At 39.6% G+C, this 61,937-nt stretch overlaps 2 protein-coding genes and 2 long non-coding RNA genes across 7 annotated transcripts; 2 read left to right on the plus strand and 2 right to left on the minus strand.

The window, feature by feature from the left end:
- Window positions 1-1,605: 1,605 nt before the first annotated feature.
- Window positions 1,606-5,507, plus strand: LOC131256083 (aspartyl protease family protein At5g10770-like). Its single transcript, XM_058257136.1, has 2 exons — window positions 1,606-1,794; window positions 4,205-5,507. Exons 1-2 carry the CDS (start codon window positions 1,638-1,640, stop codon window positions 5,446-5,448), a joined length of 1,401 nt encoding a protein of 466 aa, XP_058113119.1. The 5' UTR covers window positions 1,606-1,637; the 3' UTR covers window positions 5,449-5,507.
- An 18,825-nt stretch (window positions 5,508-24,332) lies between these two features.
- Window positions 24,333-26,950, minus strand: LOC131256544 (uncharacterized). Of its 2 annotated transcripts, XR_009176876.1 has the most exons (4): window positions 26,243-26,950; window positions 26,065-26,160; window positions 25,833-25,982; window positions 24,333-24,803 (listed from the first exon to the last, which is right to left on the minus strand). XR_009176876.1 is itself a non-coding variant. In XM_058257396.1 (2 exons), the coding sequence occupies exon 1, from the start codon at window positions 26,876-26,878 to the stop codon at window positions 26,285-26,287; it is 594 nt and encodes a 197-aa protein (XP_058113379.1). In that variant the 5' UTR covers window positions 26,879-26,950; the 3' UTR covers window positions 24,333-24,803; window positions 25,833-26,284. The 2 variants fall into 2 exon arrangements, 1 of the variants encoding a protein (XP_058113379.1); XM_058257396.1 differs by having other exon boundaries at window positions 25,833-26,950.
- Window positions 26,951-27,116: 166 nt separating this feature from the next.
- On the minus strand, window positions 27,117-28,247 carry LOC131256545 (uncharacterized). Its single transcript, XR_009176877.1, has 3 exons — window positions 27,468-28,247; window positions 27,289-27,369; window positions 27,117-27,196 (listed from the first exon to the last, which is right to left on the minus strand). It is a non-coding gene; the product is annotated as an uncharacterized LOC131256545 (long non-coding RNA).
- Window positions 28,248-39,091: 10,844 nt separating this feature from the next.
- On the plus strand, window positions 39,092-44,217 carry LOC131256546 (uncharacterized). 3 transcript variants are annotated; one of them, XR_009176880.1, is made up of 4 exons: window positions 39,092-39,224; window positions 39,901-39,990; window positions 43,170-43,231; window positions 44,137-44,217. It is a non-coding gene; the product is annotated as an uncharacterized LOC131256546 (long non-coding RNA). The 3 variants fall into 3 exon arrangements; XR_009176879.1 differs by having other exon boundaries at window positions 44,142-44,217; XR_009176878.1 differs by lacking the exon at window positions 44,137-44,217 and having other exon boundaries at window positions 43,170-43,478.
- Window positions 44,218-61,937: the final 17,720 nt, after the last annotated feature.

The following is a 61,937-nucleotide window of genomic DNA, read 5'->3' on the forward strand; positions in this document are numbered from 1 at the left end:
ATTTTTTCGTTCTTCTTCATCATTCACATCTATGTGTTTGTGAGCTAATAAAGAGATTAGATGAAAATAAACATTAGATTGGGCGTAGGAAGTTTTAAATGGTAGGCGTTCAACCACCACCGCTTCTTGAAACTTAGATATGGATGTGACTCATTTTTGGGCTCAAGCTTTAAAATGAGCTGTCGGAATGGATGGATGGCATGGATAAAACACATGCATCATTATGGACCCACTACCGAATCCGAGCTGGCAAATGGTTGATCACGGAAATTTTCAATCCGAGCACAGGAGAGGGAGACGTGTCCGTATCGGAGCCCACAGAGCACCGACCACCAGCCACGGGGCTGGTTGCAGTGGGAGTAGCCAATCCGTTCCCGTCCCTATCGGAGGTCTTGGTCACTTTTCTTGTCGCGTACTGGGGTCACGGGCTAAGTCTACGCGTGTGGGTCCCACCCCACTAACAAAGAAAAAGGGAAATGAATGTGTTCCATCTGTCAAACACGAGTCACCTCCATCCCAGCGTAATCACCGCGTTGATTCTTCTTCCCGTACGTTGACGGCTGCGACGACCGGAGGTATTAGGTACGGTGCCGGCCTTACCCTAGACTGTGTAGCTTTTATTGTGTGGCCCACCTTAACGTATATATTCAAAATCTACGTCGTCCACACATTTTTTTCATATCATTTTAGTTCATGGCCCTAAAAATAAAGCAGATTCAATTCTCAAGTCCACCATACTAAAGGAAACACTGTTGATTGAACACCCCACCATTAAAAAATTCTTAAGGCTATCATAATGTTTCGGTTGTTTTCTTTCCATCCAACCTGTTGATAAGTTAAAAAAAAAATCTGTATGAACGACAAAAATAAATTTTATATTATCCAAAACTCTTCTAGAAAGGAAGAAGGTTTTAATGATCAATCACTACTTCTTCCTATGTTATGGTCTTCTTGACATTTGGACCTAGTTCATTTTTTATCTTATTCCTTAAAAATGACTTTTCAAAATGGATGGACGGCGTGGATTTATAATATATATTTACGTTCATGTGAGCCCTACGGTAAGGGCCGTATCGTGTTTGGTATAACCGGGGACGCACCTAATCCGCTTCAAGTGGTCGCACCCGCGAATGTTCCCAATATATCTCAGGAACTCGTTCCGTACACGTTAGCCCTCAGTTTCGTCCTAGATGTTTTGCCCCATGTGGCCCAAAGGAAAAGGCAATCAGACGACTGTAGCCGTCCATCTCATGGGAACTACTATTGATGTACGGTTAACCAAGGATCAAGGCGAACAAATAATTATGACTGCTGATATACATCATTTAGTGTAGATAGTTAAGAGTAAAATTGTCAGAGGTCCATTTTTACGTCCAGAAATTAAAGCTCCGGATCATATTTTTATTGTGATCATTGTAATATGACCCTTTCAAGTAGGATCTGAAAAATGAGCGGATCCGATCAGTGAAACATCCAAGTATGTTGGGCCCATGTGTGGAACAAATGCCTCATGTGGCCTAGTCGCGACGGAGGGAAAAAATAAGCACGATTCTACGTTAATATAAATATAGTCTGATATCTGTTATAAGAATCACTGCCTACACACAAAAAGAAGTAGAGAGAGAGAGAGAGAGAGAATGGCAACTATATTTCAATCACACCTCTTCTTCACCATTCTTCTCCTCTTGGCTTCCCTTCTCGATTATTCAAAGGTTTACGGGGTGGAAAGTGAGAGCTACCATGTCATTCAAGTCACTTCTCTATTGCCCAAAAGAAGCTGCTCTACACCCTCAGGTGCTTGTTTTCATGGTTTTTCACCAGTCTTCTAATATTCCACTTCTCTTTTATACAATTCATATTTATTTTTATTTTTATTTTTGCTATTTCATCTCTAAGCCCGTCATAATTCATTGCGTACTCATCTACACCATCTTAGTCTTGTCCTAGATACTTGGGATTGGCATTAGGAATCCTATTTCACCAATTAATCACTTTTAAATTAAAATTACTAGGCTGTAATTCTTCTTCTCATCCCTTCTATACGCCTCAATCCAAGTCTTTGTAGGTCTTCTTCAATTAGCTGAGCAAACATCAACTTTCGTCTGCACATGCATGTGGTTATGTATGCACTTTCATTTCAGGCAGTTTCTTACACATTCCTACCACATTTTAAATAATTGGATGATCAAAAAGTTATATTTTTACACAAATGATTTGAATAAATTTTATATATATATATATATATATATATATATATATATATATATATATATATATATATTGATCATGTAATCTTTCTATACAATACTTAATATAAGGAGTGACCGAACATGTGAAAAACTTAAAATGGTTGGTGACATATACAACATTATGACCCATGCACATATGCTAATTGATATATGTGACAAATGTAAAGTACTTAAAAATTGATGGTGACACATGTAGTTGCTTAGGTTATTAAACAAAAATGATTGCTCATGTGCAACATTTATCTAGCAAATGTACATTTGAGGAATCATTATATTTTTGAATGTATTGAATATGGCTTTTAATAGGGATGGTCTATCTTTTTTTTTTTTTTAGCAAAGATGAATCATCGTGGCCTATTTTAAATACATGTATTACTCATTTTTCTCTTTCATGTGAAAAGGGAGTAGATGTTGTTTCACGGGTATAACTCGTGAGTACATGACTTTGTAAGCATCCAAACAACCGCATTGTTATCAATTCTCATTCAATGTAATGCCCTCCAGTACACGATGTAAACGACACTTTTTGAGTCATGTCCTACTGTCTTTCTTGCTAATAATGGCATCCAAGAAGATGGTAGGCCTCACCAATAAAATTGACAGTAATAAAAATCAGGCTGACCGAGTCATTGCACTAAATCTGTGATTGGATGAACCTGCTTTTGGAAAAATGTGATTTTGGTGAGGCCCCACCATTTTCACAGTAGTACTGTGGCTTGTTAATGGTAATGATGGTATGACCAACAAGTTAGCTGTAAGGCCGTTGTAGGTAGGTGATCAGTTATCCATTCTCATATCTTGAACCATGCATGATATCTGTTTAAGAAATAAAAATGAACCAGGATTCATCTCCTTTAATCAGCACATATATGTATAATTTACCTGGAAATGACATTATAAAATAAAAATAAAAGAATAAAATATTATGGCTGTAGATGGTCTGGGCCTAGCCCCAACAAAATCAAATTTTGAATATGCCTGTAAAAACAGTTCAAAAATAATCTGGGCCAAAGCCAAATTCAGCCCAGCACGTTGACAGCTTTAAGAAGTGCCTATCATTGATCGAGGACTCGCCACGTTGGATGCGACTTGTCCAAGTGGACCCAATCGAGTCAGATTGAGTTAAGCACCATGAGTCAGTATGGAGAACAGTGGGGTGATGAGTCCCAACTCAGCTCACCATTTTTATTTTTATTTTTATTTTTCATTTTTTACTAATTTCTAAGAAAAATTATTTATTTAAACACTAATTCGGTGCATAATTTTGTAATGGAAAATTTTCATCCAAACATGCACACCAAACCAATGTTGATTAGACATTTCAATAAATTGAAATGTAGAAGTATCAACGTTACAATTTTACCTGGCTTATTCATTCATGGGGTGTGGGTTCGGTGGATTCCATATAGTGAGGACCATCTTGATGCAGGCCCCATATATCCATGCTGTTCATTTATAAAACTCATTTTAGAGCATGATCTAAAAAATGAAGCAGATCTAAATCCCCAGCAGACCATGATACAAGAAACAGTGGTAATCGACTATTAAAAACTTATATCATGGGTCACACAAGTTTTGGATAAAAAGTTTATATTTTTGTGGTCTCTTCATCCTGATCTTTGTGACCTTATCAACAAGTTAGATGGAAAATAAACATTTTAGTGGACCCCACAAAGTTTTTAATGGTGGGGATTAAATCACTATTGTTTCATGTGGTATGGTCCACTTAAAGATTTGACTCTACTTCATTTTTGGAATCTTGTCCTAAAACTAGCTATCAAAATGGATAGACAGTGTATATGTAAGGAAAATACATGAAATTGAGCCCCACAGTTAGGGATACAACCAAACAGTGTATATAATTCGCAGTCCAAACAGTCTCTAATCTAAAAAATAAAGGTAGGCCCCACCATCATCATCATTTATTAAGACCGAGGGTGTTTTGGTGATTTCAGGTTTTAATCAGACGGGACTGAAAATAGTCCATCGGCGCGGACCATGCTCACCTTTTGGGCAGGAGAAAGCGAGCACGCGCGAAATACTTATGCAGGACCAGTCTCGAGTCGACTCGCTCATGTCTCGAATATCAAGTGGTTCCCAAAGAGTAAAAACTCAGGACACGGAAGTCCCCGCTCAACTCGGCAGCTCACTAGGCACTCAGAACTACATCGTGACCGTCGGATTCGGCACACCAGAAAAGAAACTTTCCATTGCGTTCGACACTGGCAGCGATTTCACTTGGATTCAATGCAGCCCCTGTCCTCCAATCAAATGCTACTCCCAGCAAGAACCCCTCTTCGATCCATCCGAGTCAACTTCCTACCGCAACGTCTCATGCGACTCGCCTCAGTGCGCTCAACTCGATTCTGCAACTGGGAACCCGCATAGCTGCTCCTCGACCTGCCAGTACACGGTCGAGTACGGTGATAGTTCGAGCTCCTCCGGTTCTTTTGCATCAGAGACTCTGACCCTTACACCCTCCGACGTAATCCTCAATTTCCCATTTGGGTGTGGCCATGAAAACCAAGGACTCTTCGGCAGAACCGCTGGATTGCTCGGACTCGGTCGTGATCCGTTGTCTTTGGTATCCCAAACGGCTCTAAAATACAATCGAGTTTTCTCTTACTGTCTCCCATCCCCGTCGAGTTCGGATGGCTATCTCAAGTTCGGGTCTGACGCCATCACCTCCTCCAACCTCAAATTCACGCAGATGGGAACAAACCCAAAAGCACCCTCCTTCTATTTCCTCACCATGATCGGAATACGCGTTGCAGGAGAAGATTTGCCGATCCAGGCATCAACGTTCGCATCTCCCGGCACTATTATCGATTCCGGAACCGTCATCACCCGGCTGCAACCAGCGGCCTACATGGAACTCAGGTCGACTTTCCGGAAGTCGATGTCGAATTACACGATGACTTCAGAATACGAGATATTCGACACATGCTACGATTTCAGTGGGCTTGAAACCGTGAATGTGCCGAAGATAGTGTTGCGTTTCCAAGGGGATGTTGAGGTGGAGGTGGACGTGTTGGGTATCTTTTACCCGGTGAACAATTCCCAGATTTGCCTGGCGTTTGTTGGAAATAGGTATACAGATAGTTTGGGGATAATCGGAAACAGGCAGCAGCGGAAAATCAATGTGGTCTACGACGTGGGTGGTGAGAGGGTTGGGTTTGGCGCTGGAGGTTGCAGCTGATTAGGAAATAAGGAAAAAAGGCTTGCGATTCTCATATATTGGTGTAATTTAGGAAAGTACAGAGCTTTCTAATTCGTTCTGGGGTTTCAATGGCATAGCTGACTCGAAGCTTGTTCGGCTCAGGTAATATGTTTTCATGGTGCATTATTGTGTCTTTGTATCGTAAGAGATTTTCCTTGCTTAATTTGATTTGTTTGAATTTAAACTTGTTTGTGGGATTAGATTACTTTGCGTGATTCCATTCTATATGCTTCCATGGTTCCCCAACACTTTAAACTTAAGCTCGACTATGAGAACTTTTGGTTGGTGTTCATCCTAGCTGCATTTCAGCATTTGGCTGCTTGTTTCTACCGGCAGTCTGGATGTTGTTGGGCGAGAAGCTGCAGCGCATGCTTCATTTGCTTCAATTCCAATGCAACATCAGCAGCGGTTTTGTTTGACATGCAAAAGCTGTTTCCCAATATCACTTTTATATATATATATATATATATATATATATATATATATATGAATGATTGGCGAGACTCTGTTTTTTTTTATTATTATTTTATTTTAAATTAAATGGATGTATAGACCTTTTTCCAATCAATAAAATTAAGGTTGCCTCCTTTCGTCAAAAGAAAAAGATTGGCAGTGTACACGAGATTTTTAATTAAAATTTTCAAATTAACCCAAGTTTACCGTCTACACCTAATTAATGGCTGATTCCGGATGCATTACAAAGCTTTATAGCTTAAGAGCTTATCCTTCAATGTGATGTGTACCCCATGCAAGAAAGATGAGTCACCACCATTTTCGAAAAGGTTGTTAACTATCAGCGTTCCTTACTACCCTGTAATTATTTGATATACCATGCATGTACAACAATCCGTCCATATAAAGGCTTCTATAGGGCCGCTATGATGTATCTGTTTATCCACGCTATCCATTTATTTTATTATATTATTTTAAGGTATGAGCACAAAAATGAGTCAAATCTAATACTTAAGTGAACTACATGAGAGATTACTTTGCATTTAACGAAACTTTTGCGTTTAATGTTTTAATTAAACATTTATTGCAACCCAAACTCACTATTTGGTATGTCCATGAGAGCGTTGGATCTACCTTATTTTTTGACTCATACTTTAAGATGATCTGAAAAATTAGATGGGCAACGTGGATAAACAAATACAACCCCAATGGCATCGGTGGGCACCTCCCTCTTAATCACTCCCTACGGTGTTGCCTGTCCAAGTCATGGATTCCCCCCTTTTCAGCCATTCCCCCACATCCATAAGGTCTGCATCAGATGATAGGAACATCAAAAGATCAGGCCATTCTAAAATGTGGAATAGGGCTTTTCAACTTAGGTGACCCACCTTGGTCATGGATTAGCTTGATTTGGGCTAATGGCCAAGTTTGGTAGGACATGCACAACGATTGGTGGTATTCTGGTTTTAGCTCTGTTCTCTCTGTTGTGCTGGTGTGGTGGCTCATCTCTCCCTAAAAATGAACTCCATTACAAATTTATTTACTTTTATCTTCCCTTTTTTACACACCAATATCCTGATACCGTAGTGGGATTTCACCACATATGGGTACTCAACCCTTGAACTAGTGTCGAAACTCTTGTGAGTTTACCACCGGGGCAAGAGTAAGAACTCTATTACATATGGCTGGAAGAGTCTGCGGTGCAATGGCTAAAATGGGGGAGCGGATTATGTGTGGCCCCAGCCTCACCCAAGACGGTGTAGCCCTAACAGTGGAGCCCACCTTCTTGTATTTAATCCATATCCACTGTCCATCCATTTTGCTAGATCATTTCAGGGCATCAGCACAAAAATGAAGATCCAAATCTCAAGTGCACCGTATTATAGGAAACAGTGGTGATTGAATGCTCCACCGTTAAAAACTTCCTAAGGCCCACCCTAATATTTTGGTAATGTTTATTTTCCACCTAACCTATTAATAAGGTCACAAAAATCTAGACGAAGGACAAACAACAAAAATCATATTGATCTAAAATTACTTTTGTGGGCCGTAAGAAGTTTTTAATGGTCAAATCACCAGTTGTTTCACATAGTCCGCCTGAGATTTGGATTTGCTTGATATTTTTTAGCTCATTTCCTATAATAATCTGGAAAAATACTAATGGACTGTGGGTATAGAATACATAAATCAATGTGGGCCCCATGGAAGGGCTGCACTTTCTTGGGTGAGCCCAGGCCCACCTAATCCACTCCCACTCTTTCCATGGTGTCAAGATTGCCGCTGCTCTTAGGGCGTGTTTGGTAAGTGGGATTAGAAGGGATTAGGTGGGATGGGATTCATCTGGTCCTGTGCCAATTCCACTCCATGTTAGGGAAGAATGGAAAAGCTTGGAATTAGATTAGATGGCATTGGGTTGGTTCCATGCCAATTTCACTCAATGTTAGCAAGTTGTGTAGGTCCCACCATGATGTGTGGGCTATATCCACACCATCCACCTATTTTTTGAGATTATTTTAGATCATGAGCAAAAAAATCGGGTAAATCTAAAGCTCAAGTGTACCCCACCAAAGAAAGCAACGGGGATTGAATGCTTACCGTTGAAAACTTCTTTGGGGCCACATAAGTTTTGGATCTACCTCATTTTTAGGCCAATGCCATAAAGTGAGGTTACAAAACAAATGAACGGTTTAGATATAATACGTGTGTTATTCGCAGTAATGTCAAATGATGGTGGGTATGTCCATTCAATGTACCACTGTGTTACCAACAAAGCATGGCATTAATCTTATCCCATGGCAACAGGGGATAATCCCTGCCATGGGTAATAATTATGTTTTATAAATCCCATCCCACCGCCCAAACACGCCCTTAAACTCTGCCTGCTAATCACAGAAGGGAATCGCAGATCATAATTCAACGGATGAAAGTAGATAAGCCCATAGAACTTGTGGACGTGATCAGAGAAACCTTAGGGTCAGTTTGGGCGGTGGGATTAGAAAGGATTAGGTGGGATGGGATTCATCTGGTCCTGTGCCAATCACTCCCTGTTTGGGAAGAATGGAAAAGCTTGGAATTAGATTAAATGGAATTGCATTGGTCCCGTGCCCTCAATGTTTGGGAAGTTGTGTACGTCCCAACATGATGTGTGGGCTATATTCACACTGTCTACCCATTTATTGAGATTATTTTAGAGCATGGGCCAAAAAATTAGGTAAATCTAAAGCTCAAGTGGACCCCACCATAGAAAGCAACAGGGATTGAATACTCACTATTGAAAACTTCTTTGGGGCAACATAAGTTTTGGATCTACCTCACTTTTAGGCCCATGTTATAAAATGAGGTTACAAAACAAATGAACGGCTTAGATATAACACGTGTGTTATTCTCAGTAATTTCAAATGATGGTGGGTATATCCATTCAATGTACCACCGTATTATGAGAAATTTCCTACTGTACGACCCATACATGGCCCACCGACCTTTTGAAGCCCACTGCTTTTTAAGCTTCCAAAAATAAGTCCCTACTGTACGGACACTTCTGCACATGATGAAAATGTCCTTATTCTAAAAATATGACTGCATGTACTCCCTTACACTTAAATATACGTCCGTACTCCCCCTGCCATCCCTAATCCTTATTTTCACCCATTTTCTTCGTGAAATCCCCATAGAATCTCCGTGGAATCCCCATCCGACCATCACCTTATATCTTCTATCATCCATTACTCAAGGTGAATGTTTTTTTTTTTTTTTCTGAGAGGACATGATGCATTGATAAATTTAAGATCTTGAATACTTGTCTCCAAAGAACGTGTTTCACGTCAACGTATTCTTATTATTCTTCTCGAATAGGATTTTACTGATACGGCGGCAGCACGAGGTAAGGACATTTAAATTCTTAACAAATTATCTAGAACTTTGTAGTCAATTTCACGTGTCAATTTCATGCATTGCTAAGTAAATTTCACGTGTCAATTTCATGCATTGTTAAGAAAATTCACAGTCAATTTGATGAATTTTCGAGGTCAATTTCACTTAGGGCATGTTTGATTTTCTCGAGTAAATGTAAATGCAGTGGAAATGGGCAATAATTATTTCCCTGGGTAATTACCTTCGAGGAGACTGCCAAATGTAAGTGGGGCCCACCATGATGTGGGTGGATTATCCACACTGTCCATCCATCATGACAACTCAATTTAGGGCACGAGGCAAAAAATGAGGCAAATTGAAAGTTCAAGTAGACCACACCACAGTAAAAATGTAATCAAATACTTACCGTTAAAAACTTCTTAGAGCCACTGTTTACTTTGGTGTGGGCCACTAGAATGTTGGATTTTTCTCATTATTCAGCTCATGCCTCAAAATGTTATGGTAAAACGGATAGACGATGCGGATATGTCATATACATGACGGTGTGGCCTACAAATTTATGCCAATCATTTTGGACCCGTTTTTCAAAGCAGGAATACGCTGCTATTTTCAAACAGGTGAAATTGTAATAATTGGCTATTTACAGGTATTTACATTCTCTTTGGAAAATCAAACAAGCCCTTAGTTTTCAGTGAATTTACTGAATTGATCGATCAACTTCATGCACTACTTGGTCAAGTTCATGCATTTTATCTTTTTATTGTAGTGCATTTTTGTAATACGACCGTCAAATTTGTAGTGCCTTTTTTGTAATACGACTGTGAAAGTTATATATTGAATACATTTGTTGCTTTCTTTGAAATTGAGAATTTCATACTAATACGATTCAAATTTCACGGTCAATAAGACATTCATTTCACGGTCAATTTTATGCACTTCATGGTCAATTCGCTTCACTTCACGATCAATTCCATGCATTTCACGGTTAATTCCATGCGAGTCCCCTTCACTTTACGGTCAATTCCATGCATTTCACGCTCGATTCCCCTCACGGTCATTTCTATTCATTTCACGGTTAATTCCACCGATTCCCCTTCACTTCACGGTCAATTCAATGCATTTAACGGTCAATTCCATGCATTTCACGGTTAATTCCCTTCACTTCACGGTCAATTACATGCATTTCACGCTCAATTCCCTTCACTTCACGGTCAATTCAATGCATTTCATGGTCAATTCCCTTCACTTCACGGTCAATTGAATGCATTTCACAGTCAATTCCCTTCATTTCACGGTCAATACAATGCATTTCACGGTCAATTCCATGGATTCCCCTTCACTTCACGGTCAATTCCATGCATTTCACGGTCAATTCCCTTCACTTCATGGTCAATTCCATGCATTTCACGGTCAATTCCCTTCACTTCACTTAGAAAATTTGACCGATAAGTCGGTCATATTCGAGCTAGTACAACGCTGTATTTTCTACTACTTGGTCAAATCCACCTTATACATGTGAAAACTAAACGAGTTATATTATTGTGTTTATTTTCAGAAATATCTTCGATAATGATCATATGCTCATATGGTGAGGAGTTAGTACGCGAAAACAATCGATACATGTACAAGGATAAATACTCGAAAACTACTGTTGTGGGCGTTGACACTACATATGATGAGCTTCTATAAAAAATGTATAAGATTGCGAAGTGTAAACCTGAGGATTATGATATTAGGTTGAAAGCATTATTTCCTTGCATAAATGAATCAGTCCCTCTGATTGTAATTGAAGACGATGAAGATGTGAGAATGTTGTTGGCAGCACAGTTAAAGCATTCGGATCAGTACATCCCTTTATTCATCGAGACAATGGAGCGTGTTAATGAGGCAATACCCAAAGACCCAGTGGCTTTCAGCGGTTTCGAACATGACGCCCCAGCAATAGGAAGTTTGGGTGAGGAAGATATCTTAAAAGTTGAAGTAAAGGCATCACCTTCATATATTCCTCTAAGCAACACCCTAGTACTCGAGCTAGCTCAGACATCAAACTTCATTACAAGTCAAGTAAGGGCGTCGGTTAACATGAATCTCATAAGTGAATATACGACATCGCCTTCATTTACAAGAGTAGATTTGGCATCAACATCCAGCGCCATCAACGTAAGTGGAAGCGACATTCCATTGTCCGAGCAGGCTCGAACATCTTACTTCACCACCGGCCTTCCCATTGTGCCTTTCGAGGATGCTGGTTTCACTAATGCAGACCTGTCATTGTATTCGCATCCACTTGATGACGTGATTGATATAGCCGTTGGCCAAACGTTTAAGGACAAGAGCCGGTGTAAGTACGTGTTGAGCCAATTTGCAATTCGCAACAACTTTCAATACAAGGTCCTGTATTCCACATCCAACAAAATTCACCATGGTGTGTATGGAAGATAAGTGTGATTGGAGGGTACACGCATCTAGGGTGAATGATGCGGGGATTTTCAAGATAAAGACTTACACGTCCACACATACATGTGGAATGTCATACATGAATAGTGATCATCGGCAAGCAAGCAGTAAGCTAGCCAGTGAACTGGCTGTCAATCGCATTGAGCAACAGCTGGGATTAAGGCCGAAGGACATTATATTGGCAATGCAAGAAAAGTATAATATTCTTATTAGCTATAAGAAGGCATGACGCGCAAAAGAAATTGCAATCAATCACGTAATGGGGTCTTATGAAGACTCTTACAAAGTACTCCCGATGTACTTGTATGAGTTGAGGATGGCAAACCAGGGGACACTAACCGCCCTGCTTGTGGATCAACAAACTGGGAGGTTCAAGAGATGTTTTGTTTCGCTCGGACAGTGTGTTAAAAGTTTTCGAACATGTCTGCGAAGGATCTTGGCCGTTGATGGGACGCATCTAAAAGGTAAGTATAAGGGTGTTCTGTTCATCGCTACGACTGCAATCATATCTTTCCAGTTGCTTTTGATATCGGAAAATCAGAGAACAGCAGCAATTGGAACTGGTTTCTTACCTACCTCAGTCATTCGTTAGGCGATCTACCTGGTCTTGTGATCATATCAGACCAGCATAAAGGTCTAATAAAAGAAATTCCCCAGATCTTCCAAGCAGCAATCCATGGCTACTGCGCCTACCATATATACCGAAACTTGGTGGACACGTTCAAAGACAAGTCGTTAGAAATATACTACTGGCAAGCTGTAAAGACTTGTAGGAGGGCTGAGTTCGAAAAGTTAATGCATGATATCGAACTTGTCAATCCCCCGGTACATGCATGGTTGAGGGAAATAGGGTATGAAAAGTGGGCATCATCGCACTTCCCAGGAAAAAGATTCAATTTAGTCACTACAAACATAACTGAGTGTGTTAATGCTCTATTCAAAGAAGCGCGAGAATATCCCGTGACTATGCTGATAGAGACGATCAGATTGAAAATTCAAGAGATGTTCTATAAGCGAAGAGAATCAGCATCATCATTCGTTAGACCGTTGACACCGTGGGCCGAGAAACAATTAAAGGATCTCATACCGAAGGCACGAGATGTTCATTGCCATGCAATTTCTCGGGATGAATACTAAATTATGGGAGAGTACAAAGATACAGTCAAGCTTAATGAGCTTTCATGTACATGCCGCGAGTTTGAAGCACTGGGATTGCCTTGTTTTCATGTTCTTTCAGTATGTATAAACTACAACCTTCTTCATTATTCATACTGCTCCCCGTTGTATACGGCAAGGAATTACCAGATCACGTATGAAGATTCCGTGTACCCAGTACGAGACAAGAGCCAATGGGAAATTTCATTAGCATTCAAGAAATTATGTGCGAGTATGAAGCCACCGCTACAGAGGAGGGCAAGTGGAAGACCGAAGAAGGCACGGATCCTTTCCCGTGGAGAGGAGCGAACAACTAAAAAATGTGGACGATGCAAAAAAAATAGGCCATAATCATCGCAGTTGCAAATTTCCAATACATCCGGAATAATGTAATTTTTTGTGCATTTTTTGTAATACGACTGTGAATATTATACTTTTGTTGTAATACAACTGTAAATGTTATACTTTTTTTAAAAACGACTGTGATGAATGTTATACATTTTTTGGTATATGACTGTGAATGTAATACATATGATATGACTGTGAACAAATCAAATGCAGCAAAATCAAACTAATATGGTGCCCGTGTGACCAATTCAAGATGCAAATTTTATATAGTGGCAAAATCAAGCATTTTCATTTTAAACACACTTTGAATGACTTGGTCTTTGGTCCCATACAGGTACAAATGATATTTTGATGTGAACAGCATGATAAGCATAAACCGAGTGGATCTGAAAGCATAAACTGAATCGCTGCCCAATCACGGTCATTTCCATGCATTTCACGGTCATTCCCGGTGATTCTGTGTTCATTCACGGTCATTTCCATGCATTTCATGGTCATTCCAAACGATTCTGTGTTGATTCACGGTCATTTCCACCCATTTCATGGTCAATTCCCTTCACTTCACAGTCATTCCCGCGCATTTCACGATCAATTCACTTCACTTCACGGTCATTTCCATGCATTTCCATAACTTGCTAGATTTACTCTTGCATCAAGGTTACAGGCCTATTTTTGAAGGCAAGTTTCGAGCTAATGAGGGTGATGTATGGTTTTTCTACTCTCAAATTGTTAATGCAAGACTCAACCCACTCGGTTTGATGTCACCCTCCAACAAGACAACTCTGTCATCTTCATTCACTGCTTCCTTTCCCAACTCGACCAAATTGATATCAGAATGCCTTCCAGTAAAGAAGCAACCAGTCCGATCATAGAACAACATAAAAAAGAAACAGATATGTATAGGTGGATGCCAATTACTGAGCACAGAAAAGAAAGAAATAAGAAGAAACCAAATTCATAGAAAGAACAAGATAAAACACATTATTCATAGCATGAACCATTCACACGTTCATTCCCAGCGATTCCGTGTTGATTCACAGTCAATTTAATGCATTTCATGGTCAATTCGTTTCACTTCACCGTCAATTCAATGCACTTCCCTTACAATTCAATGCATTTCACGGTCATTTCCATGCATTTCACGTTCATTCCAAACGATTCCGTGTTGATTCATGGTCAATTCAATGCATTTAACGGTCAATTCCCTTCACTTCACGGTCAATTCCATGCACTTCCCTTGCAATTCAATGCATTTCACGGTCATTTCCATGCATTTCACGTTCATTCCAAGCGATTCTGTGTTGATTCACGGTCAATTCAATGCATTTCATGGTCAATTCCCTTCACTTCATGGTCAATTCCATGCACTTCCCTTGCAATTCAATGCATTTCACGTCATTTCCATGCAGTTCACGTTCATTCCAAACGATTCCATGTTGATTCACGGTCAATTTAATGCATTTCACGGTCAATTCCATTCACCTCACGGTCAATTCCATGCACTTCCCTTGCGATTCAATGCATTTCACGGTCATTTCCATGCATTTCATGTTCATTCCCGGTGATTCCGTGTTGATTCATAGTCAATTTAATGCATTTCATGGTCATTTCCATGCATTTCACGTTCATTCCCGGCGATTCCGTGTTGATTCATGGTCAATTCAATGCATTTCACGGTTAATTGCCTTCACTTCACGGTCAATTCAATGCATTTCACGGTCAATTCCCTTCACTTTACATTCAATTCAATGCACTTCCCTTGCAATTCAATGCATTTCACGGTCATTTCCATGCATTTCACGTTCATTCCCGGCGATTCCGTGTTGATTCACGGTCAATTCAATGCATTTCACAGTCAATTCCCTTCACTTCACAGTCAATTCCATGCACTTCCCTTGCAATTCAATGCATTTAACGGTCATTTCCATGCATTTCACGTTCATTCCAAACAATTCCGTGTTGATTCACGGTCAATTCAATGCATTTCACGGTCAATTCCCTTCACCTCACGGTCAATTCCATGCACTTCCCTTGCGATTCAATGCATTTCACGGTCATTTCCATGCATTTCACGTTCATTCCCGGTGATTCCGTGTTGATTCACAGTCAATTTAATGCATTTCACGGTCAATTCGCTTCACTTCACAGTCAATTCAATGCACTTCCCTTGCAATTCAATGCATTTCACGGTTATTTGCATGCATTTCACGTTCATTCCCGGCGATTCTGTGTTGATTCACTGTTAATTTAATGCATTTCATGGTCAATTTACTTCACTTCACAGTCAATTCAATGCACTTCCCTTTCAATTCAATGCATTTCACAGTCATTTCCATGCATTTCACGTTCATTCCCGGCGATTCCGTGTTGTACATCGGGAAACTATACCTACTGATGCATCAGGACCCAATAACTTCTCCCTCATAATACTTTTGGTACATGCTCCCATTTCTATTCATGTTTTCGGACAATTGGGTCTAAAACCATACCTCAACAACAGACATCCAGAACAAAATCATGCACTTTAACATGTCCTGCATCCAGTAGAGCTCAAGAGGTCCGAGCTGGTAACACCATCTCAAATACCAAACCACTAATGAAAGGAAAAGGATGGATAATGACTGAAATGATAAACTCATTCTATGTACAACACAGTAGTAACATAGAAATGCATGTCTGGGTTACACAGAAAGAAAAATACATAGCTAGAACCTGGGTGATCAAGAGCGTACCCGTGGTTCTCCACCATCTTAAGGTGTATGTTCACGGTGGTGAAACACAGGCCTATCCATACAAAATCAAAACCATGAAACGAAGCATAGAAATAAGTAGCTTAAGTGGGCCACATGATAGAAAACAGTGCAGATTGAATGCCAACCATAGAAAATATTCGGGGTCGACCAGGTCGAACCCGGTCGACCCCAACTCTCTATACAATTTCCCGGTCGACCGGGTTGAGAACCGGTCGACCCCATTTTTGTGTATTTGAGACAAATGGGGTCGACTGGGTTACCGGGTCACAACCCGGTTGACCGGTCCTGTGTACAACGAGTTGGGATCGACCGGGTCTGGTTGTCACATTTCCCAACCACGCCCCTTCAAAACCCCTTTTGTTTTATTTTCCTTCATTGCACCTGATTCAGCTCTATTCCTCCTTTCCGGCCAAAACCCGCTACTTGTCCCATCTCTTCTTCCAAAATCCCTAAATAGAATCTTTCTCTACCTCTATTGTGAAAGATTCTCAGCACCCCATTTTCTTCATCATCCTTATTTTCTTCCTGATTCTCAAAACCCATTTTCGTTTGCAATGGGGGCTTTCCTTTATCTTCTTTCTTCATGGCTATTGCTCCCATTAATGGTGAGTCTTATGGCCAAGAAGCGTGACTCACAGGAAGCGGATGAAGAACAGTATAATCGTTGCTCCAAGCGAAGGGAGGACATTGGAGCGTCAAGTTCGGCGGGACCGGCTACCCAGGCTATGAGGTTGAGACCTCGCTCAAGTCCATCCACGTCTTGGGCAGGACCGTCAACAACTCGCGGGCGGGGAGTCGAGGCGCAACAAGCCATTGATTTGGGTAGATTCGCCAAATGCAAGATATCATTTGAGAGGTATGTGAAAACTGACTTGTTCGTCGATATACAAGAGCTCAAGTGGCTTGCCAAGATTGGGTGGAATCCCATATTCACACCCTACAACAATGCCGATGTTGAGACTGTGCGCCATTTCTATGCTTTAATTCGGAATCCAAATCTACAGTCAATGACCTTCGACGTAGCAATCGGTGATTCTTTGAAAACATTTAAAGTGTCTGACATTGCGAGGATTAGTGGGGTGCCATGTGGGATAGTGATTGTTCCATATAAGGATGCAATCAGGTCTAGGTACAGGGACGAGAGGACTATTTTTGTTTGTGGCAAACTTAAGCATTGGGTCACGGGTAATAACTGTTTGGAGTCAGCAAGGATGCTTCCGGTTTACAGGTTCCTCCACCTTATCTTCAAGTACAATTTATATCCTAGATCGAGAAATCATACATAAGTAACACAGTATATGTTGGAGGTTTTGTATTTACTGGGTACGGGCGTGAAGGTAATTTGCTACCCATCTATGGTAATGTGCCACATCTTGAATGCCGCCACCACTAACACCAATCTCTCCTTACCCTTTGGACAGTTGATTTGTAAGATGGCCAAAGAGTGTGGGTTTGGTTCCATCCTTAATGCGAGGCTTGAGCCGCAAAATTTCATTGACGCCAATACTATTAAAAGAATGAAATTGATTCAGCGAGAAGAGGTTGAAAGAGGAGAAGAATCTGAGGAAGAAGAAGAAGAGGAGAGGAGGAAGAAGAGGAGGAGGAGGAAGATAATGACGAAGACATCGATGAAGATTTTGTGGCCCCCCCACGTATACATGAGCGCTTCAGTCAGGTGGACGAGGAACTAGCCTCTGTTCGGTCTGAAATAACTGATATGAGGGCTGAAATGAAGACCCAAAGGACCGAACAGGGGCAATGGAATGAGAAGATCTTTCGAACCCTGAAGGATCTGTTGTGCTGTGTTCAAAAGGATGGAGCAGCACTGCATCTGACTGATTCACAAACTGGATGATTGAGATCCGTGATCCAGTAGACCAGTCCTTGAGATCCTTGAAGAAGCAAGGAGCTAAAGAGCATACAGATCCATCAACATCTGTTTTTGTTTTGTTTGTTTAGAGTTGTGTTAGCAATTGTGGAACACTAGTTTTTGTTATGTTTGTTTGGATTTGAGGTTTTGCCTGACTGCTAATTTTTGTATTGTTAATCAGGTCTGGTGAACAAAATGGGTTTTATCTTTCCTTTTATTTGTTTGTGAGTTTCATGTTTATTCATGTTTATTCTAGTAGCAATAGACTCAAACCCTTATAACAATGCGTATGTTAGTGCGCGCTGCCAAATTCACAACATGCAAAGTAAATCTCATCGTTGTGATAAGGTTTTGCTAGGCATGGTCAAATCTCGCAGCAAGAACCAAAAATTGCGAAGGGTTGATCTACTTTGAATGGGATCTTCCTCATAGTGGAATGAAGTTCTCATAATGCACTCTTATGATCTTATCTACTCGCTATACAAAGTAAGGTCAATAGTGGAATGAAGTTCTTATAATGCACTCTTATGAGATTTTGGGTGTGACCTGTGTGTGGATGGATAAAGGTCAATAGTGTCAGAGGGCATTTCAAATAAATCTCAATTCCAAGAAAGTGGTATTATATTACTTGGGTGGGGTTGATTTTTCAGACAGCTGGCAAGTCCACGACAGCAACATCGTCCACCGGACCCCGTCCCTGGATGAGAAGTATAGATTAGCATGAACAGGAAAAGGATTCCTGGCTCAAAGCTTTAGTTCATATGCAATACCGTAAATTTCCGCTTCTATATAATTTCAGTGGAAATTTAAGTTTTTGGATGTGTTTTTTTAGATACCTATTACAAGAAATTCCAAAGGGTGTTCGGTTTGAGTGTGTTGTATTGGAGCTTCAAAAGCTTCAGTGCTAAAAGTATCATTATAGTTTTGTGCATGGAAACCTAAGAAAAGCTGGCGTTATGAAATTCATGGTATTGTGTTTTATGAGGCTATTGAGAAAAAAAAAAAAAAAAAAGGGAATGAAAAACACACCGTTGTGGGCCCACAGTGAAAAGGGCCAAACTGCCATTTTATGGAGGGGATTCTTTGGTGAAAGTTGAATATTAGAGAAGACTCAAAAAATACTCTCCCTTTAGATGACACAATCTCTTCAAGGTTTGGAGTATCTGCTGAACTGATACTTGTCACCTCATGTGGATTAGTTTTGGTGCCTGATGATGTGGAGTTTATGGACTGTTTTCAACCGAAAACTTTTTTATGTCTCAAAGCCAAGAACATCAGCAATGATGAAACTTGTTCGTTTTACAATTCTGCAAGAAAGGAATCATTATAACTTTTGACTTTAATTTGTTCAGAAAAGAAATCTTTTATACTGCATTATCGAAGATATTTGAAGTAGGGCATTGTTCATTTTAAGTCCTAATGACATCATCAATCCCTAGTACAATTTTAACTTTGTTGAATTCACTCCACCATTCATCACAAACTCAACCAATCCATTTATCATACTTATTAGCAATTTTGGCAGGGGATGCATTCGCAAACCTATACTCCTGCTATATGGTCCCTTGTAATTTTGAGAGATTTTTGGTGCATTGTATGACGCCTCATATTTCAGGAGAGAACTGATTGAGGGACCACTTAGTTTAGCCTGATAAGTGGCAAAGATATGTGCCTATGTGTCTGCTTCATTCAATAGGATCATTGATGATTTAGGCAAGATTTTTGTCATTTCAATTACTTAAGGGTTGGAAGTTTGCATTTCCCAATGGATGTGCTAGTGCCAAATTACAGTTGAGATACAAAAGGGATTCATGCCACTCTTCTCAACCCAATTTTGGGGTTGGAGCAAGGAAATGCAATTACATTTAGTGCCACTGCCCAAACACCAAATGTATCAGGTAAAATTGGGGTCTGGGTTGTATTTTCAACTACTTTCCTTGGGGCCCTCATTTTTCACAAAGAACCAAGCTTTTTGACTTATTGGAAAGTTGGGTTGAATGATTACAGGTAGAACTGTGGAAGGAGGAAAGAAATTGCATAATGTATCAAACAAAGTGGGTGTAGATATCAATTCCCTGTTTATATTATATTCTAGTCATGGCTTTCATGTTATTAGGTCCAATACAGGTGTGTTAGACAAAACTCAGGTTAGCATCTCAAGTTAAAATAACTGATTGGGATGGGGGATGATGGATACATGCATGGATATTTTAGTTTGCATGGACAACTGACATTCAACCAGCGGGACCGTGAAATGCAAGGAAATGACCGTGAAGTGAAAGGAATTGACCGTAAAATGCATGGAATGACCGTGAAGTGAAGGGAATTGACCGTGAAATGCATTGAATTGACCGTGACTCAACACAGAATCACCGGGAATGAACGATGAAATGCATGGAAATGACCGTGAAATGCATTGAATTGACCATGAAATGCATGAAAATGACCATGAAGTGAAGGGAATTGACCGTGAAATACATTGAATTGACCGTGAATCAACATGGAATCGCCGGGAATGAACGTGAAATGCATGGAAATGACCATGAAATGCATTGAATTGACCGTGAAGTGAAGGGAATTGACCGTGAAATGCATTGAATTGACCGTGAATCAACACGGAATCACCGGGAATGAACGTGAAATGCATGGAAATGACCGTGAAATGCATTGAATTGACCTTGAAGTGAAGGGAATTGACCGTGAAATGCATTGAATTGACCGTGTATCAACACGGAATCACCGGGAATGAACATGAAATGCATGGAAATGATCGTGAAGTGCATTGAATTGATCATGAAATGCATGGAATTGACCGTGAAGTGAAGGGAATTGACCGTGAAATGCATGGAATTGACCGTGAATCAACACAGAATTGCCGGGAATGGCCGTGAAATGCATGGAAATGACTGTGGAGTGAAGCAAATTGACCGTGAAATGCATGCAATTGACCGTGAAGTGAAGGGAATTGACCATGAAATGCATGGAATTGACCATGAATCAACACGGAATCACCGAAAATGACCGTGAAATGCATGGAAATGACGGTGAAGTTAAGCGAATTGATTGTGAAATGCATGGAAATGACTGTGAAGTGAAGGAAATTGACCGTGAATCAACATGAAATTGCCGCGAATGACCGTGAAATGCATGGAAATGATGGTGAAGTGAGCTATTTTGGATAAATATATAGGGTCAGGTGGAATAGATGGTTCTTGTCCGCTATTTTGGATGCTTAGCTAAAAGCATAGACTTCTTTAACTTAGCTATAGAATGTTGTGGTTAAACTTAGCTACAATTGGTCATGTGGAATAGACTATCACCATTCCAGCCCCATTCCAAAACCTGACTAAAAGAATCTGGACAAGTAACAGAATGTTATGATAGAGTGGTTAAGGAATCAATTCCATACATTTCACGGTCAATTCCCTTCACTTCACGGTCAATTCAATGCATTTCATATATCCATACCGTTCATTCATTTGTTTAAATGATTTCAGATCATGTACCCAAAAATGTAGATCCAAAGCTCAATGTGACCCATAATAGAAAACAGTGGATATTGAATGCTTAAACAAAGGAAAACAGTCGGGGTCGACCCGGTCGACCACATTTCACTAAAATTCACATAAATGGGGTCGATCGGGTAACTGTCCAGAGAGTTTGGGTCGACCGGGTATGACCCAGTCGACCCTGACTGTTTTCCTTTGTGTGCATTCAATATCCACTGTTTTCTAATGATTGAGTTTTCTAATGACTCAGCCTGAAATTTTGCCAAGTCAAGTTCACTTGTACTCAACTCATTCAAGTTTTGAGTTGAGTCAATGAGTTATACAACTATGTTAGAAGGTATGTGGGCTATCTGGGTTGATGGGATTGAACCAATAAGTTTTAAGTTGGGTGAATGAGTTTTACAACTATGTTAGAAGGTATGTGGACTATTTGGATTGATGGGATCCAATGAATTTTGAGTTGGGTCAATGAGTTTTACAATTATGTTAGAAGGTATGTGGGCTATTTGGATTGATGGGATCCAATGAGTTTTGAGTTGGGTCATGAGTTTTACAACTACGTTAGAAGGTATGTGGGCTATTTGGATTGATGGGATCCAATGAGTTTTGTGTTGGGTCAATGCATGCGTTTTACAACTATGTTAGAAGGTCCTAGGCCTATCTGTTCCTTGGAAAGGAAAGAAGAAGTTCCACCAATTCAAACAGCCTGAGTTCCTTGGAAAGCCCTCATACAGAAACTATAGGGAATCTGAGCCTCACAGCCAACCAATAGGAGGGCCAAATGTCACACAGAACCGTTCATTTGTATTCTATGCATGTGGCCCACTTGATGATCGCATTGGCCTGAACTTTTTAGTCGTGGCATTTGCAAAGAATATTTCATTTTCTGAGCGGCTCCGATACCACCGCACCTAATATTGTTCTGAAGATTACCATCGAGCCTAAATGGCTATGATGAAGTAGAGCTGGTAGAACTGGAACATGGTCCATCCTTCTGCAGTACATGTTGCAAGGTGATTTTTGGAGCTGTCTGTTGGTTCTCCTTATCATGGATGGAAAACGGCTTTAAAAGACATGATGTGAATAATCCTCGCCAAATATTGATCAGTTAGACTCAAAGAAATGGAGGGAAATAAAAATAAACGACGGTCAAATTTTAGAGTTGAAATGTGTAAAAATGAAAAGAAAGAAATGCATGGAAATGATAGATGGGGTTGGGCACCATGTAGAGAAACAAACATTTGCAAATTTGTTTTCTAGTACACTATGACAATAGTTGTGCAATTTCAAATACCAGCTTCCAGATTGAGCAACTTGGATTGCATAAATGATTGCGTGAACACATAGCATGGGAAATAGGAACTATAGGCACTAGTGAGCTGAAATGAGCAGAAATGAATTAGGCATTTCATCGAACACATGGACTACAATGCATTTCAGAAAATATATCATTTGCAACTCATTTCAAATAAACAGCACAGCAAGTTCTTAAGCGTAGATTGCAACCCGTGATCATTATCTGGGCCCTCAAGGATCGATAAAACGGTAACATAGGGTTAATAGTCGGTGATTTCGAAATAGGAGTTCGACGCAGGGTGTAAGGATCTGTACAATAGACGTAGTCTATTAGCAATTGTGAAAAAAAAGGCTTCAATAGTCTAGGTTTTTGGGTCGAGGGTTGGATCTCACCTGTTTGTGGTCCTACAAAACCCGAAAGGAGTCCCGGTGCCGACACGAAGTCTTCCCAAGGAAAATGAGATCAATGTTCCTTGGTTGGATCCCACTTCTCCGAGCTTCCTCTTCTCTTCTCCTTATTTCCCCTTTTCAAATGCCCTAGGAAAAAATAGAAAATTCGTGCAAGGTAGAGAGGTGTGAGAAAATGGGATTATATATAACTCCAATTTTGATGTAAATGGCCCTAGTGGCACTTGTACTCCCATACTAACCCTATATGGGTCATTTTTGGTCAATAAGGCTACGAGGGGAGGCTCACAAGGAAATCAGCGCCTAGGGCTAAGGATTCTAGTAATGGATAAGCCAAGGTATGTTGTGGAAATGACCGTGAATCAACACGGAATCACCGGGAATGAACGTGAAATACATGGAAATGACGGTGAAGTAAAGCAAATTGACCGTGAAATGCATGGAAATGACCGTGAAGTGAAGAGAATTGACCGTGAATCAACACAGAATCGCCAGGAATGAACGTGAAATGCATGGAAATGACCGTGAAATGCATTGAATTGACCGTGAAGTGAAGGGAATTGACCATGAAATGCATTGAATTGACTGTGAATCAACATGGAATCGTCGGGAATGAACGTGAAATGCATGGAAATGACCGTGAAATGCATTGAATTGACCATGAAATGCATGAAAATGACCGTGAAGTGAAGGGAATTGACCGTGAAATGCATTGAAATGACTGTGAATGAACACGAAATCGCCGGGAATGACCGTGAAATGCATGGAAATGACCGTAAAGTGAAGGGAATTGACCGGAAATGACGGTGAAGTGAAGGGAATTGACCGTGAAATGCATGGAAATGACCGTGAATCAACACGGAATCGCTGAGAACGACCGTGAAATGCATGGAAATGACCGTGAAGTGAAGCGAATTGACCGTGAAATGCATGAAAATGACCGTGAAGTGAAGGGAATTGACCATGAAATGCATGAAATTGACGTGAATCAACACGGAATAGCCGGTAATGACCGTGAAATGCATGGAAATGATGGTGAAGTGAAGCGAATTGACCGTGAAATGCATGGAAATGACCGTGAAGTGAAGGGAATTGACCATGAATGAACACGGAATCGCCAGGAATTGAGCAGGGAGTAAATGAAATTATATAATACACAAACAAATCACAATTCAGACTGAAATCACTATTATGAACACATCATTTACTGCAAAATTATGACAATATATACAAGGCATCGTTTACATCATTTCACCCTGAATGTTTTACAAGACATCATTTACAATAATTTACAGCTCCCACAAAATATACATCATACCTAAGACAACTATATCATATTTTGTGGCCACTCAGGCAATCATAAGCTATAGAGTTCCTAAAGCTGGGAGTGAATTGCTGCAAATCTCTCCCTGACAAAATTTCGTCACTGCACAAAATGTCCATATATTTCATGAAAAAAATGCCATAATCATATCCGTTCGATTGCTTTGGTACGGAAGTATCTTCTCTGACCGTCCAAGACTTCCCATCCAACGTAGACATATCTCCTGCAGCATGGAATAATATAGGTAAGGCCTCCTTCATCAACTCGATATGTTGCCTATGTCGACTGAGTGCCCTCGAATACAAACTGTCGAGTATAACGATTTCTCGATCTCGAGGGTGGATGATCATCAGGTACCAATGAGTGTTGGCGTGGTTGACTGGTACGTATACCTGTGAGTAGAGCTAGCTCGAAAAGCTCGCTCGACTCGGCTCGAGTCAGCTCGGATTGACTCGGCTTGAATGGTCGATTCAAGCCAAGCCAAGCTAATTATTTGAAGCTCGAGTTGAGTTCAAGCCAAGTTCGACCAGGGGGTATTTCAACTCAACTTGACTCGAAGCTCAAACTCGAGCTCGCATCGGCTCGATTAATAAATATATTAAATGTTAAATATTATATATATATATATAAAAGTTTTAAGTTTAAACTTAAAAATAAAAAAATAAAAAACAAACCCTAGAGTTTCTATCGGACCGCACGCACCCCCTTCCCTTTCTTCTCTTTCTCTACCCATTGCCAGCCGCACGCCCGCCTCAACCACTACTACCAGTTTTCATTTCAGCTCCACAATAGTATGATTTCAATCTCTTGAGATCTACTTCTTAGGCGAGAAACCCAAGAAATTCGAGATGGGTTCTTCTCAAATTTGTTAGAGCTTCAAGGAAATCCAATGATCTGATTGGCTAGAGCTCTTTACTTAGATTTCTGATCTGTGTTTTGCTCTGTTTCTTTTCTAGTACTTGGATTTTTGCTGGTGGAAGAAGATCAAGAACAGATCGATTCTTACAGGTTTCCTCATCCGATTCGAAGCTTTGTTTGGTTTTTTCATCGGGTTTTGCTTTGATTCTCTTAAGATTTTTGAATTTTTCATCAATGGAGGAGGATCAAGAATAGAATCCATTACTCTCTCACCCAACAAGCTCGAGCTCGACTCGAGGTAAACTCGACTCGACTTGAACCACTAGCTCGACTCGAACTCGACTCGACAGCTTTGGCAAACAAGCCAAGCTTCAATGTTGAGCTCGAGGCCAAGCTCGAGCTCGAGCTCGAACTCGAGTACATCATGGACAAGCCAAGCCAAGCTTGGCCCACCTCGACTCGACTCGGCTCGATGCCCACCTCTATTGACAAGATAAGATATCATTATAGACATCATAGAAATGGGTACACATAGTGTTAATAACTTGTACCGATACCATTACCTGTTCATACTGCCACATGGCGTTCTGCCCTTCACGATGTTTAACAATACCGAATACTGTGAGTTTCTCCACTTCTACAACTGAACACACATCGTCACCTCCAATGTCCCGATGCATTTTCAATGCTGACATGGCAATGTCGATACATGGCTATTACAAACAACATACCGAATTAGAACATATATCATATAATGAAATAACATAATAACCATGATCCAGTTCATACAGTTACCAGGAAAAATGTGGGGCAGAATTTGCAGTCCTTTGTATATATAGTAGGAAATGAACCGTGCCTTCTCTCCAGGAAATCAACGTACCTGTCAATGTCCTAATCAATAAATATGGCGAATTAAGCTCTAGTCTAATATAATTGTTGAATAACCATAGATATATGTGTGTGAATTACTTACAACACTATCAACCCATGCATTTTTCTCCCATATGGTCCTGAACTAACCAAATTCCGCCGTTTCTTTGTTTGTGTTGGCCCAACTATCCAATTCATGCAGTTCCTCCTTTAATATTACCCTAAATGGATCAATCTTGGCCTCAAAGGGTATGGGAGAACAACACAATTCTTTTAATTTCTCAGTGTCGGCGGCCCTGCTTGGAGTTGTTTGAATGACAGAGATGGAAGTGAATGGAGAACGCTTGTATACAAACGGCTTCAACACCCTCTTAGTTCTCCTCTTATATGCTGCAATGGAAGGCAGTGATTTCTCACATATATCAGCGTCTAAGGCATCCGAGTGTTGAACATCCATCTCTTTGTTCCCCTGATCCCTACATTCCAATTCCTCATCCTCCTTCTCTTTCTCTAACCCCTTCTCCTTCCAAAACTGCATCTTCTCTAAAAGAAACGCCTCCATCTGCTTCTTCAACTCTATCTTACCCTCCTCCAACTCTTCTTTCTCCTTCTTTAATGCCTCATTTTTTATCCTCAGTTCTTCCTTCTCCCTTATTAACATTTCCCTCTCCATCTTCAAAACTACCCTCTCATTCAGCTCTTCCTTCTGTAACCTTAAGGCTTCCATCACTTTTAGCATTAGTTCCACCTCTATGCGTACTACTTCTCTCTCCCTCTCAATCGATTCTTCTCTCTCTTTTAATGTGCGTTCTTGCCGCTTTAACTCTTCCCTATCTCTTTCCAACTGAATCCTCTCTGCCTCCAGCTCCTCCCTATCTTCCCTCAACTCTGCAGTCAGTTGCAATTTCGTTCCCTCTCCCTCTCCCTCATCGCCACTCTTTTCCTCTCCCCCTTCTTCTCCCTCTCCCTCATCCCCACTCTCTTCCTCTCCCCCTTCTTCTCTCTCTCCTTGTCCCGATCTCCCTTCCATATCTTCATCATCTTCATCTTTAATGCCCTACAAAATGAAGCAATGTATGTATCAATTATATAACATGTCAAAGTAAATATAACATATCAACATAAAAGAATACTTTTCTGACATCTTACATCAAATCTATCACGGACCAAACAAACGGCCTCCGTCTCCAGCTCCTCAATGGTAGGCTCTAAGATAAGAACTATCTCAGTCTGCAAGAGAACAACTTCATTTTCATATACAGAAACATATATATATATATATATATAGTTCAATAAGTGATCACTTAGCTTCATAGAAATTGACTTACATCTTCACTCTCTAGTATTTGATGAATCTTTTTATACCTCCAACCCTTCCATCCTCGATATTGTGTGAATCTTGGAATTTGGGAGGGAATGTATAAAATGATACATTGTCAGAGAGTCGGTTCTCTCTCGAGGGCCCATATCTGTTACAATGAAATGACAAGATGATGTTAAATACATATACTTTCGTATAAACTATAAATTAAAATAGACAAGGACAGAATCCTTACTTATAGGGGAAATATGCAACCGGTGACATTGTAATGAAGCCCATGTGATGCCATCAAGGCATTATCGATCCCTTCAGTCATCGTCTGGAAGGCCACACTACCCCAAGGGTAGTGTTTAAAGTCTTCCAACGAGTCAACAAGGTTGATAAATTCTGTACAACACATAATATTCATGTCGGTTCCCCTAACAAACCACTCTACACATAATATTAGGTCTACCTTCACGACATCTTCATGCTTCTTGCTATCAACTATCCTATTGAACACCTCCAGTACATGTTTCTTTAGGATAGGATTTGAATTGAAGTATTTTTCTCTTATTGACTTCTTCAAACGAGGGATATTAGGTATAGAGAGGTCACTAAACTTCAGCCCTGTTATTAAGGTGAAGTCCATCTGGAAAAACTTTACGCAGTTTCCCTGTATCTCGAATACAAGATTGCCTATATATCTCTCAATAAGTGAGTGAAAAATGGCTCCTATAAACCTAAATGATGGAATGTGTAATAAAAATGAGAATAGGGTCTGCCTAAATATTCTAGTGTCATTCTTCTCCAACCCACTCTTCACGCTATCAAACCACCATGTCAAAGAACATCTGCATGATAGAGTGGGGGCCGACTCCCCAAATCACTTATGCAAGGGTTTGCTATCTGCAAGGATGAATGGGAAATTATATCAACGATAACATTCAATATTTAACGAAGCATAATATGAAAGTTCACTTGTTGTGGTGAAAAATCATAAAGTATGGTGTGAGAGTTTGCCGAGTCGGCGGTCAGTTTTTGGCGAATTCCAAATGAAAGTACAGGACTTATAGGTGAATTTTCACAAGTTTTGTGCCTGTTTCACTCGTATATCAATTAATTTCATAAAGTTGTCGGTAAATTTATACGAGGTTATTTGTCAAAAAGATGTCAATATCATGCAGTTATCGGTCATTTTGACATTCAACAAGTCTGCGGCCAATTTTACTAAGTTATCGGTCAATTTTTCGAGCTATATGTTGTGTTTCGGCTCGAGAACGTCATGAAATTGACCGTGAGTGAATTTGACTGAGGACTGAAAATGACCGTGAAGTGAAGGAAATTGAGCGTGAAATGCATGGAATTGACCGTGAAGTGAAGGGAATTGACCGTGAATTGAAGGGAATTGTTCGTGAAATGCATGGTATTGACCGTGAAGTGAAGGGAAATGAGAGTGAAATGTATGGAATTGACTGTGAAGTAAACGGAATTGTCCGTGAAATGAGTGGAATTTACCGTGACATGAAGGGGATTGGCTGTGAAATGCATGGAATTGACCATCAATTGAAGGGAATTGTCCTGCAATGCATAGAATTGACCGTGACATGAGGGGGATTGTCCGTGAAATGCATGGAATTGACCGTGAAGTGAAGGGGATTGAGCGTGAAATGCATGGAATTCACCGTGAAGTGAAGGGGATTGACCATGAAATGAATGGAATTGACCGTGAAGTGAAGGGGAGTCGCCGAAAATGACCGTGGAATGCATGGAATTGACCGTGAAGTGAAGGGGAGTAGCCGGAAATGACCGTGAAGTGAAGGGGATTGACCATGAAATGCATGGAATTGACTGTGAAGTGAAGGGGAATGACCACAAAATGCATGGAATTAACCATGAAGTGAAGGGAATTGACCATGAAATGAATGGAAATGACCGTGAACTGAAGGGAATTGACCGTGAAGTTAGTTATATGTTTCTTGCAGTTGTGAGTCGAATTTCACTTAACGCTCAATCAATTCCATTCACTTTTTGGTCATTTTGAGTCAGTTCACGATCATTTTAACTCAATTCACGGTCATTTTAACTCAGTTCACAGTCCTTATCAATAACTCAGTGGATCCTTGGTCTATTAACTCAGTCGGTGCTCGTCAGTCTTCGTTTAGCTTCACATCTCATTTCGTCCTTTGTTTCAAAAACCCTCATTGTAAGCCATTTGAGCATTAACTTTTGCGCCCATCTATCAGGACATGCCATACCATTCGATGTTTAAAATAAAATAGGGTTGTACACGAGTCAAGCTAGCTCGAACACATCCAGAGTCAGCTCGGATTGACTCGGATTAACTCGGCTTGAAAGGCCAACTTGAGATGAGTAAAGTTGAGTTCAAGCCGAGTTCGACCATGGTGTATTGCAACTCGACTCGACTTGACTCAGCATGGACGAGTCAAGCCGAGCTTGGCCCACCTCGACTCGACTCGACTCGAACTCGACTTGACTCAACATGGATGAGTCAAGCCGAGCTTGGCCCACCTCGGCTCGATGTACGGCACTAAAATCAAATGATAAATGGATTGTGGACCGTGAGCATATGACCATGCGCATATATAGTATAATATATAGTGGGGTCCACAAAAAGCGAGGGATTTGAATATACCTGTTATTCGAAGCTTCTTAGATGTGGGGACCATTTTCGTCCTTTATTCGGTTCACAAAAGTCGAAAATGACGTGCGTGGGGTCTGTATTCTCAAGCGAATAAAGTGGAAATCAAAAATGAAGAAAATGGAGAGTTTTATTGGAAGGTGGACAGTCACAGAGGGGGAGAAGTAATCAGAGAATCAGATTCGGTCGGCTAGGATGAAGGAGCAAGAAGAGGAAAGAAGAAAAAATCAGATTTTCGGTGGAGATGGGGCTGGTAGTGTTCAAAGGGGTGTTTGTTTTAGAGCAGGGGCGTTTGTTTTAGAGCAGGGGCATTTTCGTCATGTGCAAGGGCGTCCGTACGCCCAGGGAGTATTCGTGGAAACTAAAAAGAAATGGGCTTAAAAAGGTTGTGGGCCATATACTGGTCGTACAGTTGGAAATTTCTCCCATATTATCAACAAAGCATGGCATTAATTTTATCCCATGGCAATAGGGGACAATCCCTGCCATGGGTAATAATTATGTTTTTTGAATTCCATCCCACCTAATCCCTTCTAATCCCACCGCCGAAACAGAAGGGTCTGTTTGGGCGGTGGGATTAGAAGGGATTAGGTGGCATGGGATTCATCTGGTCCTATGCCAATTCCACTATATGTTTGGGAAGAATGGAAAAGCTTGGAATTACATTAAATAGAATTGCATTGGGTCCCGTGCCAATTTCACTCAATATTAGTGAGTTGTTGTAGGTCCCACCATGATGTGTGGGCTATATCCACACCATCCACCCATTTATCGAGATTATTTTAGAGCATGGGCCAAAAAAACAAGTAAATCTAATGCTTAAGTGGACCCCACCATAGAAAGCAACGGGGATTGAATACTTACCATTGAAAACTTCTTTAGGGCCACATAAGTTTTGGATCTACCTTATTTTTAGGCCCATGCCATAAAATAAGGTTACAAAACAAATGAACAACTTAGATATAACACGTGTGTTATTCTTAGTAATATCAAATGATGGTGGGTATATCCATTCGATGTACCACCATATTATCAACAAAGCAGGGCATTAATCTTATCCCATGGCAATAGGGGACAATCCCTGCCATGGGTAATAATTATGTTTTTTGAATCCCATCCCACCTAATCCCTTCTAATCCCATTAGAAGGGATTAGGTGGGATGGGATTCAAAAAACATAATTATTACCCATGGCAGGGATTGTCCTCTCTTGCCATGGGATAAGATTAATGCCCTGCTTTGTTGATAATACGGTGGTACATCGAATGGATATACCCACCATCATTTGAAATTATTGAGACACGTGTTATATCTAAACTGTTCATTTGTTTTGTAACCTCATTTTATGGCATGGGCCTAAAAATGAGGTAGATCCAAAACTTATGTGGCCCCAAAGAAGTTTTCAACGGTTAGTATTCAATCCCCATTGCTTTCTATGGTGGGGTCCACTTGAGCATTAGATTTACCTAATTTTTTAGCCCATGCTCTAAAATAATCTCGATAAATGGGTGGACGGTGTGGATATAGCCCACACATCATGGTGGGACCTACAACAACTCGCTAACATTGAGTGAAATTGGCACAGGACCTAATGCAATTCTATTTAATGTAATTCCAAGCTTTTCCATTCTTCCCAAACATGGAGTGGAATTGGCACAGTACCAGATGAATCCCATCCCACCTAATCCCTTCTAATCCTACCGCCCAAATAGACCCTTAGGGGGTGTTCGGGGCATGGCATTGGGAAGGATTATGTGGGATGGTTAGAGGTGCACATTTTTGACCCGATCCGGCGGATCCGACCCGATTAGACCCGATCAGGCCCGTTCCGGATAGAACCGACAGTCAAGATCGAGCCTGATCGGGTTAGAATTTCCAAATCCGTTTATTTTCGGGTCGGGTCCGGATAGCCCTATGTCCGGACCGACCCGACCCGTATACCCAACCCGAACAGACCCGACCCGAATGGCGGGCGGATGCTATAAAATATCTTTTTCAGTTTTTTTTTACCCTAACATTTCTAACCTCGTTTTTTTTACTGCCTCTCCATTTCCTCTCTTTTCTTACCCTAATCGCACCCGAACGAAGGACGAGCGCTGCTGCCCGACGATCTGCTGCCTGCCTGACAGACTATCTTCTTCCTCTCCATTCTCCTCTTCTTCTTCAACGTCCGTTCTGCTACCTGCCCGTCGCCCGACGCCAGTCTCCTCTCCTCCTCCTTGATTGAATCAGGTTTTGGTGAGGATTCTATTTTGATTTGAATATTTGATAGTTTCTTCTTATAAATCCTCTTCTTATTTTCCAATGGTGGGTGTTGATTGTTGAATCCCCATTCGACTCGGTCTGATGCCCTGCTCTAAATGCAAGGACGCGGATTGCATCGTACCCTGCCAATGTTGGGAACGTGCAGGAGCTTTGAGCTGGCACCGTGATGTGCGGGTCTTAAACACAGTCCACTCATGTTTTTTTGTTTTTTTTTCCTGTAATTTTAGCATATAAGCCCAATGGAGATTAAACTCTTACTGATGAAAACTTCTCGGGGCCATAGAAGTTTAGTATGGAGTTTGTACTTGTAAAACAATTTTAATCATGGGTAGGAGGTAAATATTGCTTTAAAGACAGTGACATTGAAAAATTAGCTGAGCCTACTAGTGTTTTCATTACCTCCGTTCTAACCTTATCTGGATCCAACTAGGAGCACTACAACTCAAACTATTCATGAGATCCAACCCATTCATCAGAGGGGCACCATTATGTTATAGGATGCTCTCGCACAAGTTCAGGTGGGCCACAATTTATTAAACAACTAATATAGGGCTGAAAATGTTTGGCTGTAAGTTTTCTTACCGATTTGTCACTACCTATTGAATGGACCAAATGTATTTTGGATGAGAACATCTACATGGTCAGACCTACTGATGGATGCCTTGGATATTGCATATGTTGTCCACTTCGGCATAATGAGGTGTGTGTAAGCATCTGTGGGCTCAGCAAAGCTCCCCTTTTCTAAAAATTAAAATTTTAGGTGCTTTGGTTTTACATTAACTTAGTGAAATGATGTTAGCTGAAAGCACCCACTTGATTCCTAATCAACATAATGCCTTGAAAGAAAAGAACTTTGCAATTTTGTAATTCTCTAACAAGCATAACTAATACAAACTTGTGAGTTTTTTGGCTAGGTTGGATTAAATAGGAAAGTTATTGACGTACACGACTGCAAGTCCAACCACAGATTTGAGATGTTTTCCATATTCTTTAAGTGCTCATAACACTAAAACAAGTTAGAAAACCGAGTAAAAGTAAGCAAACAATAAACTAAAATCCCAACAGGAAGCAAAAGAAAATGGTGATATCATTAAGCCATTACGATTGTGTCTTAATAAGTAATTAAAAGAAGACATAGGGTAATAGTGTGTAGGGTACAAAATTTTATAGTTCAGATAAGTGAGTGATTGTCCTTTTTTTGAAGGATTCATGAACATGTATCATGATAGCGAGTTTTTGTTTATTGTCTCCTTCTTATGTGATGGGAAAGCTAATGACCTTTTGGTGGGATGTTTCCCCCATTTCTTTTCCCTTTTTTTTCCCCCATTTTTTCATTGTGGTTGTTGTTGCTGTTCTTGTGGGTTTGTGTGGGCACACCATCAGGTGATCAGTATCAGCCTCTAGTTTTTGTTTTTCACTAGCATGTCGAATGGATTTTCCTTTTACCTAGGTAAGAAACAATAAGAAATGGAAAAGATTCACATGCAATGAGAGGGACGTCCATTAGCAGAGAGTGAAATGAATAGGGACATAAACATGAGGTGTCTGGAAATAAAAACAAATGAATGGCTTGTAGGGTCCTTTTCACCTTACAAGGTGCACAAGGGCTACTCTTAAGTACTCTGTCTACAAACAAATGCATTCATCAATGCGAGCTCATTGTGCCTTAAGGCCAAAGTAAGAGCCACCTTTCTAAATTGCCTAGCCTACCTTGTTGGATTTCAAGAGAGCCCAAGACTTGCTTGGCCTGTAAAGAGATTTGGAATTCTGAGACCATACAAATAGCCCAAAAACAAGGTCTACTCCACGTGAGAGACGACTCGGTGGGCCTAAAAGCCCAATGTGCCAAAAAAGCTCAATGGAGCATGGGGGCTATTTGTACTTGGTAGCCCTAAGTAAGTGAGAAATCAGAGATATGATTCTTGGCCAAACATTTCATCCCATGTGTTGAATTTTACGTTTCATAATATAACAAGAAAACACTTTCTTCTCCAACTTGTCGCATATTTAGAAAATCCAATCGGTGCAAAAGGTGGGTCGCACTGTAAAGATCATCTGGGGCAAAAAAAAAATAAGATTAGGGGCTGACCCCAAATATTTGGTTTCAGTGACTTCTCACCCCTACTCAATTTTCTTAGAAGCACAAAAATCAAGTTGATACTCTGCTCAAATGGGCCAGGTAAAATTATTTTCAAAATCATGAAAATATTGTATAACTTGCATGTCTAAAGGTGCTTGTAGGGCTAACAATTGTATAATTAACTAATTGTATTACATTGCTTCTTCGCTTTTCTCATTATATAGTTAGCTTAATATGTATTACATTTTTTCTTCTTAAATTATTATTGTGACTTGTTGGTTTATAGTTGTAACTTGTGATTGTTATTCGTAAGTTAGATAATTAGTTACCCGTTTGAGGATTTCTATGTGGTCATACATAGATATGGTGTGTTTTTGGTGGCATAGAAATCGCTCAAATTATCCCGTTTTTTGGACAGTTCAAGGTTAAATGGATAGTATGCTTTCATATAACCTATTTAAATGTTCATCCTAATCCGCGGTCCATCTCCTCGTTTCTCTCTAGATATGTTTCTTTCGTTTCGTATCCAATGCCAAATATCTTTACATTGCTTTAGATATTTGGCATTAGAATGTAACGTAAGATCAACTTATCTGGAGAGGCATGGAGAGATGCTGCCAGATTTTCGGCGTGGATGTTTAAATGGAAATATGAAAGTATTGCAATCTATCTAACCTTGAATGGGTAACTAATTTAGGATTTAATTGTTACTTGTAAGTTAGATAATTAGTTATCCGTTTGAGGATTTCTATGTGGCCATACATAGATATAGTGTATTTTTGGTGACATAGAAATCGTTCAAATTGTCCCTTTTTGGACAGTTCAAGGTTAGATAGATAGTATGCTTTCATATAACCTATTTAAATGTTCATGCCTGATCCGCGGTCCATCTCCTCATTTCTCTCTAGATATGTTTCTTTCATTTCATATCCAATGCCAAATATCTTTACATTGCTTTAGATATTTGGCATCGGAATGTAACGTAGGATTAACTTATCTGGAGAGGCATGGGGAGATGCTGCCGAATTTTCGGCGTGGATGTTTAAATGGGAATATGAAAGTATTACAATCTATCTAACCTTGGATGGGTAACTAATTTAGGATTTAGTATAACTCTGTTAGCATTAGATTGCTAATGCTAATATGATTTAGCATATTTTAACTATCAAATGGAAAGCGAGGGTCTTTCCAATACCCTGTCCCCGGCCCCTGGTGATCGATCAATTACATCACCGATGATCCTTGAAGATGAAGGATTAGGTGTTGAACATGAAGAGATGCCCGTCGACATGGTTGATACTAGTACCACACAGTCACATGTTGCGGGAAATACGAAAAAGAGGTCGGCAGTATGGGAAGATTTTGAAGAAGCAACCCTGAAGAACGGCCAAGTGAAGATACAATGCAAACACTGCAAGAGTCAGTACGCTAAGCAAGCAGATGGTTCGACCACAACATTGAAGAAACATCTAGCAAAGTGTCTTAAAAAAGCAAAAAGTGGGGTAAGGCAACAAACACTTTCATTTTCGCAATCTGCAGGGGGTCCATCAGTGTCCATGTACAAGTATGACAAAGAGTTAGTGAATGAGTGGACGACTAAGTTAATTATTTCAGATGAAAGACCATTTCAGATGGTAGAGAGTCCTGTTTTTGTTGGACTAATCAAATGCCTTAACCTCAGATACGAGAAGGTCTCTCGTACAACAATCAAGAGGGTGTGTATGAAGATGTATGAATGCGAGAAGGTCAAGTTGAAAGGAGAGTTAGCCACGATTTTCCAAATTAGCCTGACATCAGATTTGTGGACGACATCCAATCAACGAAAGAGGTATATGTCCCTAACTGCTCACTACATTGATGCCGAATGGAGGCTTTGCAAGAGAATAATAAACTTCCGTTATCTTGCGCCTCCTGATAGTGGTTTGATGATTTCAGACTGCATACACAGATGTTTAATGGAGTGGGGAATTGAGAAGAAGATTTCGACAATTACACTAGACAATGCCTCTGCAAATGATAGCGTGATAATGAATTTGCGCAACCAGTTTAAGGCCACCGGTGACTTGTATTTTGGTGGAAAGATATTTCATGTTAGGTGTTGTGCCCACATCCTAAACTTGATTGTACAAGAAGGCCTTAAAACAATCGATCCCACGATCGAAAATATAAGAGAGAGTGTGAAGTACATACGGGGGTCACCTTCACGATTACATGCATGGAATGAGATCGTGAAGCGGTTGAATTTGTCAACTCAGAGAACAATGAAGTTAGATGTCACGATACGTTGGAATTCAACTTTTGAAATGTTGGATTCAACGATAGCTTTGAGACCTGCCTTCTCTCACCATGCGGAGCGTGATAGTGCGTATATTTGGCTACCTTCTGAAGATGACTGGTCAAGAGTTGAATCAGTTCGTAAGTTCCTTTCTATTTTTTACAACAGCACGAAGAAATTTTCAGGCTGCAAGTATCCAACAGCAAATATATTTCTGCCTGAACTTTGGAAGGTAAAAGATGTCTTGCGTAAAAGTAGTAGTGGACAAGACTTTTTACACTTCATGACCATAGGTATGCAGGTAAAATTTGATAAGTATTGGTCTGAGTGTAGTCTGTTAATGGGTATTGCGGTTGTTCTTGATCCTCGGTACAAGATGTTTATGATTGGCTTCATATGTAATAGGTTGTATGGTGTGATGGGTGTTGCTGAGGCCGAAAAGATTTCTAGTGCAGCCAGTGAATTATACAATTTGTATGCGTGTGCCGCAAAAGAACAATCTCCTCATGTGGGTTCTAGTTCTGCTGTTGATGAATTGCAAGAAGACACAACAGATGATTTCATGTCTTACTATACACAGTTGAAAGGGACTCAAGCACAGATGCATAGATCAGAACTTGAAGAGTATCTCAAGGAGGATATTCTAGTTCTAAACAAGGGCGATGATTTTGACATTTTGGAGTAGTGGAGGACGAGATCTGGTAAGTTGCAGTACCCTGTGCTCTCGTTAATGGCACGCGATATATTATCAATTCCAATTTCAACTGTAGCTTCAGAATCCGCTTTTAGTACGGGGAGTAGGGTCGTAAGCAAGTATAGAAGCTCACTTACACCTAAATCAGTTGAAGCGTTCATTTGTACTCAGGATTAGAGGGAAAAGAGACCTCTATTGATGAAGAGTTCGATGAAGAGGAGAGTAACAAGATAAAAGAGACAGTGCCTGCAGCTGCAATATGATTTTAATGTCTTCTAATTTTGTTATATCATGTTATTTGTAATTTTGTTAAAACAGTTACATTGAAGTTTTATGGTTATGTTTTATGGGTGGATGAATATTTCTCTTTTTTCATTAGTACTATTCAATTAGAGAATGTTGTTTAAATCTTTTATTATATTATTAGGTAATTGCGTTCATTCATAACTCTCTTTTTTTTGTCCTAAGCTAACCAGATATACAGTAGATATGTCATCGGAAGATGATGCATCAGCGGATATTTGGGATTATGGAGTCCAAACCTACTCCCAGGATGGAAAGATAAAGTTGAAATGTAAGTTGTGTGGAAAACAGTTTGTCAACAAAACAAATCGACTCAAATTGCATTTGGCTTGTCGGGGAGGAGATGCCGCACCTTGTAGAAAAGCTTCTCAAGAGGTCCGAGATTTATTTGGAGCCATTCTCAATTCTAATACAAAGACTTCCCACAACCCTCACCCTGTAACTACAACCAATACAACTAACCAAAGAATATATAGAAGTAGGCCTCTTATAAATGAAGAAGGGTTTAGCAGAGGAACTGCAACTGGCTCTAGCTCTAGTTCCAGGCCTTCCACAACCACCATTAGGAGAGAAGAGGAACAAGATAAAATTTTAAGGGAGCAAGAAGAACGAGATTATAAAGAGGCCATCAAAGAAAGCATGCAAATGGCATACAGATCAAGAAGTACCAGACAACAATACCAAAAAAAGGGGCAAAGCCGACGGACTTTGGGGGGTTTTGGCTACGGTTAATATCCGTCGGTATCACCGACGGCTTTTAGCCGTCGGCGAAAATCAATAATCCGTCGGGGAAACCTCAGTTTTGGATGGTGGACGTCCAACCGTCTACCGTTTTCCCATTTTGTGGTCGCCCCGAGACTTATTTAATTCTCATTTTTGGTGATCTATCCCAAAATGATGTTGAGAAATGTATGGACGGCGTGGATGAAATATATCCATCATGGTGGGGCCCATAGATCCCTCCCCTTTCCAAAGGTATGTTTACCATTTTTTTGCTTTCTGTAAAAACTGTGAGTTTTAAGCAGAATTTAAAATAGTGATGATTCCTTTATAAAAATAATGGTAATTATATAGAGTTATCCAGACCATTCAAATAATCCGTTTGGTTGTAAGTGATTAATATTTATAATGTTGTTATATAATACAATTTTAGGCATCCAGAAAATGGTCCCTCTTGCATGTACGACTATTAACAGGCGTTTTGTTATAAACAATGGTAGACGCACAGAATATCGGATTTGAACTGTTTATCCGATTTAGAAGAGGAATTCCGAAATATCGAGCGCTCATCTGCTCTTTTTGCCATTTTCATCGAGCGGGTCCCTCTTCGAGCTCTCTTTTTGCCATTTTCATCGAGCGGGTCCCTCTTAGAGCTGCTTGCATTTCTATCTTCCAAATGTGATCCGAATCTCAGCAATGGAAGCGTTAGATCAAAGATTGAAGATCTAAACTGGGATCCGTGCAGGAGTTGCCGGGAGATTCACGGACTGATGCGATTCCCCGGTAGGTTTTTGCTTTTCACCCATGGACTTCTTTGATAGGTTTCTAATTTCATCAGGAAGTGGGCTTCCTGACATGGAGGGCTTGTGTTTGAGCTTGTTGGCTGTATTTCTAGCTTAGTGTAGTCTTTTCTCTTTTCAGTTGCTTTTGTTTTTTGTTTTTTGTTGCCTTTTGGCTGTTGTCTAATAAAATCGTCACCTTTCAAAAAAAAAAAAAAAACTGTCATGTGGGCCAGAATGTTAGAAAGTAGCAGACAGCGTAGAAAAACTTGCCAAGTTTTTTTTTTCCCTGTGACTTTCCATTTGTTTCATAAACTGTGGCCCACATGATCAATCTAGTAGCCTTGAATTTGGGTGCATCATATCTTGTGGGATCCGCCTGATGGTCGACTTGAAATTGGGTGGTGCACATATACATCGAAAACAGGCTGTTGGTTGGCCCCTTTTAACCGTCCACTGTCTTGTACACATGCTGCTTGATGATCAGCAGGCAAAAATATGAGCTACTAAACATTCATCATGGGGCCGGCATGATGAATAGCGTGGAACTACATGTAGGTGCTGTTGTAGGCATGGGTGGGATAGTTGTGCATATGCCAATCTGCAGCTAGGAATATTTATCCTCAATGACCTGACTTGAGAAACCTGACTGATGTGTTGGTGTTATTTTATTTTGGTTTGCAGGTGAATCTTGCCTTCTGCTAAACTGGTGAACCCTGAACTTGTGGCGCGGTCAGAACCAGTTGCTGAGTTGCTTGATTTGGATCTGAAAGAGTAAGTGACTTCACTTGTGCTCCTGGATAGTGTTGCAAGCCTTTTGGTGCCATGTACAAAGCAATTTAAATTGCTAAAACCTTCAGAATCTCTCTCAACTTGTTTACCTAGAGGCCAGAGCTTCTATGTGAATAACCAAAACTCTGTGACCTCACCTTTTTGCACCATTGTTTACTTTACTTTTGATTTGATGGAACATGGGCTTTTCCATCTTTGGGAAATTGGGTCTCTCTGTAGATGTGGTTGCAACTAGTGAAGTCAGTATTTTGTTGGCATTGGATCCCTCAAAGAATTTGCACAGAGAATCAATTCAGTAGCAGGCAAGCATAGGAGCTTAAGATCGTGACATTTCATTGAGCTGGTTACGTTCTGTCATCACTTATTGCTGTGTCCAGCATTTGGTATATTTGCATTCTGTGAATAGATTCTGGCGCCGATGCTGTAATTCACTAGTATGCAGCCAAGTTTGCTATCATTAGCTAAATATAGCTGTGAGGTTTGTTGAATGAGGAAAATATGCAGGCCTCACCATGGATGGCCCATGGGATAAAAATCCGTACAGATTGGGAGATCCTAGAACTATGTTATTTGGCCCTTTTTGTGGTTGAATGTGAAGGATAGTAGTAATTCTTTCTTCACTGCCTATTTGTTGGCAACTACTACAAGGGTTGGGATTTCTCTAATCTGGGAGATTTGCTAAATGGGGCATCCATAGTGCAGCCCCTGATTTCGACTATTGGGATCAATGAACTAGGGACCACATTTTAGCACTCCTACAATCTGAAAACTTGAAACAGTTTTGCAACACTCGGCCTGCCACTTCAGAAATGTTGTAATCTTAATGTTGTTTCAACCATGTGTCTTTTCCTTTGGGATTAGATTGCTACAGTATGAGGATGTATTAGATGTTAAACGCCGAATATGGAATTAGTTATTCAACCTTTAATCACCACACACATGGTAGGCATATAAAAGATTCTGAATCTTGACTGTTCATCTTTTTTAGAATATGTGTAAATTTATTTTTATTTTTATTTTTTTGAGTAGGCAACAACATAGCCATTAGCCAGAGCACGGCATTTGTGTAGGAAGGTGGACAACCATGGAAAAGAAAATGATTTCCCCTGATATGACAGTTTCCCTGTTTGGGAAACCAAAAAAAAGGGGGTAATCAATTTTGTTTCCTAGATTTTCAAAAAAAAAAATGAGTAAAATCATTTCCACACACAAGCGAAAAAAGAAAAAAAGAAACCATTAAATGTAGATTTTCAAATGTCATGTTGACTTAGAGAAACATCAAGGAAACATGGAAAAAATGGTGGAATTTTTCAATGATAGTTTAGGAGATGCTAACATACACATTTGCATATTTAAGAGTCGAATAATAGCAAAAAATAAGTAAATTTGTATATTTAGGGATCAAATGATAAATTTCCCTTTAATGGGGGGAGTAAAAGCATGCGTCTTTGATTCGAGGAAACATTGGGGAAACATGGGAAAATTGGTGGATCCATCCATACATCCAACGATGCATGCACATGCATAGATACAAACACACATTCATGATCAATCCATCCATCCATACAATCATTCATGCATGCATGCATACATACAATGACACATACATATATATACACATGCATGATCCATTCATCCATGCATACACACATACACACATCTATACACATGCATGATCCATTCTTTTCTATGGTTAGCATGAATTTTATTTAAAGAAAAAGAAGAAAAATATCATACAACATCCATCAAGTAAATGGAGAAGAATGCCTAGATGAACATAGTTGAGATTCACCTTATTTTGCTACCCTATTTGCCTGATCATTAGCCTCCTAGGGAATGAGGTTAAATTTGGTGCTTACCTAAGCTAACAATTCTCTAATCTACTTTGGTTGTTCTTCTTTTTTCTTTCATGCCAAGGAAATTGCACTCCTTGAATCACCTTCTACAATCAGTTGATGGTTCTCAATCATTCTCCTGATGTGTTTAACGAATTATCCTTTCTCTTCAACATATTAGTAGAGTTTGACTCTTTTCTTGGCAAAAAAAATTTCTGCTAACAAAACTTCTAGAAATATAATTTTCCAGTGTTAAAGAAAGGGCAACTTGGACGACCAAGCCGCTTTTTTTTCTTTGGGTTCAAATAAGAACCCATATTGAGTTACAAAAAGGAAAAAAGGTAAATCAAGAAAGGAAAATGCAAATATGGTACCCAAAAACCTTTAGGGGTTATAATTATTCTTCGACATCATGGTTTTGTTTGATACTTGGAAATTGTAACAAGGTTTTCCTAATATCTGTTCACATGTTAACACAGACAGCTCTCCTTTTTTTTGGTATATGGTACACATGTATTTGATTATTTCCATTTAACATTCGTCAATAATAAGACTTGGACGATTTGTTAAGTGGACAATTTGAGTTGATCTTTTAACATTTCCATACAAAACAACCAAACAATGGAATTAGTATTGGAAACTGTTAAATGTAAATTTTCACTTGTTATATAATTTGAGTTGACCTTTTGACACTTTCATAGAAAACAACCAAACAATGAAATTATTGATAGATTTTGCAATTTTCTATTTCTTGAAGATTTCATAGGGGTTTTCAACATCCATATTTTGAATTCTCTCTACCCAAACAGGTTTGGATAAACCAGTTTTCCCAAGTTGGTATTTAAAATTTTACTTCCTTTTGGAAGGCTGACTTGGGTCCCTTGGGGTCTTTTCCACAGTAGAGGTTTTCAAATCATTGTACCAACAACATGTGATCTTAGAAAAGGCTAGTTTGCCCTTTCCATTTTCCTTCATTAAATTTCATGTGCATTGGTTGAAACTAAAAGGGAAATGCTTTGCTAGAGGGATTCATCCAAACTTTCTCACTGGGTAGGATGGTAAAAGGGAAAAATATCAATGGACCTCATTTAAATGCATGGTTCTTAAATCATAGAGGGACTTTTTGGCATCAAATCTTATTTCAATCATGACATGTACATTTATATTGCCGAAAAACAAGTTCATTCAAGAAATTCATGCTAAGGGAGAGAACCCTTCCTCCAAGAGTATTACATCCTATTTTTGTTTGAGGCCTTTTGTTTTAAGGTGTCTAAGATGTAGTGGTTTTCTTTTTTATTCCAGGGGTTGTCGGTTGGATTTTTACAGGGGTTGTCGGCTGGATTGCTTAGGCAAGCTACATACACAATAGCACGACTTGGGTCATTTAGGTGAAGCTCTTACACATGAAGTACAAATATGTTAGATTGTGTATGGTGTTTTTGAGATAAATATGTTTTCTGTACTTATTTATAGTTATGCTTCAAAAACTGTTGAAATAATTGATTGTGTTTCATTATAACCCATTTCTTCTTAGATGTTCCATCATGATACAATTACAATTAGTATTTATGCCACCTAGTGGTATACAATGTATCCCCCCCGTTTAGGAATTTATATTGAACCAGTATATTCATTTGACTGAAAATGCTTGTTTTTTTATGGATTCCTAAATTGTCCCATTTTGGACAGTTCGGTACCATACCATGTACTTAGGTTGTCATCATTTTCAGTTTACATGTAGTTGAAAATTTGGTAGTGTCTCCCTATATTTTCTCCGGATATGTGGTTCTTTACTAATCAGTTTTCTCTATCCATGTGTAATGGATTACAGGTGGCAACTAGTTAGTATTGAATTTTACATATATCTTGATAATATGGGGAGGTGCTGCCGAAATTTCGACTCGCATGTAAACTGTATGAGGACAGTACATGGTATGTTACCAAATAGGATAGAGACAATTAGCACCTGTAAATAGAGACAATTAGCTCGTATAGGTAGAAGCGAGTATGATAAGCAATTTATTGATATTCACAAAAAGATAGGGAGAGTGCAAACTTCTTTTCTAACTTGAGAAGATAACAGAAATATATATTTTTTTACTCAATGCCCTTATGACTAGTATTTATTCTATGACTGTATTTCCTTTAGCTACAAAAAGAAACCATCCCTACCATTTCTCTTCTTTACCAGGTTGGTTGATCTCGCCAATTCCTAACCTGTGTGTCAAAGGTTCGAGTCTTGGTGCTAACTTCTTTAAAAAAAAGAAATCATCCCTAATTCTTTTCTTTTTAGTGTAGTGGTCAACTTATTTCAAATATTAATGATGCATTTTGACAACGTAATGGATTCTGTGGTGCATTAAATGCTTCCATAGAATGCTAAATGCCTTTTTAATCAAATCAACCATATATCTGTAATGTTTTGATATAGCTTGAATTGAAAGATGGTGCTTGTTTTGTTTCAGGAATATAATCTTATTTGTTAGACGTTCACTTCTCTTGCTGCAGATAAGAACTTGCTTCATCAGGTATAATTTGTATTAATTCAACTTGTAACTCCTCAGAACCCGCTCTGCTGTAAGATATTATAGTGTATGACGGTTCCCAGTAGGTTAAGTTGTAAGTTATTACATAAAGTTGGTTGGATATTTTTTATTTTTATAAATGTTGTCAATAGTTAGTTGGATGATGAATTAGGTGTATAAATGTGTGCTTACCTACTGTCTTGCTTAATTTATATTTATATTTCTTCATTTATATTCTTTTGTATTAATTCAACTTGTAACTCCTCAGAACCCGCTCTGCCGTAAGATATTACGGTGCATGACGGTCCCCAGTAGGTTAAGTTGCAAGTTGTTACATAAAGTTGGTTGAATATCTTTTATTTTTATAAATGTTGTCAATAGTTAGTTGGATGATGAATTAGGTGTATAAATGTGTGCCTACCTACAGGTGATATCCAATGGACTCTAGGGAGTGGATTACTCTACATTACCCGGACCCACAATTTATAGATGGTATGATGAGCTTTGTGAAGTTCGTAAAAGAACATCTTCCTGGTAGAGAAACAATTCATTGTCCATGTAGCAGATGCAGATGTTTACGTTTACCCTGCACAATCGATGATGTGGTGATAGATCTGATTAAATATAGATTTAATCCAACATATAGGGTGTGGAACATGCATGGTGAGCCTGAATCACCCAAGTGTATCGAACGCACTTCTCACCAGTATCATAGTGTGGCAGACATAAATAACATTGTCAATACGGTTGTTGAAGACCTCGGTTGTAATAACCTTGACCAAGTTATTCAAGATGAACCCAATGTAGCCCTCGAAGCTGAAGACATTGTCGGAGATGCTTCAACCAATGAGTTTGAAGCAAATGTACGAGATGCGATGACTGAGCTCTATCCTGGTTGTCACAATTTCACTGTGCTAACTTTCATTGTACAACTTTTTAAATTAAAGGTGAACCATGGATGGAGTGAACAAAGCTTTACGGCTCTTCTTCAACTACTCCAAAATGTCTTGCCATCTGGTAATAAGACCCCAACTAATACCTACCAAGCGAAGAAGATCATTACAAAGTTGGGTCTTGATTACCAGAAGATTCATGCATGTCCAAATGACTGCATGTTATACTGGAGAGAGCATGAGAAGAAGATTAGTTGTCCAAACTTTGGTACTTCTAGGTACAAGACCCATGTTAATTCCAAGTTGAAACGAGCTAAAGTACCTGCTAAGGTGCTAAGGTATTTTCCATTAACACCAAGGCTACAAAGAATGTACAGTGTGCCATGGGTGGCAAAGGAGATGACCTGGCACTCAACCGGAAAAATGCAGAGTGGAAAGATGGGGCATCCAGTGGACTCCAGCACATGGAAGTTTCTTGACAACAAGTATAAGGATTTTTCAGCAGAATCTCGCAATATTCGATTGGGTCTAACTACAGATGGGTTTAACCCCTTTGGCACTCTCAGCACGTCGTACAGTTCCTGGCCTGTTATGTGTGTGACGTATAACCTTCTACCAAAGTTATGTATGAAACCACAGTTTACTATGCTCACTTTGCTCATCGAAGACCATGACAGCCCGGGAAGGATATCGATGTTTATTTGGAGCCATTGATTGCTGAGTTACAAGACTTGTGGCGGAAAGGGATCATGACATTTAACGCATACCATGGAAACATGTTCAACATGCGTGCCATCTTGTTGTGGACAATTCATGACTTTCCTGCATATGGTAATGTTTCTGGTTGTAGGACTAAGGGTAAGTATGGTTGTCCTGCATGTGGTCCCCACACAGATTCCTTACGATTACACCATGGAAAGAAACACGTTTATATGGGTCACAGACGGTGGTTAATTGCCTCTAAACGATAAGGCCAGAAAAGATACAAGTGCAGGAACCTTCAATAAGAAGGGGGAGTTGCGACCACAACCGATTCGTCTGACTGGGATTGAGGTGGAAAGCATCGTTTCGAAACTAAATGTGCAGTGGGGCAAGATCGGAAAGAGGAAACAAAGTGGTAAAGGAGGACGGGAACAAAATGATGATGCAGAATCAACATGCTTCTTGAAGCGATCCATATTATACGATCTGGAGTACTGGAAGGATATTCCCATACGCCATAACCTTGATGTTATGCACATTGAGAAGAATGTATGTGAAATCCTTATTGCACTAATGTTGAACACAACGGGCAAAACCAAGGATGACGCTAACGCACGCAGAGACTTGAAACGGCTAGGAATTAAGAAGCGTTTATGGTTAGAAAATACTGATGGCAAAGTGATTCAAAAACAAGGTCCTTTCTTCCTTCGAAAAGAAGAAAAAAAATATTTCATCCAGACTTTACGTGAGCTTCGTGTTCCGGTTGGTTTTAGTGGGAATTGGAAGAACATCGTAAAGGAAGATAGTGTTGATTTAAAGGGAATGAAGTCTCATGACTACCACGTATTGATGCAACATCTACTTCCAATTTTGATCCAACATGCATTCAAGGATAATAAGCCTATGCGCACTATAATTAGAAGCTTCAGTACATTTTTCAATGCCCTATGCTCACGAACCATAGATATTGAAATGTTAATGGCTCTTGGGAAGGGCATGGCTAGGACTTTATGTGAGCTCGAGATTACATGTCCTCCTTCAATTTTTGTTGTGATGATGCATCTGCCTATCCACTTGGCTTACGAGGCTCGCGTATGTGGTCCTGTCTACTATCGATGGATGTATCCATTCGAAAGGTATAATATGATTTTAATATGAATAAACCGATCCAACATCTGCAATTACATTTTCTAATGTGTTATTAACTCTTTTAGGTTCATGAAGACGTTTAAGGCGTACGTCCGCAATATGACACAACCTGAAGGTTGTATAGTAGAACGATACATTCAAGAGGAGACACTTATATACTGCAACCAGTATAGAGGGAAAAATAACACGAGCCTCTTGGAGAAATTGGAAAAGCGGTTAGACGGATCAATTTCATTCATGCCGAAGTTACAAGATATTGTTGACGACTTCGATGTTGACGTGGTTGGCCCAGTTGGCCCTGGTCAAAGTGTCGTTTTAGAAGGTATTGAGTACGAACAGGCTCGCACCTGGGTACTGAAGAGTCATCCTAACTATGAGACATGGCAAGGGTACGAATTGGACTTAGCTTGTATGTATGTCTTTTTTTTTCTTTTTCTTTTTTTCTTTTTTAATTTCAAATTTGATTCCACAACATTGTAACAACATTTATGAAAAAAATTGTCAATTTTGTAACAACCTTCTTAACTTGCAGGAGATATGCAAATTTCTTAAAGCAATGCAATATAGTTGTTGGGACTAGGACTAAGGTGGCGAGTGATGATGAGTTCATACCTTGGTTGAAGAAACAACTAGACTTGAGTGAATCAAGTAATGAAGTCTTCAGAGATATAGTTAGGGGACTAAAGGCTTTTGCGATGCAGTACAATAAATATTGTATCAATGGTTTCCTCTTCGTCACCAAGGAATACGAAGAGAATAAAATGAACCAGAATAGTGGTGTTAGCACAGAGAGTATGACCACCTTCCGATCTAGTGCTAATGATAAGAATCCAGTGGATGAATCTGTACCTTATTACGGAGTCCTCCGCAAAATCATCCAACTGGAGTACCGAGAAGGGTACAAGCCAGTTCTACTAAAGTGCGATTGGGTGAAGGTGACGCACCAAGGTGTTTCTTTCGATGCGGTAGGGAATTTGAGACTGGTGAATTTGTCTAATCTTCTCAGTTCAGACCAAGTGGGTGATGAGCCATTTATTCTTGCGGAGCATGCCGTGCAAGTTTTTTATTCTAGAGATCCAAAAAATCCTAATTGGCATGTGGTCTTGGAGGTTCCAAGAAAGATTTTCGTTGAAGATGAGACAAGCATTTTATCAGAAACACGGGTTGTAACTGAGGCTGAAGTAGGACCTGATCTCACCGAAGTAGACATGGGTGACGAGTTGTTATTCAATGACATTGAAGATATTTGTGTGGTTGTTGAAAAGAAAAAGAAAAGAAAGAGAGCAGGGAAAAAATCCTGATTTGTTGGTTATATTATGCATGTAACAAAACGATTTTGATTTATGCCCTTTTTTATTCTTCCATTATCATATTAAGAAGAAAATGGAAGATGGATTGAAGTGGCCGCGTGAGATTTGAAAATAGCGAGTGCAGTTTGGTTTGAAAATGATGTTCCACATGCGTGGCGTGCGTGTCCATGAGATGTGTTTGTGTCCAGCAGATTACTTTTAGATTGTGTTTGTGTTTGTGTTTGTGTCCAGCAGATTACTTTCTTATTATTTTTAGCACAGATCTACTATTGTGGGCCTCTCTCTCATTTGATGATTGCAATCTATACCATGTGCAATTCAAATGGTAGTGGGCTATTACAGAATGTGTTGCATGAGGTTCCTAGAACTACGGTGACCTTTTGTCCAAGGCAGGTAATGTCTATCTATGCCATCCAATTCTCAGATGAGGGGAGTGGCACATCATGAATTTTCTGTAGCATGGAGCAGTTTCCTAAGCTTATCACTGGGAGGGAGCTGGTTGATCTCCCCTTCCTGAGATTTGCTTCAGAGTTCAGACAAGGTTGGTATGTGGAACACAAGTGCAAGATCCAAGTTGTCCACCAATTGAGTACCAGCTTGCAAATGTCCTATCCTAACATTCATGCTGCTCTATTCTTGTTGACCATAACATTTGAAATAGGGAAATTTAGCAACCTGTTTTTTCTTCTTTTTTTTTCTGCCCATCCAGTTCTCTGTATCTTGAACTCATGTCAATTTGCCATATGTGGTTGCATGAAGGAGCTTGGGTTGTACACACATTTGGGATTTGAAACACCTTGTTAGCAGAAATACTAGTTATTAACCTGCATTGAGCTATCTATTTTTTGCCGTCTCTCTTCATCACTAGAGTAATTCTACCCTTTTTTGAGTATTGAAATCCTTGTCATGCTATTTGGGTTCCCTTTTTGCAGGTGCAACCTGGTCTTTCTGCACTTGAAGATGCAATGGAGGTAGGATATGAAGATTTCAAGGTAATCAACCCAGTTTCTCAAAAATCTACAATTTTTTAATCCTAAGATTGATGTTAGCAGAATGTTTTCCTTCAAACAAGACCAGTGTAGTTTGCTTGAGAGTTTTCAACGGCGAGAGTTTAGTCCCCATTGTGTAGTCTGCTTGATCCTTGTATCTGGCTGATTTTTGTTTTTATATCCTAAAATGATGCTAAACAATGGATGGACGGTGTGGATAGGACACATATATCATGGTGGCCACTCAAAGCTGCTTACTGTTCTAGTTGGAGATGCGCCCATCTGTTTTGTTAGCTTATTTTAGGACATGGGATAAAAAATGAGCAGAATCTAATATTCAATGGGCTGAAAAATGTGAGAATTGAACGTTTGCTGATGAAATATTCATGAGGCTGCAGAAGTTTTGAATTAGGGTAATATTTGTGTTCTCATTTCATCTCAATGGAATTGAGGTTATGAACTGTACGTATGGCATTTAAACATCACTGTCGACGGATCCTTACTCTTGCTCGAGGTAGTCTCTCGGTAGTTTGGTTTAAGATTACTTAATCACTTCAGCTTAAAACGTAGAAACCAAGATAAGCAGTCATGTTTGAAACAAGAGTCATCACTCATGTAAATATGCATTTCTTTTAAGACAGTGATTTGATTTTACCGAAGACAATTGAGTTACATAGGTATTTAATGTATAAGTGGCTATAGGATGAAGGAATGGCAAAATCAGTGTTGGCTTTGAGCAGAATCCTTGCCTATTCAGATAAGACATTTATATTGCATTTTGTGAATTGTCATCCCTTTCATGAGAAAAGAAAATGTATGAAAGCCCTCCTCAAAAGAAAAAAAAAAAAACTGTATTCACTACCTTTAAAAGCCATGACCAATGAAATGTGATTCTTGAATCTTGACACTTTGAGTTAAAAAAATCAAGCTTTTCTAATTATTAGCTTCCTTTTTTGGTTGATCACATTTTGATGCAACTTGGTTATCAAGGCAATGGTTAATCACATTTTGATGCAGTTTGGTTATCTGGAGCATAAATGTGAGCACGCATGGAATCAATTTCAAAATTCTTAATATCTTTTGTTTTGTTTTTTTTTTTTTTTTTTTCTTTTCATATTGGCCATCTCTAGACTATTTTTTTATATGTATAGTAACTCAGTTACTGAAAAATGTAGATCTTTAGCATTGATTAGAGAAGTGCTTATATTTTGGTTTAGTGCAGCAAAGATCATGGCTTGTCTACTCACATCAAAGGAGGAAAAGATGCAGGAAAATCTAAAGCCGTTGTAGGGTTTTTACAGGTGAAATCTAAACAACAGGAGCAAACCTCAACTTCCTTTAAAATGACTTATCATGTTCTTTAAATATTCTAAGTGTCTTTTCAAGGGACTGAGGAGCATTTTAGATAATTTTCTAATAGTGGTCATGGACCCCACGGATGCTGTAATGATGGTGGAAATGAAAAACTGTCAATAGTCAGATGGTACAAACAGCTTCAACCAACCAGGGCTCAGGATCTGAACAAAATTGCATATACTGGGTCCCACCAACTGAACGGTTTGGATTTATTACTTGTAAATGCACAACGGCTGGGAGTGCATTCTGCCAGTGATTATATCAAATAACACCAGCTTTGGATCGTGTACGGAAGCTGATTGTGTGTAGGTTCTCTTGAACCAGGTCCCACAATCTTCTCCTGCGTGGGTTGGGAGGTCCGATTGAAGCAGGTCCCACCTCTCGTAGGGACGGGATTGCTGAGTGACCCAACCTGACTCTATGGGACCCACTGATGTATGTGTTTTATCCATGCCATTATTCGTTTTGCCAGCTCATTTTACGGCATGCATTGAAAAATGAGGCAGATCCAAAGCTCAAGCGGACCACACCCCAGAAACAGTGGAGATCGAATTCCTACCGTTGAAACATTCTTGTTGGCCACAAGTTTTGGATAAGCTTAATTGCCTGCTTTGTTTGTAATAGGGTGGTACATTGAAAGGATATACCCACCATCATTTGAAAGTATTGAGAAGAACACACATGCGTTATATCTAAACCGTTCATTTATTTTGTAACCTCATTATATGGCATGGGCTTAAAAATGAGGCAGATCCAAAACTTATGTGGCCCCAAAGAAGTTTTCAATGGTAAGTATTCAATCCCCGTTGCTTTCTATAGTGGGGTCCACTTGAGCTTTAGATCTACCTGATTTTTTAGCCCATGCTCTAAAATGATCTCGAAAAATGGGTGGATGGTGTGGATAGCCCACACATCATGATGGGACCTACACAACTTGCTAACATTGAGTGAAATTGGCACGGGACCTAATACGATTCCATCTAACCTACTTCCAAGCTATTCCACTCTTCCCAAACATAGAGTGGAATTGGCACGTGACCAGATGCAATTCCATCCCACCTAAGCCCATGTAATCCAGCTGGCCAAACAGGCCCCTAGGGTAGTAGAATGTTTCTTGTACATTCTCTTATGACCTTCCAAATACATTGGTGTTTTCAGCGAATGGCACGCAAAGCAGGCCAAAGTGATGCAAGAATTCCAGAAGCAGTCAGCACAAATGGACATGACGGTAATTTTTGTTGATACTAATTCCTACTCGAGCTTTCAATACTCATTATATTTATTAGCTTACCCTGCATTTCGATGCACGTGCAAATTGAATTGTGAATATTTCATTTAGTACTCACAGCGAGGAAACTGCCCTCAAATTTAGAACATGGTACATCCCACATGGATACAACATACACGTCATTTGCACGATGAGTGGAATGATAAAATAGAAAGTATGCATATTGACACAGGTATAAAAAATCTCAATGGATGAAGTGTCCATAAGCTTTTGACGCTTTATAATATATACGCATTATTCTGGAGACATTTTGGGGAAATATAGAAATATGAGAAATATGAAAAGAAACAGATATGTGGGTTATCAGAATCAAAGTGTCCATGAGGTTGTCGAAGTTTAGTAGAAATATTTAAGAAATGAAAATGCATGTATTGTGACACATCACAGCCTAATTGTCCCTGAGGTTTTTGTGATGTCCATGTGGTCATCATATCAATGCTCCAGATCACTTAACCATCTGTCCCACTTGCATAGATCATTAGAGTTGAAGTGCCTGGAAGGTTCTTGCAGTATGCATGGTGGGTCCATCAGATCAACTGCACGTCCCTAAAATTATGGGCCCCCCACTTGTACTCTTTGTATCAGAATTGAAGCGTATGTGAGTTTTTTGTTGCATCCATGTTAGGGCCCATCAGTTGAATGTGGACTGCATTTCTAGATTTAAAGCCAAAGACTTCAAGAAAACCCCCACAGGTCAGGTAGCAAAAAAAACAAAGACTTAAATGATATGTGGTTTCTTTTTTTTAAAGCATATATCCAATCCAAATATTTGGAATTTGGATGATATATTTGATTTTGATTTTTTCCTTTTCTATATTGTGTAGACTTGCCTTCTCCAATAGGTTGGTTCGTTCAGAGCTTTGGAGAAATGGGTATATTTAGTTTTGGATGTGTGTTGATTAGTACACATTCATAACTAGATATGCCAATTTCTCCAAAGCAATGAACTAACTTATTTGAGTAGGAAAAGTCTACACAAGAAGAAATCAAAATCATATATATCATCCAAAATTTTTATTTTTTTTAAATTAATGAGAATCACCGACGGATGTTAGCCGCCGACAACACCGACGGATGTTAGCCGCCGATAACGCCGACGGATTTTAGCCGCCGAAAACGCCGACGGATTATAACCGCTGACAACGCCGACGGATTTTAGCCGCCAAAAACACTGACGGTTTTTATCCGTCGGCAAGCATTGCCGACGCACCCTTTACCGACGAACCATGCGACGGCTAAAAGCCGTCGGGGAAGGTCATTGCCGACGGCTTTTAGCCGTCGGCGTTGCCCTGTTTTTTGGTAGTGACATCCACCTCCGAAACAACATGATGCTAAAGCAGGCACAAGTAGACCATCAAAGTTTGTTAAAAGTCTTGCAGCATTTTATAGGCTATTGGGAATCCCATACAAATCGGATCATAAAAAGCGTCTAAAAAAAGTTCTTGCATCTGTGAATGACGACGATGGGAAGGGATCCCCACCATCCGATTCAGTAGAGGTGAACGACCATTTTTTGGACACATCCAGCTCGGAGTCGCCCAAGAGTTCTCCTGCAGTTGAATCAGTAAAAAGAGAACCGAATGATGAATCTGGCGACGAAGGTGGAGGTGGAGGAGGGGGTTACTATTATGGACAAGGTTCATTTAGTTACATGCCACAAAGGCATTCATCATATAGAAGGTTTTGAATGTATGAAAGTTTTACCTAATCTATATGTCAGTATGTACTTGTTAGGTTTTTTTACTTTTGATTTTGGACATGATGTTGGACATGGTTTATGTTAGTATGTGCATGTTACCTAATCTTTTTCTTTTTCTTTCTTTCTTTCTTTTTTTATTATTTTTTAAATTTTAGCTTAAAGTGTGTTTGGTACCAAATTTGATGAAAATCTGCACTAAATTAGACTGATTAGTCATGAAATTTCATGGTATTTGCCACAACCATAACAATTTTTTATCCAGACAACTTCTTAACATCTTGGTTGCACTAAATATCGTGTCTAATGTGGCCTCTATACTTGGCATTACCATGATTTGGTTCTGAGGAGGCCTTTATACACATTCTTGTTCCTAATATGACTATCGGGAAACTGTACAAAGTTGTCATTTTGCTATTTGATTGGTCCTTCAGCTTTGTCACTAATTCCTACAAATGGCTGATAGACTTCTGTACTCTAGAAGTATTTATATTAACAGAGGCTTCCCCTCTAGACCCAGAAGATAAACACCTAGGGTCAGACTGTTGAATATCTTCTCAAAATATCATCATAATCTGTTTGGACAGGGGATCATCTGGCTCAATTTCTTCCAGCTTGGGCAGAACATCTGAGGTGATTGTGATGACTTGACCGCACGAATTTCAGACATTCGTGAAATTTGGATGTGATGGTCCCAAATTGTGTAGCCATGGCCTTCCTAGCAACATGCTGAAGGATGGGTCAATGTCCCATGGAACTCCATCTTGTGGATGGCAGGCCTGGTTTTCAGCTTCATTTGGGCAGTGCCAGCCACATCCCTTTCTAGTTGTCGTAGGCCTTCACTTTGGTCGAAGACGGTTTCACTCTTTCTTAGGCACGGACAGCATTCGGACTGCAATCTTCACGTCATGAGCCTGATGAGTCGATCAATTCCTCTACCCCACTTGTTGCCCTTCGATTTGTTTCACTATTCCCACCTCTTGGCAGATTATGCATTAGCTTGGGTCTCATGAAGGTGGTAGTTTTAGGCTCCCAAGTTGTTCAGACTGAATAACCCATCACTGAAAAGAGCTATTTGGCTCTTTGCTCATGTTATGATAATGTGTTTTTTAATAATGTAGATTGTATGTCTTGTTTGCCTGAAATTAACTGTCAGTTGGAACGGATTAAACGGCAACACAGCAGTCACACATCAGGTTGTCATTCTCTTGTCCGGCATTGAGTCATGAGATCTCTCCAGCTGCCTGTTGTGACTACTGGATCCGCCAGTTTGAATTTACCTGCATGTTCAGCTCGTAAATTCCATCATTCATAATAATAAAAATAAAAAATAAAAAAAATAAAAATCCATCATTTTTAATTCTGTCAAGTTGCTTTGAGTGTTTGGCCATGTTGAGCTCCATATAATTTTCCCCTGATGATCCACTAGTTTGAATTTACCTGCATGTTCAGCTCCTAAATTCCATCATTCGTAATCATAAAAAAAATAAATAAATAAATCTATCATTTTTAATTCTGTTGAGTTGCTTTGAATGTTTGGCCATGTTGAGCTCCATATAATTTTCCCCTGATGTAGCATGCATATTTTTTGCAAATGAAAATGAATTGAGGACTCAAAAATTGGTTATTTATAACATCACTTTCCACATGGGACAGCGTATAGACTAGAAAAGATCCTTTAAAGCAGTGATTTCAATCTTTAGACCCCACCCCCCCTTATTTTTCCTTTTCTCTTTAGGTGTCTTTTGTCTATCATATTTGAATGTTTTAAGCTGATTGATTGGCCCGGCCAATCACTAAGACCAGAACAATTTTCTTCTCCTGATCTGACCTCCTGCCCTCAATAGATAATTAAATCCTGTGCTATTTCAAGCTCTCCAGCAAAAAAATGAGTACTAGTTTGCATTTTATCAACAGACCCAAGTGGACATGATTTGCGTTAGCTGCAAGTTGCTGCAACATGTTTTATCCTTCTATTAGGAACAGAAATTTTATCAGAAACTGGAGGGGAGTTGAAAGGGGATTGAATCCCCATGATACATCAATGAGCAGACAGCTCCTTCCATTGCAAGCTAAGCAGGGCAGGTTTTCCAAGCAGAAAAGTGAGATTTTTTCCTCTTCGTTATATCGTCCCTGAGCTCATTTCATGCAAATGTTTAACTTCCATAGTTTATGATCTTTACTGTTTAACCATGCATGAAGATTTCTCATATCACCTTTGGCTCGGAAATTTCTGCAAGTCTGGGAACAGTCTGATCCCTTCCCTAGGGCTTTTGTTTCTGTGTCATATGTGTCCTTTGGCTTGACACTCTGGAAAATACTGCTATAATTTTATCCTTGTCATCCAGAGAGCGCCACCGATACTGAAGCAGCTTGAAGACCTGTCCAACTGACTGTCCAAAACTTGAGCTTCCACACGTTGTTAGTCAACGTTTTCACCAAGACGTGATTTTTATTTTTAAGATTTTGGCAGACATGTTCAAGATCCAAACCGATCATCAGGTAGGCCCTATTCTGAAAATAACATCGATTTGAACATCATAACCATTCTACTGGGAGACTCTTGCAGAAAGAAAATGGATGGTTATAGAAAACGTCAAACAGATTTCTCTGATTGTGCATTCTTAAACAAACACACACAAATATCCTCCCCACCATTGAGGATTATTCAATCAATATATGTGCATTTTGAGATATGGCCGATCCAAGGTAGGGCCCACTTGCTGACAAGTTCAAATCTCATACCCATTAGCCACGTGTAAAAAAAGCATGTCACTAATTAGTTAAGCAGAAAAAATGATTTTCTTGTCTGTCTCCTATTAGTCACAGATATTCATATGAGCCTGTAATTATCCTCTCATTTTGTAGGCTTGTATGCTCCATGAAAATGCTTTTCTCTAGAACAGTTTCGTTCAGACTAACATGCTTAACAATTGATGATGCAGATGAGTGATGACAATCCTTATGTCATTCCTGAGATGGATCCAACTCTTCGTACACAGATCCAAGAATGCAATTGGCAGGTCGTTAATGTCACAACCCCTGCAAACTATTTCCATGTCTGATTGTTGTGATTTTGGAAAAATGGATGGACAGCAGTGACAAACCCATACATCATGGTGGATCTTCTGGAGCTATGCATATTACTTCATGATGCCATGGATGTGCATTTGCATGGCTGTGTTCTTGGTGAAGACCGTGAAATGGATCCTGTTCGCAGAGGTGAGGAGCCACGACAAGTATTCATCCATCCATCATTACCTTTTGCTTTTCATGTCTGTTTCACAGTTCCCCTTGTTTTTCTGGCTTGGCAATGTCGGGTCATGAACATCATCTGTTCCTTGTTATTACAACAGTCTCTCTGTAGGCAGCTGATTCTTTTTTTCATGTGATGGCAATATGCTCACCTATTCAGCGATCATGCGGTCATGATTTATTGCAGGTGGGGCGCGAGGGAGCCATAGAAAGAACAATAATTTCTTTGTTGGAGAAATGCTACTTTGATGTGGACTTCATACAAATTCTATTTCAGCCTGGCTGTTCATGTACTGAACACATGATGGGAAATTGCTGATTTGGTGGGCCACTTTTGGATGGGATCACCGGCCTAGAGTGTGGTGATGGAACATTCCTAACCACATGATTTAGGGATTTGCTAAATTGCTGGTAATGTGGGTCTGTGCTCCTTAAACCGTCCCATTCCAGGCTGGTGTTTAGATGGCTACTGCAGTCTCAATCACACCGATCTCAGATTCAACAAGAAGAAGCGATGTCATATCAAGGTACAAACTCTCTCTCTCTCTCTCTCTCTCTCTCTCTCTCTCTCTCTCTCTCTCTCTCTCTCTCTCTCTCCTCTTTTTTATTTTTCTTGGATCGGATCCGAACATGGGCCAATCCGATCCGACTCGGTTTTCCTGACCGAGTTGGACTCGGATCGGTCCAGGGCCACATGGGTTAGGATCAGATTGGGTCAGAGGACCAGGACTCGGTCCCGGTTCTGACTGAGTTCGGGTCAGGCCATGCAGAACTCGGATCTGGTCGGGTTGGGCCCAATCCGATTCGACTCGGTCCGATGCCCAGCTCTAGGGATGGTATTCAAAAAATGTAATAATTACCCATGGCAGGGATTGGTCTAGGCTTTGTTTGTAATACAGTGGTACATTGAATGGATATATCCACCATTATTTGAAACTATTGAGAATAACACACGTGTTATATATATAAACCGTTCATTTGTTTTGTAACCTCATTTTATGGCATGGGCCTAAAAATGAGGCAGATCCAAAACTTTTGTGGCCTCAAAGAAGTTTTCAATGATAAGTATTCAATCCCTGTTGCTTTCTATGGTGGGGTCCACTTGAGCTTTAGATCTACTTGATTTTTTGGCCCATGCTTTAAAATGATCTCGAAAAATGGGTGGACGGTGTGGATATAGCCCACACATCATGGTGGGACCTACACAACTTGCTAACATGGAGTGAAATTGGCATGGGACCAATGCAATTCCATCTAATCTACTTCCAAGCTTTTCCATTCTTCACAAGCATAGAGTAGAATTGGCACAGGACCGATACAATTCCATCCCACCTAAGCCCATCTAATACCATGCGCCAAACTCCCCCTTAGGAGTTGAGCTTGACTATGAGAGCATCGTTGGTGCTCATCCTAGCAGCATTCCGGCATTGGCTGCTTATTTCTTGCAGCAGTCTGTATTTTGGTGGGGCGGCAGCCGCAGCACATGCTTCATTTGCTTCAATTCCAATGCAGCATCAGTAGCAGATTTGTTCGACTTGCAGAAGCTGTTTCCATTCAGTATTCTTCTAGCCGGCAGCAATGGGCCCCTCAATGTTTTTTTTTTTAATGGTCTTTGTTCTCTTGTGTTGTGTAGGTTCTGTGTTTCATTATATATATATATATATATATATATATATATATATATATATATATATATATATATATATATATATATATATATGATTAGTTTAAACCAATTAAAATAAGCCAAATATATCCAATAAATAAAATTAAGGTTGCTACCTTCTGTAAAATAATAATAATAATAATAATTAAAAGAATTAGCCATGAGGAAGCGTATTGAGTCCTGGCCCGCTTTGATGGAAATCAGTCCAGGCGGGGGCTTAATGGGGCCCAACATGATGTATGAGTTTTATCCATTCGGTTCATATATTTTTAAAGATCATTTTATGATATGAGTTGAAAAATTATACAAATCCAAGTATTAAGTGGACCACACCACAGGAAGCAATGGTGGTAATGATCTCCACCGTTAAAACCTTTCGAAGGCCCACCGTGATATTTATTCGCCATCCAACCTGTTTATAACTTCACATGAGCCTCGAGGAAGGGAAAACACAAATATCAGCTTGATCCAAAACTTGTGGCCCCCATGAAGTTTTTAACGGTGGATGTTCAATCCCCATCGTATGGTCCACCTGAACCTTAAATTTACCTATTTTTTTGGCTCGTAACCTAAAATGATCTGTAAAAATAAATAAACAGCATAGATTTTTTTATTTTATTTTTTTTTTAAAGACCATACATCCATCACGGTGGGCCTCATAGAGCCCCTGCCTGACCGATTGGATCCGTCCAAGTAGGGCAGGATAGAATCCGTCTCCTGGCAGTGAGTAGGAGATTTCTAATGAAAATTTCCAAATGAAGTTTACAATCCACACCTAATTAAGGGCCTAAGATGGATTCATTACAAAGCTTTTATTAGCTAAGAGCCTAATCCTAGATGTGCTATGTGCCACATGTAAAAAAGATAAGTCGCCACCTTTTCATAAAAGTTATCAGCTATGATATTAGTTTTCTAGTAATTAATTCACGTACCTAAACAGACAGCACAAATCCCAAAGCTAACATTGACAACAACTGCTTTTGGGAGCAAAACAAAGGCGCTATGTCCCACCATGATGTATTTGTCATATTCTTACCTTACATCTGTTTGAAAGCTCATCTTAGGACATCAGCTCTAAAACTGAAACTTAAAACTTAAGTAAACCACACCACAGTAAATAGACGGTAAATAAACATCAGTGTGGGCCTTAGAAAGGTTTTGGCTTTCAACTGTTGAAGTTTGTTCGAACCATTATTTCATATGGTGAGATCCACTTAGCTTCAGATCTCTTTCTTTCTTTTTTCTTTTTTCCTTTTTTTTTTTTTATTCTTATGCACTGAAATGAGCTGGCAGTACAAAATGGATGGCATAGATATGATATATTCATCACGGTGGGCTCTACAATTTTTATCAGTATAGAAATACATGAATTCTCTATTTTAGAGGGAAGGATTCACATAGTTTTGGAGGCAAAAATTTTTACATCAAGCAAATAATGGTAAGAAACAAAGATGGTCCATTATAAGTATTTACGGTGTAATTGAAAAAAATAAACAGCTCTTAAGTGCCTTATTTCAAATTCATTCAAATATGTTATTGACAAAATTTGCCATTGAAAAAAATAAAATAAAAAAATAAAAATCAGATATTCAAATGCATTCCAACATAAACTAGAGGTTCACTAGATTTCAAACTATTCCCACTCGAATTAATTCAAACTTCTAAATGAATGATGAACATTTGCCTGTGTCCATTAAAATAGAGGTTTGAAAGTTCAATAGCATTGTAGTTTCCTTTTTCCTTTTTCTTTTTTTGGATAGTAATAAGATTTACAAAGCACAACAACCAACGATTCAAAACCTATGTCATGTCCACATATTCCATTGTCTCTTGGATGTCAAATAGTTTTTCTTTTTTCTTCTTTTTCTTTTCCTTACACATACATCGCATGTACCCATACACTCAAACCACAGTAGTGTCCGCACTCACTTGAGTGTGAGATTTCACCACAATGGCTACTCATGTTGAAACACCCGTGAGTCTACCACTAAGGCATGAGTAAGAACATGATGTTGAAGAGGTTTGGAAACAAGTTGATATTTTTATTTTCTTTCATCTAGGTCCACATAACCTTATGAATAAGTTGGATGGCAAATAAACATTACGATGGGCCTTACAAAAGTTTCAATGGTGATATTTTTGTTTTTCTTTCATTTACGAAACCTTATAAAGAGGTTGGATGACAAATAAACATCACGACAGGCCTTAGGAAAGTTTCAACAATGTACCTGCTTGGGCCTTGAACTTGCCCCTTTTGGGCTTATATCTTAATATGATATGGAAAAATGGATGGACGGTGTGGATAAGCCTATACACGGTGATGGTCCCTCCAGAGCTCTGGCCTGTGCCGAGCTTAGGACAAGCAAGGGCAATACCCAAGCACCGAAATGCAATACGGAAGTCACAAGAATCCAATACCCCTCGATCGACGGAAATGGGTCGTTGACTAGAAGGCTACCTTGCCAATCCCATTCCCACCCACTCCTTGTATAATGCCAAAGCAATTATTTTCTCGTGACTTCCTAGCAAGAGGCCCATCATCATCTCCTGCTCCATCCAACTTTTCATCGCTTTGGATGGTAAGATCTAAACAGTAAGTTCCAACTGATGGATGGTTTGGATATTTCACCTGTTTGCCACGCATGCACATATAATGCCGTGTAGATTACTTTATTTGTACACGTGTGGGACCTTAGCAAAAGCTTTAATAATGATAATTCTAGATCTTTGTTAATTAAGAGCACACGCTTTTCCCATAAAGCTTGTGTACACACCATAAATGTGCCACCATAGCACATACGTGCGAGATCTGATCCATCCATAAGTTGGCTTGGATATTTCACCTATTTGCCACGCGGGCACATATAATGGCATGTAGATTAGCTGATTTTTAAAAAACCTTTTTGAAAAAGGTATTGGAATGTAAATTCCATATTAATTCCTAGTTTTTTTTTTTTTTTTAATTCCTTTCTATTTTTCTATTTTCTGATGAGTAAAAACCCAGGTATCACCTCACAGAATAGATTTTCCATATATAGAGAGAGAGGCATCTCATGTGCATTTCATAATTCCACCACTCTCTCCTCCATTATGTGTTGCATTTTTATGGCATGATTGATGGTATCTATTACTATCAAGGATGTCAATTTCAATCTTCCAATGGGTAGCCAAAAGTACACCCACCCACCCCACCCACCCACCCACCCACCCATTCCGTTAGTGCTTTCAATGGACCCAGATGGTTTTGGTCCTGGCCTGCAATGAG

Source organism: Magnolia sinica, chromosome 9, assembly GCF_029962835.1.
Source record: "Magnolia sinica isolate HGM2019 chromosome 9, MsV1, whole genome shotgun sequence".
NCBI classification, from domain to species: Eukaryota; Viridiplantae; Streptophyta; class Magnoliopsida; order Magnoliales; family Magnoliaceae; genus Magnolia; species Magnolia sinica.

What these genes read in the sequence shown, in the direction of transcription:
- LOC131256083 (XM_058257136.1), top strand. Translation starts at nt 1,638, where the DNA reads ATGGCAACTATATTTCAATCACACCTCTTCTTCACCATTCTTCTCCTC. An exon ending in AAGCTGCTCTACACCCTCAG is followed by an intron (nt 1,795 to 4,204) that starts GTGCTTGTTTTC and finishes TGGTGATTTCAG; the next exon opens with GTTTTAATCAGACGGGACTG.
- LOC131256544 (XM_058257396.1), bottom strand. Translation starts at nt 26,878, where the DNA reads ATGCTAAAAGTGATGGAAGCCTTAAGGTTACAGAAGGAAGAGCTGAAT.